This window comes from Nothoprocta perdicaria, unplaced genomic scaffold, assembly GCF_003342845.1.
Source record: "Nothoprocta perdicaria isolate Ctin4 unplaced genomic scaffold, notPer1 scaffold_29, whole genome shotgun sequence".
Lineage (NCBI taxonomy): Eukaryota > Metazoa > Chordata > Aves > Tinamiformes > Tinamidae > Nothoprocta > Nothoprocta perdicaria.
The window spans coordinates 748,454-820,542 of record NW_020455521.1 but is presented as its reverse complement, the minus strand read 5'-3'; the positions used below and the strand labels follow the sequence as shown (position 1 = coordinate 820,542).

Genomic DNA, 72,089 nt, shown 5'->3' with positions numbered 1-72,089 from the left:
CCTCGCTCTGCTGTTGTGTGTTACTCTAACACGTGCTCTTCCTCGCTTTTTGCAGGGGAACCAGAATTTAAATATGTTGGGAATATGCACGGGAATGAAGCTGTCGGAAGGGAGCTGCTCATCTTCTTGGCTCAGTACCTGTGCAATGAATACCAGAAAGGAAACGAAACTATTATCAACCTCATCCACAGCACGCGTATCCACATCATGCCGTCCTTAAATCCAGACGGCTTTGAGAAGGCAGCATCCCAGGTTTGTAAGGTTGCTGATAGCAAGAACAGTTATAATCATCATCAAAATCATAGTAATAGAACTTGAACTAATGATTTTGTAAATACAGGAACTTTCACCAATGTTATGGTGATTGTCAAATGGACCAACATAACTCCAGTATTTTCTAATAGGAGCGTAGCCTTGTTCTGTTTAATAGTGCAAGATAGGTACCTGGGGTAGTAGTATGAATGTTTTCCAACACATAGACATTTCTGTTTTAAATAAATTCACTATATTTTAAAATATTAYAGTTTTTCCCCCACACRTATACTTTCATCCAAATTCACTGTCTAAAATTCTTCCAAAACAGTTATTGTATTACTGATTGTATTATGTCGTGTTTCAAACATGGCAGAAAGGGATATTTCCATTAAAAATATTCTCATGTAAATGTGTTTATGCATTTTCTTCACATCCTTTAGAGCTGCGGCCTAAACCAAACAAACTCTGTGAGCCATTAAAAAAAAAAGTTAATTTTAGGCATGAGATACTTTTAATTAAGCTGTTATTCAGAAAAATTTAACGTCTCATTTAGGATGAAAAGCAATCAAGAAACATGATATGTTACTGGAGAGTTAGAAAATGGAGGTCAAATAGGACTTTGTTATATATATATATTTTATTTTATATGTATTTATGTTGTAAATAAAAATGACAGTTTTCTTGTTTTACAAGATGTATGGATTCTTTTTATTAATATGAAAATGTTGACTATTTCTGTGCAGCTTTCTATTTATGATTAGGTGRTTTGTGTTTTATTAAGCTGCTTATGGAATCGGTTATGGTTTTTTAACAGAACTTTTAAAGCATATTTGATATTATGACTCCCTCTAGTGGCAGTGAAGCAAAAGCTGTCCTTTGATTAGGCAGTATTTTGTTTGTTTGAAATCTCTATCTATAGACATTCTAATTTAGAATTTGTGAGAAACTTTTGCTCTTGAGTCAGTGTATACTTGCTTTTATAGAAATGCCATATTGTACTGCATATATTCTATGTATGTATTATATAATTAATTATTAGATATTATATAATTAATATTTTAATACAATTTACTTCTGGGCCACTTTTGTTCTAACGTAACCATATATTGATAAACTACAGAGTACTGAAAGAAAAGACAGTTATAAAGAGCCTAGAGGCTTATAAAGACARTTATAAAGAGCCTAGAGAAAAATCTGCACTTAGTGGAAATTGAAGGCATTTTCTTGATCCAAAGATCCAAAAAAAAAACTCCTTTAGAGAACTAGCCTAAAGAAAAGATTATGGAAAAATTCTTGGTGTCTGTTTGTCTGACACCATCATTTCTCTGAATGAAGCTGACAGACGCCATAGCAATGAAAACCTCAGGAAAAAGACTAAGATCCTTCCTTATCCTGAAACCACTTAGAAAACTTTGACATTAGTGCAAATGTTCTTTGCAGCTGCCTGATAAATCCACAGCTGCCCTTGGACTCACAAAAGCATAGTGTGTAAATCATGACTGCAGGCATAAGGCTGAGGGGAAAAGCCAAGGCCTGGTGGAAAACTCAGAATCAACCAAGTAGGCCCTGCAAAAACCTGGTGTTTTGGGTAATTTTGTCATGTGATCCCTTCTTCTTCCCAAAAGCATGAGAAGCAAAATCATGATTTGAATGTATATGGGTATCTCATAGCTTGATTGGAAGTTCCTGATTTCCCTTCGCTTTTCTTTCTTCTTTCAGCCCGGTGAACTTAAAGACTGGTTTGTAGGTCGGAGCAATGCCCAAGGAATAGACCTAAACCGAAATTTCCCTGATCTTGATAGAATAGTCTATATTAATGAGAAAGAAGGTGGCCCCAACAATCATCTGCTGAAGAACATGAAAAAAGCTGTAGATCAGAATCCTAAGGTAAGCAGTGACTGCGTATCAAGTCACTTAAAATCTGTCCATCCATCCATCTACCCAAAAAGCTATCCCATTTTTACGAGCAGAAATATAGTAAGTTCTAGGAGCTATATGTATGGTAATTCAAGATCTTGTAARTATTTTGTTTATTTTGTTACTTAAAATATATTCTTACTGTTCTCTACCTTACYGTTCTCCTCAAAAATTCTTTTTGTTGTAAACCCTTTTTGATTCATATTTGTTAATCCTTAGAAAATTCCTCATTTAAAACATGTTTTATTTTTAAGGCTAGAGATTACGTTGACATCTTTCTTGTTTTAAGAATATTCTTGCAGATATTCAGCATTTTGACACTGCCAGAACTTCGCTGTGTGTTGTGTTTAAGTTCACTGCTGGCCAGATACTTATTCCTACATAAAARACAAGTATTTTTGTTAAGCAATTGGTATGCAAGTTTTTCACATCTGGAGGAATTTTTACCTTCTCGTGTTTTCYAAGCAGGAGGCTTGAGAGATTAAAGCTTTGTGACTACAATCTCATAGGGTTCTAACAACCRTATTCTGGCCTCAGATTCTAATTATTAAATGAAATAAATCTGTTTCCATTGCAGAGAATAGAGTACCAAGAGTAATTTAAAACTTATTTTACAAATTTAAATTTGCCATACTGTATATATATTTCTAACTTTAATGGAGAAGGAGACCAGCATTGAGATTTCTTTTTCCATTGTATCATTTTGAACTAATTTACACCATTTTTCGGCAGTTATGGAACTGCTTAGTCTGTTTAGTCATAGAAGTCTGATCTGGTTCTCTSTGAAGCCAAAATAAGATTGCTTTTCATATAAATAGCTGGCCCAATGTATGTGATCAGAATCAAGCCCCAGGTCAGCTTCTGCACTGAGTGCTGCACATACTGTTTTGTTGTAGCTTGCTCCTGAGACGAAAGCTGTGATCCACTGGATCATGGACATTCCCTTTGTGCTCTCTGCCAACCTGCATGGAGGAGACCTCGTGGCAAATTATCCCTACGACGAGACTCGCAGTGGTATGTAGGACACATCTAAGTTGTGTTCTATATTTATTTCCATTTAGGTCCATTTTGTAAGTGCTGGTACATTATAATGAATTACTCTAGTATATTACTCATTGATTACTTACATTTTTAAAGTTCATCACTGTCCGACTGTGTTTTCTGGTTTTGAAGATGGATGGCTATTTTCAGTAGAGTTGCATCACAAAACKGATGCAATACCTGAGAGAATCCTGGTCCTTCATGTAGGTAATCAAGGCAACCTAGATCCAAAATTAGTTAGGGCTGTTTTTACCCTTTTAATTGAAGGAAGAGACTTGTACCTGGGCCTGTGTTTATGATATAAAGTTTCTCTACCTGTGCCTTTAAATAGCGAATTTCTGAAAGTAATAATATGCCAATTGAAGCGATTTTAATTGCTAACAATCTGCCTTGTGGATTTGTTGTTTTCCCCAGGCAGTGCTCACGAATACAGCTCCTGCCCTGATGATGCTATTTTTCAAAGCCTGGCTCGCAGTTATTCTTCTTTTAACCCYGCTATGTCTGATGAAAACAGGCCACCGTGCCGTAAAAATGACGATGACAGCAGCTTTGTGGATGGAACAACAAATGGGGGTGCCTGGTACAGTGTCCCGGGAGGTGAGTCCCACATCGGGGGCTTTCGCTGCCCCTGCAGATTGCTTTAAGCTTGGGTTTTCACCCATTTCATTACAGACTGGTGTGTCACAAGGTTACCTGCCATTTTTGGTGTGGTTAAGGCCAGATCTTCTGAAGTGATTGTAAGGTAAAATTTCAAGCCATTTCTGAATGTGACTGAAAAGCCACAGCTTCGCTTTGTGGAAAGTTCTCCATTGAATTCAATTTGGAACCATTAAAAAAAAGAAAAAGTAAGTTTGCATGATTTGAAAAAAACAAGTCTGAATATAAATAAAATATTGAAAGACTTAATGGCTAACACTAGTTTCGTTTTAGTCAAAAAAATCTTAATAAAATGTTAAATCTTAGCTGTAAAAATATGGATGTAATTTTTCCCTTGGGAAAATGCTATCACAATCAGTATTTCCATTGTTCTGATTGTACCTTTTGATTCTGACTAGATTGCACATGCCAATGGCATATTTTCCATTGGAAAAAAGTATTAGAGATTTGAAAGAAAGACAGTAAATTTCCCAAGTGAGCCCTTCCTTTTTCTCATGCGTTTGTACAATGAGAAAGGAAGTAGGTTAGTGAAAAGGAATCCTTGTTCTGGCTAGGATCTGTGAGCCCAGCATAGTTTACCTAAGTAAAAATAGTGGGATGACAGTAGACTTAGGACCATACAGGATGATTCTGTTCTTTCAAAGGTAAAAATCAGCTGGCAAACTGTAGCAGTTGAACAAAACATCCATTCTATTATTTGCCATGGTATGACTTAAAAAAAGAAAAACAAAAGTGATTCAGCCAAGACAGTTCTGCTGTTTCCAAATCTAGTGCTAAGGAAAACAACTGCATATTATTTAGTTCCAGTTAAAGTTTTCTTCAAAACTTTTGTYTCAAAAAATCTCTTGAGTTTTGCATCAAGGAACTGAGATGCAGCAATTAAGTGAGCTTTCGTATCAGGGATCTTCTGCTATGTCTGTGGTAACATACTTGGAGTAGTAGTATAAGCTGCTGGAAAGTAATTAGTCTTAATTTTGGAAAAGCATTTAATTACGCCAGAGTTTACAAGGAAAACTCGCTGAAGACCTTCCCTACACGGTGTGTGCTCCGGTTCTGAACCAAGGGGGATCTTCTCTGCCTTGGCACCGCTGGGTTGCTGTAGGCTGCTCTGGGTCCTGCTACAAGATGTGACCTGCAGGTCAGACTTGTCTCCCTGTGTCATCTCCTTGGACTGGATGGAGACAAAATGGAAGGTGACTTGCCTCAACCTTATAGAGAAAGGTGGAGAACAGGAAGCTTGCGACTGGACATAGAAAATAGGTAAATGGGGGTACTGAAACTGTATCTGTGTAGAAGGGAGTGMAGGGCTTGAGCAGAGGTGAGAGAAAGGAAAAGGGAGATCCCTTTTGTCTAAGGGAGAGATGAGCTAAATGAGGTGTTCTGGACTACTTCTATGACAGTGCCTTATTTCTTTCTAACCAATTATTAGAGTTGCTGTCGCTCTCGAGCTTGTGGTGCTCCCAGCTGTGCCTCATCCTACAAATTTCTCTCCATCATTTGCCCACAGGGACTTCTACCTTCTGTTAGAGACAGCATTAYGTGGTGGATTGGTAGCAGTTGCTTCTGCATGTGGTTTTCCAGCATGTCTGATGTTTGCTATAGGAAGACTGAATGTCTGGTGTCAGAAATGTCTGCTAGCAACTGTTGTCTCAAGCTAGGATCAAGGATGTACTCTCCACTGARCTCACCTTCTGTGCTTACCCTCTTTGTAAAGTCTCAGAATTTCCTCATCAGATACCCCTAGCCCTAGGGAAGGCAGCAATTCTCTATTCATGTTTTGGGGTAGAGAGAGCAGACWCTATAGAAGGAATATTTGCCACCTGCTTCTGTGTTTTGATTCACCTTTCTAACAGGAGATTTTCTCACCATTATCTACTCAATAGTTCCTTTCTTCTGTGGAACAGGGACCCAGGGAGGTTCATTCAACTCTCCCATGGGATGTTTGTGCCAAATCCATGGCCATGTTGCCGTTACACTTGTTTTGTGTTAGCTGTCATCCCTAATTAGTTGATACTTGTTTTTTCAGAGAGGAGCAAGCAAAGGTGAAGAGGTTCTTCTGTGTTCAGGAAAGGCTCTTTCAGCCACCAGAGCAGCCTGGGAACAATTGAGCTTGTATTGAGAATCAGTGCTGTTTTAAACACAGGTCTTCTCCCTCTCATCATGTAATTAACGACTTCACTTATGCACAAGAAAGTCAAATTGAATTTGCGTAGACAACTTTAATTCTCTTATTTCCTCAGCACATGAGTGCCTGACTTCTTGATCCTTAATAATCTTTGAATAAACTTTTTATGTGGAATATCTATTTGAAAATATAAATGAGAACAGCAGATATTAATTAATTACTATCCAGCTGCATGTCTGTTCTGCTTGTCCTGTCATTACAGAGTGACCTAAGTCTAATCAGATTCATATGTCATTACAAAAATAGCATTTGAAAGCAGCTTACATTGCTGCGTAACTAGGCTTTTGTTTAAGTGTCTTTTTAGTTTCAGATCCTGTTGATCCAAACTGTAAATCACTCTTGGCACTTAATTAGTTTGTTTGTAGCTTGAATTTGTTTTGAAATTATCAGTTTTCAAATCAGTATTTAGGACCTTTTCAATTATTCTATGCAAGCCATGTAGGAGGCACATGCTCTTCTTCTTATATACAAGACTCAAGTTCATCCTATCCTATTAGAGATTATTGTCTCTATATATGTAGAAGTTGAACAAGCTTAATGTTGTAATTTAAAATCTAAGCAATTTAGGTGCCAGACGACTGCTTTGGGCTTCCGTTGCTCTGTGAAGTTTGGAGTTCCTTTAAAAGAGTTGAAAGACTTCTTTCTTCCCAAAGTCTGAACYTCTTTTTATAAACTGCAGTCCTTCAGAAATATGGAGCAGTGCAATGGTGTTGCACTGAAAAAATATTCAGAAAAAAAATATTCATAATCAGCAGTGAGGACCTGAATYTCAGTTATATCTGAAGTGTAATAAACATTTCTGATCCTCAGAAKGTGATCCTTACTGAAGTATGGAAAATAACTTTTCTGCTCTCTCTTTTGTTTTTTTTTTAAAAGGAGAGCCTTTGGGAGTGTAAGAATGTGCATGCATGTGTTAGATCCCGTGTCCATAACAAGAAAGAGGGAATAGTGCAGCTCAAGGCTTGACCAATGGCTATGTGGCTGTTTTGGYTCTGATATTCAGATACATCATTTGAATTATATTGAGTTATTGGATATTCGACCGTATCACCAGGCTTAACAGGTAGTTGAAGAGTGCAAACTATATCCGGCCAGATGCTCTTAAATTGGCTGGGTCACAGTTTAGAGCAAGGCTATCTTCACTCCCTTCACCACCCCAGAGATGCAGATCTGCAGGTCAGTGATGCACAAACTGTAGGATATGTGTTGCAGGATTTGAAGAGCACAGAGGCATTGTGCACAAAACAGGACACTATATTCCTTCTTTATTCTATGCTTGAGAAACTTAGGCATCACAGGGGACATGGTGGGGAGGGAGACCCTAAATTGTCTTCCTGAGAACTGGAGCAGCAATGGTCAAGAACTGTTGGCATTACAGTAAAATTACACCACGCTTTGTCTCTGAGTTCTCCTCTTCATTGATTTTTGCTTTGTTTTAGAAGAAAGACAAGAATCAAGAAAAACAAATGATATCGTGTCTGGAACAGACGCCTGGCAGTCAGCATCACTGTCAAGATTTTGCTTGTGACTTTGGTGCACTCTTGCTGTGTAGTCACAAATGGCCCGTCTTGCTTTCTGCCTGGTGGGACATCAAGCCTTTCCTTCCAGGAGCATCTTTGCCTTCTGTGTTGTGATTTTTCAGGCTTTAAATATAAATAATCCTTTAGGAATGTGAAAAGCCCCAGTTTCTATCAGTAATTAGGAGTCTAGTTGCGTGATTGACAGGAAATRGACTATTCATCCTAATGCTTTGGCAAGATCCCACCTGACTCAATCTGTTCACTGCTTTCTATGTTCTTTTTTGGAGGTGACATCAGCTCCCTGGATGTTGCTCTGCGAAGGCAGAGCACTGATCTGGATAAACAGTACTGGCTCTCAAGTGTAGCTTGTGTGGGGGAATATAGGGCTAAAGGAATTAAATGCACTTGGAGCACTTAAAAATCCTTCAGCAACTTCCACTGGGTTGCTCAAAATGCTTGATAGCCCTTTTGCTTTCAGTCCTCCATCTGAGACTCCAGTGACTGCTCTGCTAGGTGCTTCCCTGCTAGGGAAGAGGCAATTCTAGATCAGCTCTTGTGAAGAGTATATTTGTAACTCTCCCAAGGACAGCCTTGTCCTCCCTCCAGCAGGTTGGTCCACTCACAAAACTGGAAACCATTTTGGATATCAACTGGGTCATTGGAGAACATAGCCAATATTTCCATGTAGTCAGAGAAGAGGCTCAGCAGTGCAAAACAGTGTGTCTTTCCCATGACTTTTTATTCCTAGTGGTAATTATCCTGTATGTATTTTAAAGTTCCTATGATTAAAGTCACATTAATAATGAGGTTTAATGCATGGAAGGCTGTCTGGTACTTATTTGTCTTATTTCACTTTATCATGTTTCATTTACTTTATAACCAATTGTCATATACCATACCTTACAAAGTGATCATCCTTTTACTTTCATCTGGAAACATTTGAGCCAGAATTGGAAATAATATTCAATTTCTCAAGAGAAAAAAGTAATTTCTATCAGGTATCCAAAGCCATGTGTTAGATGTTAATATATAGGCCAGATGCAATACACAGTCAAGTCTTTTCTAAATTCTCGTGGGAAGTAATTGTTTTCTCCTTGGTAGCTCTGATTTAACACAGCTGTGTTCAGTTGTAAGTTGATGAAATGGAACTGCACCAGTTGTATTTACAGGTATGTTTTTTCTCAATATGACCAGCATCTCACATGTCCCTCTTCACCCCATGTACTTCAGAACAACTTGAAATACATCACCAACTCTCTCTCTCTGGGAATTGCAGGGATGCAGGATTTCAATTACCTCAGCAGCAATTGCTTTGAAATCACAGTGGAGCTTAGCTGTGAAAAATTCCCCCCTGAAGAAACTCTGAAGGGCTACTGGGAAGACAACAAGAACTCGCTTATCAATTACATTGAGCAGGTAAYACCAAAAAGAGGGTGGTGAAACTCTAGTCGTTGTTCATGAAACTTCTAACCATTGCATTGTATAAAAAATCTAGTTCAAAATCCCTTTTTAATCCAATTGCCGCTATATAATTGAGGTGACAAATCCTTTGYGATCTTTCTAAAGATAAGGAAGAAGGGAGCAAAAGAAAGAAGAAGAATTAATCTCACGCTATTTAAGCTGTTACAGATATTTAATTTACATGATTTATATCAGCTCCCTCAATGAGAATAAATGCACATCTCCAGAGTAGAATTGCTTCCCCCAGTGCTACTGTGTAGGCCAGGAGGAGATGGATTGCCCTCTACAGATAGGAAAGTGTGTTTACAAAACATGGGATGAGTTGCTCTGGCCACACGGGGATGACTAGTTTAGTTTATAGCTGTCTGGCAGCTCATTTTAACACTAGTGGAGGACTCTAATCCTGGTTTTGTAAATACTCCCCAGCTCTGTGATTCCATCGACTGCTGAAATTAAGCGCAGAGCCATCTMGGTGATTAAAGAGAATGATTCAATTAAAAATAACATGGGATCAGGTTAGAAGTCTGAAGCMCAGTCATGGGTCTAGATAACCTTGTGCAAATGGGTTGTTAGAAGTTAAGATTTCTGAAATCCGTTTTTTTTAAGCATTTAATACCCTTGTAACAGACCAAACTGAAAACATATTTCCAAACAGTGTGGGAGTTTGGGATTTATGAAACCTTGAGGTTGCAATGAAAGATGATGGATAGATCTGCTGTCATTAACAGGTGCTCATCTGGGACTGTGAAACCAGAAATATACCTTGTTGAAAGAGCTAGTCAAGTAACAGGAGCATTTTTTAAAGAATTTATTTATGCAGGAATGATTATTTGGCCACATAGAAAAAATGAAGTAAATTCAGGCAGTAGSATGTGTATATGCTGAGGGAAAGGCTGTATTTGCACTGTAGGTTTTTACCCATTTAAGACAAGGTCCCAMTCTCTGCTACCCTGCACTTGTTTAGCTCCTTTGCACAAGGCTTAATTTTCTGTAACTCACTGAAAACCATGGTGCCACTGCATTCTCATAGCTGTTAAAGAGTGACAGCTTAACTTGCCAACTTCCCTTGCTCCTGTGGAGCTGCCAGCTTTACCCTGTATGTTCAGGTGGTTTATCTGGCACTGCTTTTTAGAGAGCAGTGCAGACTTAGAGACCTAGTTCTGCAGTCCATCTCTCTAGTGCTTAGTGTAGAGGATGGTACAAATATGTATTTTCTGCTTTTCTAAGTTGATGTCTGCCAGGCATGTCCCAGTGTAAATTAGAGTAATTGGGTCAACGCAATTATAGCAACTGAATACATAATATAGATTTTTAAAAGAGAACGTCCAGCTCTGAGATCAAGATTGAGGAACACAGCACAGAGAGTTTAGGCATTTCACACCAGGTTCTTGTACATTGCCCATGTAAGTCCAAGTGTATTAATTCACCCTTKTTCCTGTTTGTCTTCCAAGCAGTTATATCCTTTATTAGCCCTAAAGTCTTCAATTAGCTGAAGAAACTAAAAAACTGTTTTCAAATTACCTTTCAAAACATTCATTAATTCCCAGTAACAAAGTGTTTCAAGTGAATGTTCATTTCTGACATGCCATATGGCTTTATTTATTTATTTGTTTATTTATTTGCTTATTTATTTATTTGCTTATTTATATATTTATTTATTAGATTCATCGAGGAGTGAAGGGATTTGTTAAAGACCTTCAGGGCAATCCGATAGCAAATGCTACAATCTCCGTTGAGGGAATAAGCCATGATATTACATCAGGTGAGTGTCGTACTTCCAGAGAATGAGAAGTGCTAGAGTCTAAGCATTGAAGCTTATTTAAGTGAGCAAATTTTGGTGCCAGGAAAGCATGTTGTGCCTCCAGAAAGTTGTTAGCTGCAGGATTTCAGGCATTTTCCTATTCTGTTTGCTTTTAAAGGAGCTAAAGGCTGGTTGTTGGGATTCTCTCACAGCTCTCGGTTTCAAGTCATTTTGTATGGTTGTTGGTGACTCATGCTTAGCTTGCCTGCTGATTTGAGCTTCAGGTTCTGGCAGGATTTAACGTCCTGCTTGCAGTGCCATTTTGAATAAAAAAGCTAAATTGCCTTCCAAATCTCTTATATTAGTTACAATGGGATCATACCTTTGGTATGTCAGTTCTTGACAGAATTTCAGTTTACATAATTTCCTTCTGTGAAGAAAAATTCTACCTGCTCTTTACAATTATGCAACATGCTTTTCTCTTTTAGAACTATCCTCCTAAAAATACTGTGTTGGCGTTTATGCAAAGTTGTGTGTCACCTCCTCGCTGTTGTTGCACTCACCTAGTTCTAGAAGTAAATTTAAAGGTAGTGTGCACAGTGGCAGCTTGAAGTCCCACATCCCTGTAGACCTATGCCTTCTCATTTTGAAAGACAATGTTGTATTTGTACAAAATACCGATTAGAAAAAAATAATAATAAAATGCCAGTTTTGCCCATGACCTTGCATTATGGCCATTTTCTTACCAATGTGTCTCAATGTGCAGTATTACAGAGGCAGAGAGTATGGTGACAGGGGACGGATTAGYCCCCCAGTTGGCTTCTCCTTGTATTTTTTCCCACATCACCTACAGCATTTCTGCCAAACAGGAGAATAGCTTGTAATAGCATGAACCATTTTCTTTCACTGTATATCAAAAGGGAGCAAACCATAAAGGCTGGGAATGGACAGACAGAATTTCTGAAGAGGGAATAAGTGGTAAAAAGAGATATTTTGGGGCATTGAAGACTGATACAGCTGATATTACACCTCAGGCTACTGTGGTGCAGGAAAGCATCTGGACATGAATCCTCTCACGTCACTGTGTGTGTATATGCCTGAGAGACACTTATGGTCAAAACATTRAGAAAATAAACACTCAAAGTTTAGGAGCTTCAGAAAGAGAGATAAACATGTTCATTTTTTTTTCCCCTGCCTCTTCTGAAGTGGACTGACTATCGACATTTTCTGACCATATGAATTGCAGACATTTAAATAATACTTTCCTCTGTGCTTGCACATTTCCAATGTCCCCATGCAGCTGCAGAAGTGCAGAAAAAGTGAACTAGCAGTAATGACTCTGTCCGTAATGTCCCAGAGTGTCCTTTTCCTCCATGTGCCAGAGAGTCTTCAACCTGAAAAATGCARAATCTTTCATGGAGTGGGTACAGCACAAATTCAGGGTATAAATTTTTGGTTACCTGAAGCAAAGCAAATGTGTGATGTTATATTTACACAGCAAGTATGGAAGAATCCTTTCAGACAGACAGAARAAAAGGGCTGACAGGAATAAGAAGGATGCTGAGCACAGCATACAGCCCCTTTTCCTTAGCTTTGTAATTACTTTTGTGCATACTTTCCTGGAGCTGATATTTTCTGCTTCCCTACAGCCAAGGATGGTGACTACTGGAGGTTGCTTGTGCCTGGAAATTACAAACTTACAGCTTCAGCACCAGGTTATCTAGCAATAACTAAGAAAGTAGCTGTCCCCTATAGCCCTGCGGTTGTGGTAAGTGCTCACATGTGTGTTGCTTGATTTTTTATTATAAAAAAATTCTCTCTTTTTTTTTTTTTTTTTTCTTTTATGGTATTTTTATATTCTGAAACTACATTGCCACTCCTGGTAAATTCCAGTATATATTAATTTGGAAATCAGTCTGGAAATATATTCATTAGGTAAACCACTAGGAATACTCTCTTTTTAAACTCTTCTGCTTTCATCTGCTATTGGCCTTGTTATGACACAGAGAAGATAATGTTGAGATAATTGTACTTGTTTTTATTTATGTATTAATAGCAAATCAAGTAGAAAATTACCGAACGCCTTTACATAAAATGGCACACAATGAAGAAATGTTGAAATTTTCATTGGGGCTTGATGCTTTTAATCTAAATTGTCAGGTAACTACCTGGATAGGTTAAAACCTGTTCAGCTCCATGTGGAAGGATAGTGAGGAAGCTCTATACCATACAAGCTGTATACATGGATACTCAATATTTTTGATGAATGAGATACCGTATTTAAGAGTTCAGAAACATTCTCAGTTTCTCCTCTGCACAGGTGTGGATTCCACATTTAAAAATTAAAATAGTTGCTCCTTTCTTAGTGTATATTCTGTTTTAGGATAAATTATGAGCATATCATGCCTGTACTAACGAGACATTTGTTAGAAAAGTTCCCTGAATTTTCCTGGTGATATAGAATAGAAAGCACATTTTGATATGCCTGAAAGTCTGCATTTGCTAGGTGTTAGACAACAACACACCGACAGTAAATTTTAACATATATTAAAAGATTTAGGMTGTTACTCAATTCCTAATTATCTAGGCCCCTATTTTTGAAGTGTTTATACAAATTAAGGACGGGACAGATGTCTGGCTTCTTTTGGAAACTTTCCTGCTGTAGCTATCTGCATTTTTAGATATGTTTATTGTCCTGGTATGCAGGTACCACGCATTAAATCAATCTTTGGTGGAGGGCGGGGGAGAAGGAGGGAGACACTAGAATGAAAGGTCCTTAGCTCCTTGTCCATGTTAAATTGTTAAATACCTTCTTTCAATGTATGGCTCTAAAAACTTACACTTGTCTCTCACTACATATACTTACTAGTGTTTTTGACTCTCTCTGTTACTCAGGTTGATTTTGAACTGGAGTCATTATCTGAAAGAAAAGAAGAGGAGAAAGAAGAGTTGATGGAATGGTGGAAGATGATGTCGGAAACACTAAATTTTTAAAAGAAAATTCTGGCTTTCCAGCTTTTAATCTATTCTATGTTGACTTAGTATAATGTACTGTGGAAAGTCCATATATTTTAGATATTGTGCACTTCACAATTAATAACTTCGATTTCTTTTTCAGACATCTTTTAATTAATATGATTAAAAATTATTATTAGACACCTAGCTAGATAAATAAGTTATTAATTTTCTTTCATATTGTTATAGAAAATTTACTCTTCTATACAATGCAGAAAAAAAATGAATGAATGTCTCTGCCACATATACAGAAGTACAATCTCTTGTGTGTCATTTGCAAGTTGAGAATGTGTAGGTTAACTCTTGATTTTAAAAAAGAAATATGCTGTAGTCAGTTCCCAGTATTGCCAGAAATATTTGACAGTGCATAGTAGTAGACAGTGCTCCTTACTGAATTATATAATGAATGTTATTGAAAAGACTTATAATTATAACAGTGTGGTGGTGTAATAATGTTTCACAAGGATTAAAATTCAGTATAACATTTTGTATGTCTCTGGCGTCGGGACTATTTAAATATGTAAGAAACATAAGCTTCTGACTTCGTGTTAGCAAGTGGAGAGAATTTGCATAAGCTCTTTCATTAAAAGATGGCATGAAATGAACCAAGGGAATAACAGGTCTTTATTCCTTAATCTGCTAATGATACTTCAAGGATACCTTTTAGTTATTTTTCTTTACTTATCAACCAAATTAAAAATTCTGAATGGATGAAGAAGAAAAGCTCATGCGTTTTGTTACTATGCTGCTTGCATTCATATTTTACAGCAAGAAAAAATAATTGTTTTGGGTGATGTCTGTTCTGTCTAACTATTTTATCAACAATGTTTAAATGTGTTAATTCTAGATGTGTAGCTGAAAGTTCACATATTCACTGAAAGCTTCCAAAACTTCACAGTTTAGAAAATGAACAAGAATATATACTAATGACAGGCATTTAGCCACAAAAGGCAAGAATGGGTTTGTTTCAACTCTGTTTCTTCTGCTGGATAGTCATATCTCAATTTAGAAAGAAGAAAGGAAAGCAGAAAATTTATCAATATAGTGAATTTTACTGAGGCATTCAAAGTTAAAAAAAAAAAAGATTCTTTAGATATAAAACAATCTTTAAGCCTCTCTTTTAAAAGTGCTCTAAAATTAAATTTCTTTAGTACTTTGTCTCACACGAGTGAAACATAGGAGTAGAAGAAAACACATGAGCCATCCAAACTTTCACGGGTGCAAATTTGACATAATTCTTTTGAAAACACTGCCAGTATTCACCTTAAGTGAAAAATACATGTTCCGAGTAGGATCCAAATTTACCTTCTTTGGGTATTTAAAAATCTAACAAAAATATTCCTTTTTTATGAATTTGGAATTCTTTAGTATGAATAGAGCTTGAACTTTTATACCAAAAGGATCAAGGTGCCCAGTTATGCACACTCAGTTATTTGTTACAAGGCAGCTTGGAAGAGTAGGATACAAAACACACTCTGTCTGCTGGGAAATAACAATACTATTTTTTGACTGAACTGGGTAAAATTAAGACAAATAGTGTAAAAAGTAACCAAAAAGGGGATGGCTGCCATGTGGGCAAATGGCTACAGGAKAGTTTCTGGCCTGCAAATCAGTGTAATTTGGCAAGTGTATATTTGTACAGATCACCCTGCTCTGCAAACTTATAATTTCAGTCCAAGCAATATTATTACATGGTGCAACTTTTGTCATGCATCTACCACCTGTGTGGTAGATATTCTTTCCTACTTACTGCTGGCATTATATCAAACTGATCTCATAACAGATTTCTAATCCTTATATTACATGTATAAGATCCTCTAGCCATGCATTAGCAATTACATGTAGTTTCCCATAAATGATCTCCTGGTTTTACTTTGGAAAATCCTATTAGCTTGCTCTAACTGTGGTCAGACGGGTTATAGTAATTAAATGTTACAACACCAGAACCACTGCCACTGTTCTTGCTGTAAGTAAACATTTTTAAGAAGAGCGTAGCCAGGACTCTCAGTAAATAATTCCTTATGTAGCTTTTCTAGCTTACGTGAGCTGTGTTGTAGGACTGTGTATATCTAAATGGAAGATTCAAGTGTTGTGTGATGCTGAGCTTTTGGTTAAAAAGCCACGTGGTGTGCTATTGTACAATAAATCTACAGGTTTATTTAAAAATGTAAAAATGTGTGAATAATTTACAGGCTCAGAACACTTTTTGGCCATGCAGGTCTGCAGAGTGCATAATCCTCCTTGGTGAGATGTGTATACCAATGAATTTTTAAGGTAAACAGAGATTCAGCACTGGGATTAGTGCCTGTGTCCTACTGAGAGCAACCCACAGCCCTTAACTTTATGGCAGAATATTTGGATTATTCTTTTGGATTATGTTTCCTTACATTTTTCCCCCATGCAGGTTTTCAAGTCTCCATGGGGAGGTATGAGATACTCAACATCCGTACAGCATTACTGGGGACAGTGTGTACCCATCAGATTTCCCTTTTTGTAGTATTTACAATTTTATTCTTTTTCCACATTAATCCTTAGGATTCGAAAGAATAGTTTACACTAAAACTGGGTGGTCCTACACATTCTTGTAATTCTAAATCCAGTGGCCAGGACTATAATAACGAAGTGCATGAAAAAAAAGCACTGGATCTGCAGTGTTTGTCCTTTTTCCTAGGTGGTGGTGTTCACCGTGATATGTCTGAACAGAAGCATGCTCATGGCWATTTCTGAGCAGACAATAACACCAATTAAAATGTACATTACAACTAAAGGTGATGCACAAGAAGTAGGGGAGATAGAATTGCTACCAATTTCTTATTTTGTGGTGTTTCATCAGTATTCATCTGATAAATAGCCCGTTAGAAGGAAGAGGATTTAAAGGATGACCTKCAGTGAAAGGTGGCATGTTGCTTCTTTGTAGCTCGAAGGCACTGCAAAATCCAGAAGCATCACTCAGTTCTTTCTGACTCTCCGAGTCTTGCAGAGGGCCAATATTGATCATCATCTTGAAGGTATTACTATAATTACTGCAATTACCTGTTATATAGAGTTACACATGTTGGGAATAACTTGCTGCTGCTGGTGTGGCATCTGAGCCATCAGATGAAGCCATCAACACAGTCTCTGTTCCAGAGTTTGACTTCTGTAATTAAACCAGAAAACAAACACACCCAAGACATTTTCTGAAAGTCATGGTATGAAAGCCCAGTGGGATTGGCTTCTGAGGGTTTGGAGTGAGTTTGTGTTAAGTTTCCAATTTTTAAGTCTGCTTTAGGAGGAGAAGAAAGAGAAAACTGAGAAGCTGATGTAACCCAATGCCTCCAGAAGCTAAGGTTTTAAGCAATGTAGGAGGATTTGGAGCAGGCACTATTAAAAAAATGAAAGCTCTAGAGACATCTGCTATTACTAACAGCGATACTGGGAGCTGTAATAAGTTCAATGGTCTTGTAGTGTTGATCTTTTTTCTACTCTTTTGCCTCTCTGATTCCTAGCTATCATATTTCAGCAGTGGCTTAAACATGCCTTTGATTAGGCTTTATCTCAATGCTCTAGTTTCCCTGAATTAATGGTTAAGACTTGTATGTTATTTTATCTTTGTCCCATTTCATACTAAGTTAAGTCGCCACAGATTTTTATAATCACGCATCCTTCTGTGCAACAGTGGAAATTGTCAAAGATGGAAGCTGAAGAGTTTGGCTCCTGTACTCGGAATGTTGAGGGAATTTGGCATCCGGGAATACACTGGAAGGTGCTTAGTATTGTGAAATAAGTACAGTTTCTAGATTTTTATGCTAATCATTGTTCAGTAAAGGTCTGAGTAGGATTATGGGTCTAAGGGATCCTCGGAGTGTAATATGTCTGTGACTATAAGGCTTTAGCTAAAGCTGCTCTGGAAAGATTCCCATTAGCATCACTGGGGTTTTTATCAGAACCTCAGTCTGCAACCTCATTAATGGGAACTGTCTGTAGCCAAGGTTGCTCATTTTGGATTAGCAGTACTTGTTCCTTACTTTTTTCCAGAAGGAAAAAGTATGAAATAATAAAGAAGGAATTAGGCTTATTTTCACGAAGTGAAATCACCCTTGTTTAAGGGTTATTGCAAGAGGAAAAGAAGAAATAATGGAGATTAACATGACTAGTGGCATGCTACTGCTCAGTAAGCCTCTGAACCTCTGTTCTCTAGAAGGTAGGAGGATAAATCAGGGGACATTTTTATTGTGTTCGCTGAGAAGGATGTGATCAGGGCCATCACCAGAGGCAATACTGAGCTAGATGAACTTGTGACCTAATGGATGAGGAGTAACAGTAAAGGAGATAACACCATTGCAATACCTGCCAATAGTCTGAGTTTCTCCAGTCTTCTGAGGAGCGTGTTCTGGTATCCAAGCGTGCAGAGTCAGCATCCCTCTTGCACATTCCACCACCTCCAGCTCAAAAGATAAATTAAACACGTTTCAGAAACTATARACAAGATTCAAGAACAGCCTTGGCAGCCAAGAGCAGTACAATATTGGTTTATGGTTTCTTGCCTCCCTTCAGCTCACTAAATAGCTGCTCATGGGAGCCAAGCTGCTCATGCTTGGCTGCCTGTAGTTCTCTCACAGGGCATGTCAGAAAYTAACCCAGGCTGAGCAGCTCAACCTTGGCTTGCGTCAAGACCTGCCAGGACCAGCTTGCAGGGCACTCTTGTATCTAAAGGCCCTGAAGTTACATTTGCACCATGCGGAGGTGCCCTCTGGCAGGTCCTGATGTCCTGGCATCAGAAGTCCTCAGTTCTCCAGGACAGGGGCTTGATCASAGCAATACCTCAGGCCACTTCTGGCCTATGTGCCTTGGTTCCTTCCCATGGAGGCAGACAAGTGCCGCAGCTCGCTGATGGTGTAGGAGGGAGGATCTGGCCTCTGTTCCTGGCTCTGCAGAAGACTGTGGGAGGCACCCAGAGTTGGAGGCTGAGAGGTGCTTCTGGATCTAGAAGGTTAGACTTGGTCTCTGAAACCCAAWTTGAAAAGGAATAAGCAGCAAACCAAGAACTTAACTCTCCCTCTTCCTTCCAGAGCCAAGTAATTTATTTTAAGGTGCTTTTTGTCTGTGATGTCTGTCCTTATGTACACACAGATCAGCTTGGCCTGTTCGAGGGACTAGAATGCTTTTTAGTTCCCAGAAGCATTGGATAAAACCAGCAGCAGCTCTGGGAGGAGGACCGTGCTGGAATGGGACTGTGCTCCACAGAAATGGTTATCGTGTGGTACATGGGAAGAAATAGCTCCGATCCTGATGGAATTAGGTATTAATGACTGTAATGAAAGCTATTGGGAGGCAGTCTGAAGAACTGCAGCCCTTGTACATGTTTTTGTAATCACAGGTCCCAGAAAGATCTTATCTGCACGGAAAATATTTCAGCATCTCAAATTTTAGCTTTTGGGTGCACTGCATGGGAAGCTAAGGGGCAAGGCTTGAATCTGCAGCATCTTTTCCAGGCTAAGTGAGGCACCTAGTTGCTCAGGAACCCTTGCTGAGAGCTACTCCAGTCATCCTGAAGGGAACCTGGCTTTATAGATAGCATTTAAATCAGACATGTGAGTCCCAGGCTGCCCCATAGGGTTATGAGACAAGGGACTTCCAGAGGGCAGGGGGCAAAGCAGGTGCTCCTCAGAGAAGAGCCCCAGCAGCCAGATTAGCAAATAGGCAGGAAAACCCTGGGAAGCCCCTGCTCACAGGAACATTTAAAGTAAGAGGCAAATACTTCTAATGAAGCCGGTGACCCTGTGGAAGCGACCAAGGGGGCTACTGTCTCAGCATGATGGTACCTCTGCCCTGGCTTGATGCACCCATCTCCCTTCGATCCATTAGACCTGACTCTTTTACTGAATTTTTCCCTACAAATCCTATTTTAGTAGGATTTTTGCAAAAGAGATTTCTGAAAGGAGTTATTTCTTGTGTCTTTGTCAGGAAACTGAAAGACTAAAGAAGAAGCTTGCTTTGAGCTTTATTATATGACACATGATACTTTCTCATCCAAATAAAACCACATTCTATCCCTTTCTTTCCACGTTCACATTTCCAATTGAGAAGCCTCCACATCAGATGCCTCTTTGAGTGTATGGTAATGTGCAAGCTGTTAAACATTTGCAGAATCTTCCAATGGTTCTTGTAGTGTCCCAAAAGCTAGACATGGCTTGCAGGGGATTTCCACTGCGAAGAAATAAGACTCAGAAGATGTTCTAAATTAAGTCAGTGAATATCTGTTGGCCAGCGTACTGGATGGCATTACAAGATGCCAAGATAAATTCAAATTAATCTGGAAACTATTTGGTAATATTAGTTACAGGATTACATAAACTGCTTGGAAATTATATTAAAAAAACCCTTGGATAAATACTTGCCTGGAAAATAAAGTGTAAATGAAAAAATAAAAAATTGCTTATAAGACAGCTGAACAGAACAAGTGTCATAGGAAAATGAAATTTTTACCCAGTGTAACTTTATTTCTGGACAGCAGTAAAGTTTGTAGATATAGTCACAGACAGTTTCCAAATTAATGTCTCACAAACCTTATTTTAATTTTGAGAAAGCCAAGATGAAAAATAGAAAATACTGGGAATTCCARAAGAGAAATAAAATAATTAAAAATAAAATGATTGTAAAAAGATTGCAGCAACTATTTGTCAACTGTGTTGACTTTAGATAAAACTTCTTACCTGTTTTAGGTGTCTTTAAAAATTACAGAATGAAAGCTCATATAAGGGGTTATTAATAGATACATGGTAAATTCTGCTTTCACTTAAGTCTTTCATCTCTAACAATGCCCATTTAAAAAAAAAGAGAGAGAGAGAGATTTCAGGGTATAATACTCTACTTAAAAATTTTTTTACTGGTTTGACAATTTTCAGTCATGTATCCACATGACTAGAGCCACAGTCTAGCAGGGAGAGTCAAAACAAGATCAAAAGGTTGGCAAATGAAGCTAGGCAAATTCAGAAGCAGTAGTGTTCAGTATTTCCTCAGCGATGGATATTCAATTTTCAATAGTTTGTGTAGTTGTATAGTATATTTTTCATTACATGGATTTTTTTTAACAAGACTGCTGTCTTTCTAGAAGACAGATTTGGGCCACTTGTGTTTTTTGGCCGAATCAATCCTCTGTTCTTTATGGATACGCCCTCTAAGGTGATTGTCGTATTTGGATTAATTATTCCCCAAGGTATTAGAATATCACTCTCCCCTTGGAGCCTTTGTGTCATCCTTTGAAGAATAATTGTGGATGCATTAATTACCGGATTCTGGGAATTCAGTCTCGGCTTCTGTGGGCAGTATCTCTAAGCCATTAAAAACATATGGGTATTGATTTTCTATGCAAGTCTGCTTCTGGGTTCCCTTACTATCTATCATCTGAACAGAAAACAAGTTAGATTTTAGTTTGGATTCAAAACGGAATTTTAAAACATTCCTATCAGAAGTCGTGTAGCAGGACCTGTTGAAATGCTGTAATAATGTTTGATGTTAAGATCAATGAAAATACTTAAGATGACTTTCTCTCCTCTTTCAGTCTTCCAAGAGTTCCATTTTTTTCCCAGCATTACTTTATTCCTAGAATTTACTAATTACAGCCTGGCATGCTTGCATAACATTTACAATGTCAGCAAGTTCAGTTCCTATAAAATTCAGGAAAAATGCTTGTGTTGCAAGTCTCCATTACTCTCAAATCCAGCTAATTTCACCAGGGATGGGGGACGTAATGTCAAAGCGAGGAGTAATTCTTCCTGTTCCACAGGATTTTTTACTTGTTCTTTCTCCGTGATCTCCTTGTTTCATTCCAATGTTCCTGACTAGGAGGTGCCTGCTAAAATCCTTAAGGACCTATGTACAGTAGAAGACACAGGACTCCAGGTCAGTAGATGTGAAGTAGATTGTGGCACTGCTAAATCTGTTATCTGAAAGTTGAAGCCAGGGTGGTGCTGATAATGTAAGGTTGTATGGTCACAAAGCTTTCCCTTTTTATCATTTTGAATGACCAGCCTCATAATTCTGGGCCTTTGGACAGAAACTGTTGAAGGCAAAGWATAATCTTTATTCTGCATGTGTAGGCAGATCTTCCCTGAGCAATTCTTCTCCTTGAAAGTCTAAGAAACTCTTCCAATATTAACAAATCATTTTTAAATAAAGAGAAATGAGAGTCTTCCAGCATGATGTTTTTAGGAGTTGCATTGTTGCTTTTCAAGCTTTCGGTTTTGCTGAAACTGCTTCTCATAGCTGGGATGTAACAGAACAATGAGCAGTTGTGTCGAATATTCACCCAAATTTGGAAGATACACATCTGAAGCTTAATATGGATTGATGTACTGTGAAGATGCATGTGCAGTGGGTTTTTGATAAATAATATTTTAAGGGACACTTTAAGGAGATATCTTGATAAAGTAAGATACTGCAAAGGATAAAGGATTTTGAAAATATTTCATTTTGCTGCTGCCATCTATCAGAAGGACCACATAACAAAGAATCCTTTGTATTGTATTTGTATCATATGTATCATTGATTTTATAGGTAATCTTTTTTTTTTTTTGGGAAGGGTGGTAAAGGGTTTCTTGAGAATGAATGAGCACAGATGAGGGAAAAAAGGTGTGATCAAAAAYTGCAGTTCAGTTCATTTTCAATTTCCATTTATTCACAATTCCTCATACTATTAATTCTATTGGAGCAAATAATTGCATGGCAACATACACRTTATTGACCAAATGTATACTTTGATGGGTACTGCTCGAGTCATTAAAAAGCAGTAAAAAGATGAAATAAAAATTAAGATAATTAATATATTCTTTTATTAATATACTAAMTTGAATGTTTGCTACATTCTTGTTTGAAAATCTTAGATTAGGACCTCTCCGTACTGAGAGGCAATATTAGGACAAGCTTCATAGAGCACAGGGCAACATCTTTGGTATATGACTGTACTGAAGCACACTCAAAGCAAGTCTTCCTTGGCTATGGCAGATGCTTGAGAGCTTGAAATCTGCATGCTYGTGGGGACTCTGCACATACAGTCAAAGATAACCAAGCTGCACCTCACTTTTAATTATCACTTTTGTTAATCTTGAACAACTTCTTCTCTGAGGTCACCAGACAATTGTATTACAGATTTTCACATCTGAGTAGATTATTAGGAGGGGAAGAAGTTGAAAAGGGGATTCTGTTCTATTTGTTCCCCCTCTCAGCTTCTTCCTGTTCAGTTAAATAACCACTACTTCTAAGCTGTACTTCCTCCAAAGTCAGGGTCACTCTTACTGTTACCAAGATCAATATGCTGTCAACACAAGCATGTATTTTCCTTTGACGCCTCCGAGACATTTCTTCAGGCCGGTATGTTGGACATGTGCTACAAAACCCTAGGATAGTGAGGTTGGGCTGAAGGTCCACAGCAGCAAGAACTGGCATTGCCATAGGGGAGCAAACCAATGTGCACCAGCTGTGGAGCAGTGCTATGCAGCCAAGCAGGAACTTGCTGAAATACACTGGGGCATSAGCTCACATTCATTTTGCTTATTTCTACGGCTTTTCTTCCCCCTGTCTCTGTGTAATGTAGATTGTTTTTTTTCAGTGACATTGCAGAGAGGAGATACAAATGGAAAAGACAAGATAGGAACTGGCTTTTATGGARGAATTGCTTGAAAAGGGGGAATTTAGAGAAAAACCAGGGCCTAACAGAGGCTTGCTTGGAGTAAGGCATAGTTGCCACTTCCAGGATGGCTGGTGTGCAAGGATTCCGCTCCTCCACCATTCCCTGGGCACCACGATCTGCCCTCCTAGCAGCTGCAGAGAGCARTGGAGGGTGGAGAGGAGTGAAGACACCGTGACCAAACTCTSTTGTTCTCCTGGTGAAGGCAGTGAGCTGATAGTGCCATACACCTGATAAGCCACACAATAGCTGTCTAAAGGGAAATATAGGATCAGGTGTTTGGCGCTGGGCCAGCAAGTGAGAAAATCACTCCTTTTGGATGAACTTTACTTGAACTTTGCTCAATATAAACTCATTATAATGTCAACACACATGTCCAACCCCAAAGTTACCTGCCTCCAAGGTTCAACCACCCTGCAATGAGCATACTCTCCAGATTTTTGATTGATTCTACCTTAAAAGGTAGCAAGAGACCTTTTCACCAATCAGTATCAAAAGTAAGTACAACTACAGTCATTCAAGCTCCACCTAAATGTTAAAAAAAAAAAAGGTGAATAAGGGAGGAAGTTGGAGGGAAGACTCCATTTTGATGCGCTGAACCTCTACTTCAATTGAGAAGGTGCCTGAGGAGACTCCTGGAGACCGAGAGCCCTCTCCTGTCTTCTGGCGTGAGTGATGATTGTGCATTTGTATATCAGAGCTAGCTAAAAACCTCTCTCTGTAGTAGAGAATTTCCTGTACTGACATCCAAGCCCAGCTTTCTAAAYGTTCCATTTGAATAAATCACGCTATTTGTGAACTTGACTACTTCTTGAAGGTGCTCAGACCTATAGTTGGCAGATGGTTCGTGAATGCACTGATACCAGTCAGCCCTGTCGTTACCACAGTATTTGGTATTCCTATTAAAAGGTAAGTCCAGTTGTCTCCAGTCCCTCTAACCCCTGAGAATCATCTGGAATGCAAGGGGATTCATATCACCATATTTGCCTCCCCCTTCAAACCACAACAGCCTTGTGTAGATGAAAGGCCCCATCCCCAACAGTCCTATAGCAGCTCCCATAGATGTTGCAAGTCCAAGACAAGGTCCAGGTACCTTGGTTACCCACTGCTCACCAAATCAGAGAGGCATGTAAATGGMGAAGACTCAGCTTGAATCTTTCCTGCATGATCAGGGAGGACTGGCAAAGAGAATTTAGGCATTCTAAAGTAAAATGTGTCCTTCTTTAACCAAGTCAAATCTTTGGGCTTTTTACATAGGGACAGGAAATGAAAAGGAAAAAAAAAAAGTAATATTGGGCAACAAACCACAGAATAAATACAGCATTGTTGTTTATCTGAGGAATCAACAGATATTTAAATATGAACTCACTTCTGCCTTTGTTCTGCAATACACTCTGAAGCCTAAAATAATAATACAAAAAAAATCCTGTATTTTTCCAGAGAACGTTTTCCAAAATTTTCCTTTTAAAATATTGCAGATCAAAATAAAAAAAAGATAAAAATCTAGTTATGCAAATCTTTCCTCACAATGACTTTATTTTCCAGTCAAAGCTTTTAATATTTGAACTAAAAGTTGAAAAAAAAAAGAAAAAATAGATGTTTAACGTCTTGGACATCTAGAGCTAAAAGGGAGAACTACATAAATGTGGTGAATGCCCTTTAATTAGTAGTTGATGACCAAGACTTTCAGTAGGATCCAGGCATCTGTGCTATCTGTTGTTGCCAAGACCTCAATACTAATGTGCTTTCACCTGGGAATTCATCTGGGAATGAAATAGGAAACATCTTGTGGGTCCAACCACCCGCTCTGGGTGGCATCCTTCATTACAGAGAAGGGACAGACAAATTTTGGGTTGGGAGGTGGCCTTCCTTTGAGTGTTCCCGTAATTCAGCCCTGTCTGTGAGACCACCAGCTCAGATATTGAAGTACCTACTTGGGCCTCATCTGAAGCACCCCTAGAAAGAAGGAGAGCCCTGAAGTGAAGACGTGTTGGACCGACTTCCCACCTCCCACTGTGTTTAAGCACAGCATAACAAGGGATAGCAGCCAGATTTTATTTTCCACTCTCTATTTAAAACTATTGACTTCAGTGGAATTACTGAATTATTCTGGGTTTAAATGCCATCCTTGGGAGTAGCAAACAACCTCATGTCCCTTTCCACCGCAGAGATCCTCTTTCCCAGCTTTTGCACGCTGAGCAACGGCAGTTTGGCATCTGCTGCTCCCGCACATTTCCCTCACAATTACCTGCTTCCTCTCCTGTGTGCTTTTCTGGCATAATGTGTCCTGTTCTGAAAATTCACATACCTGACATAGTTGGAAGTGCCAAGTTCTGGACACATCTGGATATTAGATTCACTCTGAAGAGTCAGCTGCACATTTTGGTAACTAAAGCTCTGTAATAGGAAATTCCACTAAGTTTTTCTTCTCTATATTATCATTTTCCTCTCTTATTTTACTGCTTTCTTTATTAAAAGACAAATAGAAAGCATGAAAAACACTGCAGAAACTTAAATGAAACTTGTCATTTTTAGGACAAGAATGTAAATCCTATTCTTCCACATAAGGGCTTACATCCCTCACAGCTAAATTCAGTGGAAACTGCCATCCACTGCAGAAGATGTAACTCAGTAACTGACAGTAGCCCTTGRGAAACAGCTCTGAGATGAATGACAAGAAATTGTGTTTGTCAGTGGACTTCTGCTGTGAAGGTTTTTGTGTGAGCACACACTCGTCAAAGTTTTGCTTGTTAAGTTACAGTTTGAGCAGCCTGAGAAGAAGCCTCTTGCTTGACTCCAACTGGTGATTAATGCTCAAAAATGAGTTTTTTTTCCTTTAAGCAAAAATAAGGCAGATACTTCCACTTGTTATCATAGAAAGAATCAGATTCTTGCCATATCTTTATGCCTCTAAAGAAAGCATCAATTTATTCTACTAGCTGATCAGGTAGTAAGCTAAAAATCAGGTATTTTTMTTTATATACTTTTTTAAAGAATTGATTCAGCAAGATACTGAAGTATTTATCTCACTTCAGTTCTTCAGCAGCCCTATTGAAGCAAATGTAATTATTTACTCAGCTAGTGGTAGGCACAGGTATGAGTATTTTACTGAATTAGTGATCAACATATTTGGAATAAAAGAGCTATAATTAACCTGAAACTCAATTCACACTTGTTTCCTTCTCTTTGTCATGATGCTTAAATCAGCTGTGCTAGTTAGAGAAGTTATCATCATTAGTTACTCATGATCACCTTCCCTGCTAGAAGATACTTAACTCTCTGGTCGCGTGACAAGGCCCCTTTAGAGTTTCATGTGGAAATATGTTGGTTGCCTTAAAAATTTGGGCTTTGCTACCTTGGCTCTTTTAAATTGAAATGAATGAGAGAACTTGTGACTTTCCTTCTTCTCTGGTTTAGCTGCTTATGGACTTATGAACTTTGTGTACATTTGCATCCTGAAGCATGRTGTAAGTAGTATGTGTGGGTCAATAACAATTCAATGCTGAACTTGGAGGGGAAAAAAGATGTATTTTGAATATTGATTTCAGTAATAACAAATACAAATGTATAATGTTACAACTAAGTAAAAGGCTATACTTTAATGTAGCTTTTTCAGTCCCATAACTGGGAAGTTTGCTTTTGAAAGCAGAGACATTTTATAGATACCACTTCTCTTTCTGATCATATTAAGGGTTCTTTTCTTTCTTTCTAGTGGAAAGCCTGTTGTTCCCTCTGGCAAACTGATAGAAGGGGTAAGTATGTGGCAGATTTTTTTTCTCCTCAATGTTCCCTGCAAGGAAGGGCTTGACAAGGAGGTGGGATCACTCAGTGCTGCAGCGACTAGCTGGAAGCAAAGGGTCCTTGAATACGGTGGTAGGACATATACTTGAACTCCTGGAGCTGGGAGTATGTGTAACATTTGTGTTATGGATTTTTGACTACTTTGTACTTTGAAAGAATGTTTTCAAAAATGGTAATTCTTGCCAGAAAAGTTTGGGAAATGCGTCTTTCAGAGGTCTTGTTTCAAAAGCCCACTCTTTTGAACTAAGTTGAGRTTTATGTATTTCAAATGTATGGTGGGCCATAGACCAGCCTTTGCTCTTTGGAAGTAGCATATGTTTTGCATATGTATTTTACATATGTTTATATATTTAGCTTTTGCATACCCTGTAACCAGAAGTAACGTGGGGAAAAGTGAGATGAGGAGTGAGAGCTCCCTGATTCTGGAGGCTGCTCCGGCTGCTCCTTGGGGGTGACCTGGGGGGCTCTGCTTTGGCTCCCTGAGTTGTGGCTCAGAGAAGCCTGTGCTGCTAAGGCTCCTGCATGGGGCAGTTGGTCCTTTGCCAGTGTGCATGTGTGTGAAGGATTGCGTCTTTTCAGGGCCATGAGTTTGATGCAATTTAGCTCTGCTCCTTTTGCTCAACAATCGCTTAATTAGTTGCATAAAGCTGGGTGAGACACTCCGGGGTCACTCCCTTCTTGTCAGCCTGGTCTCTCTATAAAGCCTGGAGAAGGTGATATCGGTTTGGAAAAAGGGCTTATCCCCCCAGGAGGAGGAATGTGGGGTTCAGGGCATTCCCCCAGTGCATGAAAACAGTTGAAAGTCCTAAAATCATTAGTAGTTTTACCTTGTGAATACAACAGAATGGGACTCAGTTGGATGCTTTAAAATAATCCTGTAAATAATAAATAACAAAAATAGTAAATAACACTAATTTGTGGTACTGAACTTATTTGCAACTGTACTGCATATTTCTTGGGACTGAGCATCCTGGAGAAAAACCATCTTTTTGCAAAATAAAAAGTACYGAGATGGGCATGTGAGAGAGCTGTAACTTCAARCTCTCCTTCTGCAAGCCCCATGCTTGGGCTTTACAGTAGAGAGAGCACTAGATGGCAGTGCAACACCTGCACATAGAGACTGCCACCAGTTTTTGGGGAAAAAAAATCTGTTCCAGGTAACTGCTGCAGCTTGTTTCACAGCAATAGTTTTTACCTTAACTGTTCTACTCTTGTGGTGAACAAATCTTCTAATCCCGKGGAGAAAAACCGTAGGACAAGTTCAGCTTGACAGAGATCCCCTGAGTTTGAGCCTTTCTTGTACTTGCTTGTTTAATAATTTTCAGAGTTACACTATATTTGTTGTATCAGCTAGTAATTATTTTACATGTTGAACTCTGTTCCTATGTAATTTAATGTCCCTCATTAGATTTTGCACCTCCTATGCRTGTTTGACACTAGCTCAAATAGCTTTGTAACATCCTTCCTGTGTATTCCCCCTGGAATTCTCCAGGCGTTGCAGATGTTCCATTTGCACTTCCTCTTTTTCCGATGAGCAAAGTCTGTGGAATAGCACAGGACATGAGGAAGCTTTGCTGCATGTATATTCCAGGTCCCCCTCTTTCTCAGGCTTTTTTTGGGTGATTTTCTGGAGTTAGCCCAGAGCTAGAAATGCCTGCAAAAACATTTGATTTAATGTGCACTGTATTTCGTGTATTTTCAACTCAGGTGACAATTTCATTCAAGTATGGCTTGTATAAAAGAGTTTAACATATCTRAGTGTTGAGTAATGCTGTATAGTATGCTGTGAAGTTCTTTCTCTTTCCTCTTCGCTTTTGTTTCTATTGTTTTATTGTTTTCATATATGACTAAAACCAAATTTAAGGGAGATCTGTTGTGCTGAGCTCATAGGAGAACTTCTAATTAATTCTGTCCTGGTACTGGGAAAATGTTAGCCTAGCATCAAGAAACAGAGAAGGGAAGATCTTTACTGCAGTTYTTGGATTATGAACCAGAAAGAAAGCTACCAGCTCAATCATAATAAGCTGAAACTTTGTGTCTAAGTTTTATTTTAATTCCTAATCTTCAAAGCTTTCTTTATTGCACATTTAGGATGAAGCACTCCCTAGTGCAATTCTGGTTTGAGTTTTCAGTCAGTGAAGGAGCAGAGAGGTGCTCCGGSTGGGGTGTCATGGTTCTGGGATCTGGGGACCTGCCCTAACTCGAGGCAAGCAGTAATCCCACATGTTCATCAGGAATGTACTCTGTCCAATATCTTTCTACATCCCATGTAACTCCACAGCTTCATTTCTCAGGTCTTCATTTGCYCTCTACCCACTAATTCTTCTAGTATTTTCCCCATTAGAGCAATCTCTCTCTCACTATTTATTATTTCCGTCCTGTCCACCCATCTGCTTTTTTTAGCTACCTTTTCCTTCCTCCCTCACCGCTTCTGTACRAATCCTAGTCACAAGTCTGGAACTTATATATCGCCTTGCAGGAAATTGAAACACACTTATATTTGTTGCGTCCTGTAAGGACTGATTTGTATTGCCCTGTCTTTACATCCATGTCCCTATCAGGAGTTCATATGATTATTTTTGTTCTCAACAGAACATATGAACATGTTTTTACCCAATCAAACCAGCATGAATGCTTAATCCTGAAATCTAATAATTATGGTATGCTTATGCTGACAGTACCTCCTCTTTCTTGTTTCTGAATATGGTGAAAGCCCCAGAGTTGGGGTTCTGTGGGGTTCCCTCCCCTTTTCCAACAAGAAACTACCCTTGCAGTCAAGGGCAGCCCTGCTGCTACCCCTACACACAGTACTTCAGCACTCCTGCCCTCAGGGCTTCTTCTCAAGTGAAATGGAAAACAAAAGTGAAATTAAGCCATTAATTTATAGAAAATGCCACCCCTAATCAGGCTGTATGGCATAAGGTAAGAATCAGTTGGAAATTCATCATGAAATCATTTTGGAGCCTTTGGCTGCTGAAAGGGTTCCCAGATTAATTCTTCCATCCCTATCTGAACRTACCATAGGGCATCTTGCAATCGAGGCAGTTTATTTTGTGATATTATCAGCAAATCACAAATATGCATTTTTAAAGCTTATTAAATATTTTGCTTTGTACTTTAACCACAGATGGTTGGAAAAGGTATTTTGAACATCTGTTGTTTGATTTATGCTTTGATTTGACATGTTGACAAAAAGATGTTTGTCCTGTCGGTTTCTGAGGGAGTGATCTCTTTGAGGTATGAGCTTAGCAGCCTTGGGTGAAAGATACCTGTCTCAGACTCTCAAATTTGCACCTGCAAATAGAATAAGAGATTGATATATTTAAAGAGAGTGATTTAATGAAACTGTTTTTCTTTAACAAATGAGGAGTAGTCTTAATTTGAGTGTAGAAAAGCACAGCAAACTATATAGATCTATTGTTTTATTCTATGATGCTGGAATTGAAGTTTTAGGAGATCACAATATTATATTAGGTATTTTTGTGCTTTATAAGGTACCGCACAGTTCCAGGTGTTGAAAAAAGTGGGAACCATTCCATATGTTGTTTTATGTTAACACATATAGAATGTATGTTAAGGTTCAGTGTATTTGGTTTAGTCTCAAGGTATAGGTCATCCATAGAGACATTTTTCATAATTTTTAYTGGTGAATTCAGCAGAGTGACTTTCTCAAGCAAGGGGAAAATCAAGAATAAAAATGTGATTTGCTGGTGAGTAGCTTTGTTTCCAGAAAGACTGTCCTCTGAGATGAAATAAAAAACCACTTTCATGTGTCCTTCTTTGATCAAAAATTCCCAAACACAAACCAAATTTAAAAAGCATCTCAAGTTATGGGTGACTGAAATGCTTAAATATCTGTTTTGCAGTGGAGTGAGAGTCAATTCAGGCTCTGCTCCACTTCCAGAATCTCAGCCTTTTACTGTTTTGCCATTTCCAGCTGAGATTGTTTTAATTATGTTCCTATATACATCTTGCTGYATGAAAGATTGTAGTATATCTGATATGAATTCTGCACTTTGCTGAAATTCAGTCATACAGTCAGGTTGCAGCAGTGACTCCAGTAGCACGAATTTGTTTTGTCTTTAGATTGGATTTGTCTGGTGGTTGAAGTCTTCAAGTTGGTAATGCAGTTCCCTTCCTCTAGGCTCCAAATCTTTCCCATAAGGATTTGTTTTCTTAACTACGGGATTCAATTTCGGAAAGGGAAATCACTTGCATGAGTGATTCTCACGGCAAGTCTTTCTAGCTAGCATGTTCAGAGTGTATGATTTTCCTATCTGTGGGTTATTATTCCTTTGTGGTTTTTGTTTGGTTGGTTTTCTCCTTTCCGTCCGGAGAGTTAACTATAAGGTTAAAGCAAATCTTGGCCAATTTTGTAAGAAATACCCTTAGTGCCTAAGATAGTAAGATACACAGCTCTTCAGATACTTCATCTTCTAGACTTTTCTTATTGAAACCTCAAAAAGAAAGGTGATATAATTAGGAAAAATACAAATCAAAAAGTAGTAGTATTATCCTGTTCTGCATGTCTCGCTCAGTAAGACTACCTTGTGAATACGTTCATTAAAATATTATGGAYTCTGGATATTAGAACACTATTAGAACACATGTCCTATACCTGAGGATCCAATGTGAGCTATGATGGAAATTTTCTTTAAAGTCTGCTTCAAAAGCCATGTGTTAAGAACTCACGGAGAATATATTTTAATCTTTATGACCTAAACACTGWATACACTCACAAAACTATTCTCAAATCATCTCTTGTTCTTCAGAGTAAAATTCATTTTGATACATGTAACTTTATTTTTAAGAAAGGTAAGTGTAAGGTGCTGAAAAATGCATCATGTTTATGTTGCCTCTTCATCCTTCTCAGGAATTGTTGCTTGATAGGTTATCTCTCTGGGACAAAACAAACAAAAAGTAGTTCTTTCTGGCTGTGAAAAGACTGAAGAAATAAAGCTAAGTTGGCCTTTGAAGTGATACATTTATTATGCTTGTTAATTCTTTCAAAAGAAAGACATTAAAATGCAAAGGAAAGTTAGAGATGCCCAAAATAAACAAAAACATATTGATGCTGATAAAATTGAACATAACATGTATAAATTAGGTGGAAAGGTGTATTTTTTTTCTTTTCTTTCCCTGAGAAAATATCAGGGGTGGGGATTTTGGGAGAGGAGGAGGTGGTACGCGAGGGCAACATACGGAGAAGGRCTTCCTTTGGTGGCCTCCTGTGCTACAGGAGCCTGTGTCCTGCTCAACTTGTATGGTCCTTGGGAAAATCTCCCAAGCAGACTGTGGAGGGAGCAATTATGGGAAGCAGTTAATGGTGGTGCAAGGTCTGGTGATTTAAAAAAAAAAAAAAAAAAAAAAAAAAAAAAAAAAAAGGCTTGCTGTAACCTTCTTTTGGTCTTATCCTGGTGCCTGTCCCATCCATCATGGCCATTTATTGCCCTATCTATGCACATTTGCTCTGTGTGGAACTATTTACGCGACCCATCCTCATTTAGTTATCAGGTGATTTTCTCTCTGCCTGCACCAACTCTGTGCACAGTGGGACCTTCCATTGATGTGCAAGTGGCTCCTGCGCAGTTCACATGATGCAGAACTAAATTGTGCTGCTCAAAACACCCCACTCCCTAGTGCATGTGTTGGTGGAGCATCTTTTACACYGGCATTGATAGCTGTGCAGAACAGGCCCTCAAAATGGAGAGAAAGTTGCATGAGAAATATCTCCAGAAATACTATTTTCTAGACCAGTGTCTTGGAGCATAAAACACAGTCTGAAGGTTATCTTCCTGCTCATTTCTTAACAATATCKAAAATAGAACCCCTCAGGTTTTTGAGACTAAATAGCAAGAAAGTGTTTGGAATATTGTTTCCCCTCAAACCCCTACCACTTCTACTTATAAGTAGGACTCCTCTGCCCCAAGTTTAATCACTGACTACAAAGAATTTATTTGGATAAGATATTGGGATCAAAAATATAGGCATCTTAATCTCAGTACTTGTAGAATAAGTGCAGTGCTACATACTATGTCATTAAAATTCCTCCAATGCTTAAATGCATACTTAAATCCTCTCATTTGAAAAATATCCTTAGAATTATGTTCCTAATATATGATAATATATAATAGGGGAAGTAGAGAAATACAGTGAGAGTATGTTATGTGTATCCAAATCAAGGTATCTATAAGGAATGCTTGAGAGACTTATGATGAGACAGTTTGATAGTTTGTGAAAGGTGTTACATGCTTTGGGATGCTACTGTCGCTTATATTCCTGCCCTCTCCTTGTGCTGCTTACTAGTGTCCCATGTTCCACATTTGAAGAAGATTGTTATTTTATCTATTTTTTGTTGTTGTTTCTTATCTTAAACTTCTGGTTGAAGCACTTCAGAACTGCTTTTCTCTAATAACTCAGCATGAGTTTACTCAAAATAAGAAATAATATTTAAGGAGATCACTGGGCAGCTTATGAAAAATGAAGTGTAATACAGCAGTGGTAACAAGCCTGCCTTATGATTTCCCCTTGACATGCCAGCTCAGATTTTACCAAGGGACCTCAGCAATCTCATGCTGATGTTGGATTTGATTAAGCTGCTTAACTTTGTATTTAGGGGTTAGTAATGAATACATRAGGGTCACCTGCTATGATACTATTATGAAATATTTTATGTCATTGTCCCTCTTGGATAATGTTCTAATGTCTAATAAAAGCCATGAGTGAGCAGTGAGCGTTTAAGTTTGAACAGTGTGTGCAGCTACATTCTGAAAGGATGTGCAATAATACACTGTTTACTTGGTACTTAGTGCTGCTCAGGCTTTATTTTTTCACAAATTAAAAAAAAAAGTATGTGGGGGGAAATCATATCCTATGAACTACTAGAAGTTTAGGTTTCACAGACCAATCTCCAGCAGGGGAAGATAAATTTTCTGATAATGGCAGTACACTTTGTTTCTATAGACAGCACACTCAAAGAACACTTTAGAGTAAACATCCAGCTATACAATATGTCTCTTAGGACGGACATTAATTTGAGTCCTGAATGATGTATCGCTCCAATAAAGTCAAAGTCAGAAGGAGCTGAATAAAGGATGTCCTTCACCTGCTGCTCGGGCTGTCATGCATTTGGGCGATGAAGTAGTGGATTGCATTCACAGAACTAATGAAAGGTCTTAACAAATGAGAGGATATGCTAAAGAGATGGAGCAGTAGGTCTTGGTTCAATAAGGAACCAACCGTTCCCAAACTTCCCCCTCACTCCCTGTGATTAATCTGTATTTGAGATTGCTGACCCGAGTGATCGTTCCCAAATGATCACCCTTGCTTTCAGACTCCATAAGGACTAATAATCTAACACTGAAGCTCTACATTTTCCTAGGATAATTCACTTGCTCAGCCTGTCTCAATAGGTGTTTTTTAAAAATACTATTTTAAAAAATTAAACTTGGGAGAACTGAAACAAAAAAAAAAAAAAAAAAGGGCTTTAGCACAAAGAATGGAGAACTGCTAGTTTTTGATTATTGAAACATGTTGGCAGAAATAATGAAGTACATTCCTTACCTTCGCTAGGAAGGAGAAGGCCAGAATTCAACAAACCAAATAATGGCAAAGATTTAACACTTGGGTATAAGAAAACTTTAGAAATAAATATGTAGGGCAATGATTTTTTTCCAAGTGGGATTTGAAGTAAAATTGCAAATCAGATCAAGATGCATGAAAAGATATTGCATATCATTTTGGTTTTTTTCTGTAATGTCCTGTCATTGCTTTGGCAGCGTAAAAAGTAGCACTTTTGTAAGTGAGTTCACACTCTCCTCCTGTGGGTTCTAGCTATAGGACAACAACGTACACAACTGGTGAAGAAAGGCGAATATGATGGATTGGATACAGTGAGTAGATTAATATGTGTTGGAGCAGAGAMAATTGTGCAATGAGGAGAAATGGGGTATGGGAGGAGAAAGAAAACAGGTGTTGTAGCTTACATGGAAGGTTTATGGAATTTGGCGCAGAGCTTGATCCCGTGTTCACTGAAGTTGATGGCAAGGCTCCCATTAACTTTAATCATGCAGAATCCAGACATTTCCCATGGTAACCAGAAGAAAGTAAGAAAGATTGTAGGGGAGCAAAGTAATTGTGGAAAGATGGGAACTTGGAGAGCAGCAACACTGAAAAATACAAGCTTGTCAGGGACTAGCCAGAAGAATACGGTGATTTATTAACTATAATTTTATTCATTTGGTCAATGAGCTAGAGTGAAGCTTCAAACAAAAGACAGAACTATTTTAAAAATATAAAATCTGTGCTATTATCTACCTCTTCATCAATAGGCACCCAAATGTCACCTCATGAGTTAGCAAGGCTCGGAGAAGTATGTCCCTTACTTGTTGATTGACTGTGGTCTTGTGGAAAGATTGAGTCTTCTGGCAAGGATTTAAGCAAGCAGTGTTCACTCCTCCTTGCTTAAGGAAGCATAACTTGTCAGCCAAAAATGCACTTTTCCTTCTATGGGTTTAGCCTACTTGTGCATTTTTTATTTTGGTTGATTTTTTTTTTCATTACCTAGGTGTTCTTTTAAAAGTGGTTGAAGGATAACTGGGAAGGACTGGTGGGGTTCACTGCCATGTGGATATTTCCAGTTCAACCAATTTAGTCCTGTAATTTCAGGAACAGGGAGACATTAGTCGTCTGGCAGAAATCAGAGCCCTCTGAGTCTGTTCAAATCCTATCATCAGACAGTCTGCCCTAAACTGTCAGCATTACCGTGTACTGGTGAATGCCTCCTCCACACATTTTTAGCCCCTGAACTGGGTCTGAAACTGCTCGAAAGCCCCAAACTATAAGTAGCCCATGCGTGTTGTGAGGCAGTAAGAAAATCTTGAAACTAGATGTAGAAAGTTGGTTTGCATGTACACCAGAACAGGAAGGTTTTCTGTAGGAAAAAATTGAATCTTACAAAAAGTTGGGAATAAAAATATCATGATTAAGGGTCTTAGAACAGTATGRTGTCTTCAGAGCTGGATCTGTTTAAAGGAAGATTTTTAAAGTAAAGGAAAATGTGGTATCATGCTTGGCTTTGACAGCAGTAGCGGATATCCTTTTCTTCATTGCACTGCATCACAGCATGCCAGAGGTGGTGGTACAAGGTTAGATGGAATCTTGGATTCTGTTCCAGATGTTTATCCTCCTGATCGCTATTGCCCTTAGTCAGGGCTCTGAATGGCAYATAATTATTTTTAAGAAGAGGTTGGAAATAGAAAACAAGATTTTTTTTTTAACTGGTTGAACTTTTATTTCTGAGGGTTTTGCTTTCCAGAATTAATTGTTTTCATGATGCATGTCTAGTACCTGGGCTGGGACTCTTGTGCTATGGAGCAGATTGCTTTTGTTACATTTTAAGCTCAGTGTTGGTAATATGATGCACTTGGTGTATGTGAGCTTAGAGTCAGGGAGAATTCAGCACACCCTGCTGAATGACTTCCTGAGAGGATCTAATGCAGCCAGCTTCTATTTTCATCTCAAAATATTGTCCGAAATTTCTCTGGCACATGGTTTTGCTCTTCAGGAGTGAAGCTGATGTTCTTGGTGTGTATGAGGCTGGGCTAGGTGGTTTGGGGATGGTCTCCTCTCTGTCCTCTGGAAAGGAGACTCATCCTGCTGTTCCTGATGACTGCGAGGTGCTGCCCCGGGACAGACCCTGGTGATGCTCCTTCTTGCTGGCAGGCCTGGGAGCAACTTGGTATCTTCCACCCCTGTGTGAGCAGCTGCTTCTGCTGAGGCTTGCCACAGCTAAAACTGCTCCTTATAAACCACTGAAGAGATCTGAAGGTTTCTATTCTGGCAGCCCTGGCTTGAGAGTAGCATTGGATTTTATTTAGTGTTAACTACTACTTTATTCTTAGTTGCCCTGGAAGTTGCAGTTTGGTGCAGTTGTTTTGAAGGTCAAGAATACTGTACTATTAATCACATCAGAATGTAGGTGTTTTGTATTTATGCTTTTGGGAACAGTAAGTAGGTACACTTATCTAACTCTTACAACTACAGTCCATATGAATACAGTCCATACTTTTACCCCCCTGAAATACTTTTCAACTGAGGGTAGTATTTGAAAAAAATCAGAGTGCCCAATCATCATCTTATTAACACTGTGAGGGTTACATAGATTTCTGTGTTTTATGACTGACTTCTACTTACCTAATCATGTATATTCTTTTATTTTTGAGAAAAGTGCCTAACACTACATATTTTTGAAGGCTATTTTCTTAGAGGAAGATCACAGCTCACATCTGCCCTAGGAGCTATTAAAAAGCCAAGCAGGGAGTGAGSCACAGAACAGTCTGAATGCAGAGCTTGCAGGAGATCTGCTTGATAAGGGCATAGAGACCAACAGCCCTAGGGACAAGGGGACCTTCTGGTAGCCAAGCACAGCACTAGGTTTGTGTGTGAGAGACAGAGCGAGCAAGCACTGGAGCAGAGGAGCATCTTGCAGGGCAGTCCTGTCCATCCAGAAAGATTGTTTTTATGCTAACAGAAGCTTTAGGTGTTTTTAGCCTTGATAAGTGCTTGTTTTTGTGCTGTTCATTTTTCAGAWTTTTTTCTGTGCTGCCAACGTAGTTAAATAACTGTTAGGACTATAGCTGAAGTAGATACATAGGTAATTAAATCTCATTTATTTTTCTGTGTGCTGTGTTTGTTAGTTAAGGCTCAAGCAGAGCCTTCAAGTGGCTGAGGGTCTATCATTACTGCATCAGAGTTATAAGTCTGGCTTGACTTTGAAGAAGTCCCAAAACCCAGATCATCATAGGTACTGTCAACATCTGGAATTAYGTGCTTGGATATCCGATTATAATGCTGACTGCTTCCAGTGTATCCTATRGTCTAGTACTGTAAAGCTCAGCGTGATGAACAAGATAATTGCAAAATTCTGCAATCTCATATGGATTATAAAGCTGATTTCATATTTCATTATGACTGTCTTCAGTCTAATTCCATAAAGCCAAGAACTTAACTTATGAGAATTTTATGATGAAATGTCAATAATCTGCAGCACCTAGAAGAGCTCTTTGAATACACACTTCAGTTTAGTGGTAGAARTTTTTTTTGACTGCAGTAAAGCAGAGGTTTCAGAGAGGTTTCAGGTAACTTTGAATAGTACTTTTTCTTAAGTATTTCATTGTTTTTGGAATAGCTTCCAGACAAAAACTGATGATAAACTTACAGAAAGTTTGTGTTGTTCAAAACATCTCTTAATGATTCCTGAATGTAGGTATGTTTTCATGAAATGAAAATAGCTCTCTCCAAAGCAGATAAAAAGGTTAAATATTGATAGTTATATATTACTATTCAAAAACTAGTGTGAAGATCTTGAGACTTAGRCACTGTCTTTCCCTGTTCACGAGCACATCTGAGCTGTGCTGATGCCAGGTGTAACAGAGCGCTGCTTGGAAAGTGCTGTTCCAACACTTCGTGCTGCCTCTACTTCTGTTTCAAAGTTAACACAGTTTCTCCTCAGCATGCCTCGGACCTTATTTCGCTGATCGTAGCTGAAAACCAGAGTGCAATACCACAAAATGACATTAAAGGGCAAGACCTGTAGCTCTGAAGTGGCAGAATTTGTACCTTAAATCCTTGAATTCCAGATTTATGGCTGCCAAACTTGCACAGACACTTGGATTTCAGGARAATGTCTAGCTCTTCAGTATAAATGCCTGCAATCCAGAATTATTTTTTGCCTTGTTACCTAGAGTGCCTCATGACAGCTGAGCCTTCCCACCTGCTGTGAGGATAAACATGTTACATCTACACTCCGTACAGTATTTAAAGATGGGTCCATATGGTAATAACTGTTTGYATCAATGTGTTAAAATGAGCTCCAGTGTATTGTAATGTTCACTTCTTTCTGTCTAAACTACTTTTATGTTTTTCTTGCTCCTCCCCTGCCACCCAATTYATCTACTAGCAGTTACAGGATCATAAGCATGCCTCGTGCTAGAGTTATGATCCCAAAAGCAGAGGAGAAGAGAGATTATTCTAGTCTCGGTATGAAGCAGACGATCAAGCCACAGAAACTGAAAGACAAGCCCYGATATAATACATTATTTTAATAAAGTCAATGAGAATTTCCATTTCACTAGTGTTTAACCCCATCCTTGCTTCCCAGTTTCCYCTCTTTTAAAAGGATCCTCAAATCTTGTTCACACTGAGTGAAAGAAAAGCTTGTTTTCTAATGTTCATATAGACATGCTATTACTTTGGGAAGAATGACCAATGCTTTTAGGGTATGATTTCAGCACCAACAAATGATTTATTATCTGGGTTTCTAGACTTTCTTTATAATTAATTTTTAACTACGTGTAGAATGATATCTATATGTTAAAATGTTCAATCTGCTTACTCATTACTGGCAAGGGGAACAAGTTTTGAGCCTTCTTCTGGCACTTCTCCCTYCCTGAATCTGCTGCACGTAGCTGTTCTAGCATTCCCCTTTTTCCCAGCGTAGGCACAATCGCCCTTTGTCCTCYGCAGAGCAGCTCAACGTGCAGGGAAACCTCATCTCGGCCCCAGTACAGCTCGACTTCTGTGGTGTCCAGACCTGAGTTCTGGCCATCTGCATCCTACTGCCTCAGCAAGTCTCCTCTCAGGGCTGCCGTTAGAGCATTTTCTGCACTCGGGCTTTGCACTTGCAAATGAGCAGTGCTGCATTATTCTAATTCTAGTGTGTCAGCRAGGCTGGGTAAATACATTGGGACAACTCATTGGGGCTGGAAACGTTGCCTCTAGACTCCTTATTTTTGCAAATATATTTATTTTTCCTCTCAGTTGACCACTCCTCTAACTACATTGTTATTCAAGCATCTTTCCCATTCCAGACTACCAGTCTCTTTAATCACAAAAAGAAATCTTGTCTTCCTTTGTAATGCAGTACTGCTTTATTGCGGAAAATTATTCATAAGATGCATTATAAAAATATTTGTGAGAAGGGCCCACATAAAATTGGATTTTCCATATTCTTCAGCTTGAATCCTTGCCGCCCAATGGTGGCATGTATGTAATGCCAAATGATGTGAGCATGTAAATATGGAGAAGGGAAAAATCCTACCAATCCTCCCCCTTTTTTCTTCTAAATTGCCATTCTGCATAACTTTGTCATTTTTTCATAGGAGCTTTTAAAAAAAAATCAATATAACATTTATTTTCTCTTTAAACATGAAAAGTAACATTTTTTTTCTCATTTGTTAATGTTAATAAAGAAGTAGCAATCAGATRCTTCAGTAAGGGACGGGATACCCATTTCATTAGCCATTTTACAGAGCAAACAGATGGTTCCTGCCACAAAACACTAAACATCTAAATGCATGGTGAAAAATGAGCGGATATGGCAGTCAGGAAATGCAAAGAAACTCTATACAAGAGGCACTGAGTGTACAGCTTAGGTGGTTTGTGTATGCAAACCTATGCATGCTTTGATTGCCTCCTTAGCTGCATTAAAAGTGGGTGAACAGGGAAACAGATAGTTGAGTGAAGCAAATCAGCAGAAACAGCMTCTGGGCCAGCTTGACACGTGTACCCTAGAGTAGAGGATTTTTGGGCACAGACCATTTACACTATGGGGATTTGGAGGTTGCTTTAGATGTGAAATATTTCTCACTTCTAGAAAAATCAGCAGTCTGTATTCCTTGTATCATTCTGTGCATTTTMTTCTGCTCATAGGATTTTGGTTAAACATTCAGGAATCACAAACTCATCTCTTTTTGGCATTTGTGAAGCATGGTTCAAGAAAGGCATGAACTGAATATATCCATGTTTTTTATTTTTTATTCCTTATCTTTATTTTTATGGAGCACACTTTATTTTGCAAATGTGGGGAGGGGATTCATTGCAGATTCTAATTGCTGTAGGACAGATAGTGTCCTTTGTCACCATGAAGGTGGTTGYTGTCATACTGCCCCGGTGTCAGATGCATACACAGTAGGATTTTCTGACTAATCCATAGATACTGGTTATTTTACTTCTCCTTTCTTATGCTTTGTAGTGATAGAGACTTCTGTGAATAGGATCAAATAATCTAGCATCCTTTTAATAGTCAATTTATAATTTACCTTAAATAGAAAATAAAGTCCACAACTCTGCTGAGCAGAAATGACTTGTTTAACAAAAATGAAGAGCGAAAAATTGCATCAAGGGAAAGCAGCTCATAATGATATAGTGAGATTTGCAAACAAGAAACTTAATCTGATCACTATTTCAAAAATCCTGTCAGATGAGTGGAAGAATTCCTGCTGATCCAGCTAGGTACTGCATGAGGACATTCATAAGCACCTCTCCAAAACCTGTTTAAAACATCATAGAGTCTTCTGTGAATAGGCACTGAATCACATTCTTTGATTACCTTATGTATTTCATATGAATTTATGAATTGGTGTATTTTTTGTGCATGTGTATGAGTAGGTGTTGTATGTGCAAGTGGCGGATCTAAATCAGGCCTAAAGAGTGCTCGAGTGCTCCACAGCAGCTGGAGGCCCTTGGGTGAAGGGCCCCAGTGCTGACTCTGCAGTGGCCTGGCACCTGTGAGCAAGTGTGAGCTTTTTGTAAGCAGAGAGGCTGATGGATGTTACAGAATTTGAGCAATTTTCTTGTTTAATAGCAAATTTGAAAAATGTACTAATGCATTTTAAACATTCAACTTAAGTTGACAGGGTTAGCATTTTTGTAGGCTATTGCAGATGGTTAAGTTCTTTGTGTTCTCTCTTTAATATTTCATCTGCTCATTTATAAATTCCCTAACTTGAGGAACATCTGCCATTTGTCTTCCCCTGTACTGCTAAAGTTGTCACATGTATAAGATTCACTTGCAGAACACCACCATGCGTGGTGGTACCACCAGATTAAGGAAACTATTATGATTAAGAGCTCCCCTTACAATTTGCAGATTTGTACCAGTCTGTAAGGGGGCTAAGAGGATCTGATTTGCAGCACAGCTATTTTCTGCAATATGCAGATGATTAAGACCTATAATTAGCTAATGATCCATACCGCAGTGCTACAAGCGCTGTTGCTCTGATTGCCTGCTACCCACAGAAGCCCTTTTGTAGCCTAGCCGAAATTTCCGCTCCTTCAGGCTTCAGCTGTTACGTGTCCTTTAATTTTGAAAGGAACTGATCTCCTTTGTAGTGGTGGAGGGTGGCTGCGTTAGCCTCATGGCTTGGCTTAAAAATAAGCAAATAAACCTCCCCACGGCATCCAAGAGCGGTGCTGGCCAGCCACCCTTTGCAGCAGGCTGCGCTGGAGCTGCGGACGCTGCTGCCGAGGGCAGAGCGACCTGGCGCTTGGGAAGCAGCCGCGTCTCCGCTGAGCGCCCGCCCAAGAGGAGAACGGGTTGCAGGAAAACAATAGGGATGCCGGAGACCGTCCTTGACATCCCGGCGGCACGGGAGCCGGCGAGGAAGTRCAGATGGAGCCGGGCTGTGGAGGCCTCTTCGCACTCGCTTTTCTCCTTTTTTTTTTCCTTTCTCCAAACAGCAGGAAAATAGCRAGCAGTGCCAAAGCCCCAGTGAGTCACCTCGTGTACGACAGGAAAAATCATAGAGTACTGAAGACCACCTTAGAAGCGAGTTCAAAAGAAAAATGTGTATACGCATGTTGCTGATGTCCTTCCGCTAAATCCCCACTACGAATTTTCCAGGAAAACATGTGACAAACAACAAAGAGAACTTTCTCTGATTTATGTTGTACTCCAGATTGGCAGAAGGATGGAAAATAATCAGGGTACTGTTTGGAGAGAGGGAAAAAAAAAAAAAAAAAGTGGGGACACATCTCAAAAAAGTTGATTTCAAGCCCTTTCAATCTCCTGTTTAGATCAGTGGCAAACCTCCAACTGACTTTGGGGAGAGAAGGCTGAGCAGGGAGAAAACAGGCTATGAACATATTTTTTTATCTTAGGATTCCCTTCCCCCCACCCCTGCCTTTTATGTAACTGGGACYATCAACCACATTTAATGCCACTAGTTCTCACAGGTAATATCGAAATCACACAATAATACTGCAATTGAATATTTCTCCAGAAGCTATGATTTGTTCCTCCCCTCAAAAGGTGTGGTTACTGTGGAGAATGAGTTTCTGTAACTAGAAGTAAACCAGAAAGTTTGTATCTTAAGTTAGAAGAGAGACTTTTAAACAAATAGTGAATAGGATAGCAACATATGAAAAGTAAGAAAGAAAACCCAAGCAAGTGTCATCTAAAAGAATAATCTTTCAGGTACAAAGATCTGAAGATCAGCTTTTTGAAAGCTGAGGAAGTCTTTGGCTTCAGAGGAGATGTACTGATAGATTTCASTGACTTTGGATTAGGACTTTTAATTAGATTGAAATGTTCATGCTAGAAAGAAAAGCAGCTAAATTCCATATTTTTGCAATCTGGTGGCCTATTAGGCATGAGGAAGTGGTGGTGGAACCAATAAATCAGGTGACAGTTCCATTTATTCTGCATGTTGAATCATATTTTATATTTTGGTCTCCAGACTGTTTTGTTATATCTTTAATAACTCCCTCAGCATTGACTGAGGAGTTATTCATAGTTCATAGCAGTAAGGCAAAAATTAAATCCCATCTGTTTCTTCCATAATAAGTAACTGGGATGAGGACCTTAAAACAGAGCCTCTTTCTTGCTAAACGGCGCGTTGATACTATTTGTGGTTTTATGTCTGAAGCGCTTGTTTAATGTCTATGCAAAGAAAACTGCTTTCTGATGCAGAAGTCCATATGATGAGACAGTAGTGCCAGCTGATCATGCAATYTGGTAAGAAAACCTCAGCCACTTTTGGTGTGTAACAGTGTAGCTTGTGGATTTTTGACTAGTACCTCAAGATAATTTTAGTAGGATAAGAGTTTTCTATGCAAAACCAATTAAATGAGAATTCCAGGGTTGTATAACAAGTGCCTTAATTGTGACAAATGCATGCAGAAACTTGTGTTAAGCTTATTAAAATGTTTCTAGTGAGTCTTTTGTACTCTTTATAGTTTCTATCCACTGTGTATTCTTGTTTTGATCTAAACTGTGGTCATAGCTAACCTGAAAGCCAAGGGAAAAAGATGAGGATGTTTAGAAGAACATCAATGCTAGCATTTCGATGTTGAATCATCCTTCATCCTTTGTCATTAGAAACTTGATCTGGTAAAACAGTTCTATTATCTGGACAGGATATAGATAGAAGGATAATATAGAGAATAAACCCACAGAAAACACAGTCACGGGCATGGAATACCTGCAGCTCTAGTGACCTTGGGGGCAAGAGAGGAAGCAGATCTGAGGAGATCGAGCAAGAGTGAGGAGAAAGGAAACCGGTAGTGAATGTTATTTTGAAAGAGTTTTGTGTGTCTGAAGAAGAAGAATGTGAACAGGATCTGAAATGTCATTGCATTTCAGCAGCCTCAGCTTGCTTACTTCAGCCGGAATAAACTAGGAAGAAATTTTTATAAATTTACYGATAGTTTATTATGAATCACGTCATAAACAGGTCAATAGTCCATAAATGTCTGASAGTAAGTATGAGCAGGCCCTGCTGACACAGAAACTGGCATTGAAATTCTTAAATCTCCAATTCTCAGGGATGCRCAGCTATTCCTAGAGCAAATGCTCACTGTATTGCTAGGTGAGATACTTGTTATTACAATAGATAAAACACAAGCTCAGGCAGAATACGGTTGTTCCTGACAAAAGGCACTAAAAGGTGAGATCCAAGAGCAATATGCTGGTTTATTCTCTTCCTAATGAAACAAGAGTCTGGCAGCTATCTGGTACTAATCGTTTTTTACTGCGTTTCCCTTCTGTGTCCCACTTGTATGTCCTGTCTGTCTGGTTTATGACTTTGCGCACGGCTGCAATGTAGAGGTGCAGGTCACCACGCTCGCCGCGTTACACCCGTTTCTGGCAGCCACCTCGTAGCCTCGAGCATGTGCTTCCTGTATCTTCCCCCTCACTCTGAGGGGAAAAAAAGGCTGTTATTGCTGATAACAGATCAACTCCTCCATGATTCATGGGAATAAAGAGTGAAACATTTCTGTCAGGCACTCCAAGGGTCTTGATACCATGTCCTTGCTCAGGGCTTCCTAGGAATGGTGTGGTCATCTCCTGATGCTCTCTGGCACCAGTAAAGTCTACAGTGCCCTTGGGTAAAATGACTTTACTTTTTGGAACAGGTTTCACTTCCTACGTCAGTAGCTTTCACTGATTCCATGGAAACTACCTTCAGGACCTCATTTATTTTTCTACTTGAATTTATGGGCGATTTGCCTTTCAGCACTTGAATTATTTTTCCAATCAAATGTTATTTCTGAGTGTAAGCATGTGCATGTGTGTCTGAAAAAATATAAATCTTTTAGCAAGCAAACTCTTARTCCTCTAAAAGCTGATACAAAATAGGCTACTTTCAAGAGCTAGCTTCTTTGCCACAGCCTGCTCCTGAGATAAAGCTCTCCAAAGATCAAAAATACAGGAGCAAAATGCCATAGTTAATTTACTTGAAGTTCATGGAACATGAAGGGCTCAATGACTGAACTAGTAAATGTTCCTTCAAAGAGATTTCATCTGTGTTGGCTGTGCATAGCATGTTTTGTAGAGCTTTCACAGCAGGAATTGAGTATTACAATGAAGTTTTCCTTTGATTTACTTTTGGTAGAATCTGACAGATTCTGCAAGTGTTCAGGGGAATATCTAGAGTTAAGTGTTCAGGGGAACATTTTAGAGTTGTGCTTGTTGCAACTTTGACCTGATGCTGGAAAGGAAATCATGTTTTAGACTAGAGTATATTGGTATGGTCTTTCACCTAGGAAATAATCTGGGGAGGAAAATCCCGCTCCATCTCCCACTCTCTTGTGTCTGATGATATTGAAAAGATAAAGCAACAAAAACTTAACAGGAGTTGCATTAAAAAAAATTATTTCAATATTATACTTAGAAAGATCCTCTTAGCTTTTTCACCCTTTAGATTCTACCTAGGTATCCAGTTTGTGAAACTGCTATCTCACTGGGACTTAGAAATTATCTTTATTGTTACTACCTACTCAAAACTGATATAAAAATAYTCAAATTTCAAAATCTTATGTCAAGAAATCTAAGTTACCATCTAAATCATATCTGCAATTTATAGAAGTAGTAACTTGCACAATAACCCTGATACCTTTTTCAGCTCTGTTTGTCTCCTGTAAAGGTGGATGGACTAGGAAATTCTCATCTCATATAAATGCAAAATATTGCATCATTGCTAGGATATTTATCCAYGCACTTTTAAAACTTAACTCCAGACAAGGCATACAATCTTAACTTCCCCAAAATACACAAACCAAGGAAATGACTTATATATATTAAAAATGTACCTTTGTGCRAGCAATTCCTATGTATACACAACACATACTTCTTTAAGAAGATAACAGCTTTGTGCTTACTGGAATTCATAATAGGAGCCTGCTTAAATGGTATTTAGGAGGTGATAAAATAGAAGTGTAAAATTTTGCATTCCAAATAGATGAACTATATGTTTTATGGGTAAAGCTTGTTTTTTTCTCCTCTCCCCCCTCTCCAAAAATCATCGCTCTTTTGCCTTGAATTAACAACAATTGTGAAGCTTTAAATTAGTTTTTTCTTAGCTGTCAGGCTGCCTAGCATTTTTATTTTAACTTMCTTTAATATACTTATCAATAACAAGTGTATAACACCCTTGTGGTTTTCAATCTTTTTAATTGAAAGATTGATTTTTACCTTCTGAAATTAATCATAGGACTATTTCATAGTGCGTTGTCACAGTGGTTTCTGTTTACAAATATATCTTTTATTATATGTATATTTAATGGAAAGCAGGCTGAGACGCACAGCCTCAGTGCAGACAGTGTTTGAGAGGTCTTGGATTAGCAGCTGTTGGGATCAGCTGTAACCCAGATAAAACAAGAGTTAATCTGCCCCTTGGTAACTTCTCTGCCTGGCTTCTAACGTTCTGCATGTGTGGCTGCTCTTTGCCTACTATAGGTTTGGTAATGTCCATATCTCAAAATTCAACCATAATTGGCTAAAGGTAAGAAGGTGGCTTTTTACAGAAGCTCAGACAAAATTTTCCACCAAAAATCTTCAGTAAAGAGTAAATATATTGTAGCTATCAAAATATTAGCATCTGAGAGGTAAAGACAGTCCCTCCACAATTTTTCCCTTGTCTTCTGGACATGACTTTATTTAAAATCAGTATAATGCAGAAAGGGGAATAATAATAATAATAGGAAAAAAATGAGTAATAGTGAACCCATGCAATTTGTTAGTCACTACAGTTTTCTGACTCTTCTGCAGATAGAAGCAAGTATCCATATAGAACAAAACTGAAAAATGGCCTGTACAGAAATTGTACCCTTTTAGATTTGGGTACATCACACTCTCAATATTGTATTGCTTAACCAAAAAGCCTCACCACTTCCAAAGACGCAATAAATTTAGCACTCTTGGATTTGGTGAGCAGGTTAGACTAATAACAGGATTATTTTCTACCTGCCTCTGATAGCGATACTCCTTGTATTATTTTTAGAAAGCTGTCTCTGGATAACAAACTTCGTAAGGACAGGCTTTGAAGAAGCCAGGATGACCTTTTTCCTTTGGATGACAACTTTGTAAAACCTTTTCTTCCTTCTCTCCTCCCACCACCCTAAAACCGATACTCCTATTCCTTTTCTATTAAAGGGTGGTAGTGTGCTAAGAGAAGGTACCCTCTGAATCGATACCATCACTCTGTTTCCTAGAAACGTGTTTGCATGTGGTATGTTTTTCATTTGCTTACTTTGTGCCACAGATAACTGTTTTTTTGACAGAAAAGTTGATTTCCTCACAACTGTGCGTCTGGTGCAGGGAGGAGCAGTGCTTGCAGTCTGTTCCCTTCCTGCTAAAAAGATGTGAGCTCAGAGGAACATAGAGCAACTCATGGACCTCCTGGAGCCCATTACAGAGCAGATATTGCTGCTGATGATGGTGTTCTAAATGGCCATTCAAATATCTTCTAGCCCCACTGAGAGGTGTGTGATCATCGGGGTAGGTCCCTGATGCAGAGGGCAGGAGAGATGAAACATGGACATGGGACATGGATATGAGGTGTGTGTGAGTGATGACAGGGAGTAGCTCATGCACTACTTGTGCTGTGGCATCGCAACCTCCCAGGAGCTGAGGAAGGGGAGGATTATTTGCCAATTTCCATTTGGTCTGATCCTTGACGATTCAGTTGTGAAAATGTTGCAAGTTTTCCACAAGGTGCCAGAGCATTCAGCACCTCGAAGTGTCAGGGCTAGAAATGGGAAGAAAAGGGAAATATTTGCTTATGGTGACTGCCAGATCTCTGTATCTATAAAAGTCTGGTACTTTATAAATAGCATGCTGAGTCCTCACAACAGTTTGATAAACTATAGACATTCATTACAATGCTTTATAGTCTAAATGTGATGATTAGTTGTTTCTTTTTTTTCCGCTTTAAAGTGAGAAAGACATTCATGTTGTTAAAGCTCAGTGGAAGAGGAGAATTGCCCACTTCACTCCCTGAGGAAATTGGCCCGTCAATTTTTTAGCTGCCCTGAAAGGGGATGGATGATAGTTCCAAAGCCCTAGGCTGGGAGAGCAGATTGCTAAAGACCTTCTCATCCTCCTTAATGCAGTTCAGATGTAGGAGGCCCCACCTACTCCAAAAGATGGTTAACATCTAGTGATTTTCCATAACTAGCATAATTAGATGTTTTCTAATGCTGTGCAGTGTCTGTCTGCAGTGAAATAATTCTGGTGGGAGAGCTGACACAAGGCTGAATAGTGCAGAAAATGTGTACAGACAAATCTGATGCTTATCTTTCTGTCTTGACCCCATTTGTCAGAATAAAATTTTCAGGCACATCCAAGTTTACGCTGATCCTTTTAAAAAAAATTATGCTTAAAGGAACACAGAACTGAGTTCTGCTTTCATCCAATTCTTTGACACAGACTGTGGGGCTAATAAGTTTTGAGAAACTGTGGTCTGAATAATTCCCTTAAGAAGCCTTGTAATCACAGGCTGCGCATTCTGTTAGTTAATTCTGAGTACGGGAAGCAACTTCCATCAAATGTTTATAGCAGCGAAATGAGTTGTCTCCCTTAGGCACCCAGCCGAATGCTCAAGAGAGTCTGAAATTGGAGTGTGAGAGTAGAAAGTGCATCTGGCAGCCCTCGAGTATTTGTTTGCCTCAATGTGCTTACCGCACAAATTCATCATTGTTTTTATTACCTTGAAGCAGCACTTGTGAAGTGTCACCACTACAGAGTTCTGAGATCTTTCTCACAGTGTTTCCAAAGCTTTGTTAAAGGGGCTTTTGGGTGATTTTTTTTAAATTTTTTTTGGCCAGTTTGGTCTTCATCTTGACAAGAGTTTGTTGATGTTTCTACATTACCCTTCCTGTTTGGTCCAAATGAATGCTTCCAAAGTTCCTAACAGTCAGCTCCATTCAGGGCACTTAGGAAAACAGGAATTAGACTCTCTTGGGATGAATGTCAAGGAAGAGGTTTGCCTCTGGAGTGCACCTGCTCATGGGTGTACCATCCACAGATGCAGACTCTGCTGCTAGCCCAGCTGCAGAGCCTGAACACATGAAGCCTAAATGGGTCTTCTGCACCCCTTGGTAGCATCTGCCTCTTTGTGTACATGGAGTCCTGTGTCCTCATAACATGTAACTTGGAGCAATTTTCTGTGTTTCAAAATTGCTTGGGTTGGAGTCTTACAGGCCGATGACTTCCAGCATCTTCATTTTTTACCAGTTTGGAGTAATTGGGTTGCAAACTTTGAGCAAGAGCGCCCTGTATCACACATGGCCTCTTCTTCCCGACTTGTGCTGGTGCTGCCTTGTTCCACTGGCATGGCAACTGTTGCTATGGAAACCGCTTCCACAGTGGCCAGCGGCCTCTCCTACCTTATCAGGAAGCCAGCATTTTCAGTATGTCAAATTTTATGTTTCAATATAAAAATATGTGCATATAATTGATTCCTTTTCACAATTGAATTAAAGGAATTTTGCTTTTATTTTTAAGCTTATCTGTATTACATTCAGTTTTGCAAATAATCTCTCAAGTATTGTCTATGTCAACATTCACTTAAAAAGCTGTCTGAGATGGCCTTTAAACCTTTGTTTATATATTTTCTTTTTTTTTTCTCTGCACCTTGAGTGCTTACTTCTGGATCCAACAGCAAAGCTAGTATAATGGGAAGAGGGCAAATATGAATACGTAAGAACTTTGGAAATGAACATTGCTGTTCTTTCTCTGTACAGTGCCAAATGGGTAGGCTTGGTAAAGATTAGTGACCATCCTGTCCTTTTACTCTTTGCTTCTGTGTGACACTTTTCATATCACTCGGAATTACCCTAGGTAACTACAGCATAAAACAGGAGCCACGGAGCACACTGGCTGACTTCTCTCTCTGCTGGCTTGCTGTGTGACCTTATATTGTTTCAGCTCAGGGTTACTTAATTTCTCCATCTCTAAGTGCTGTTTAAAAACAAGTTCTTCATAAAGGATTTCAGAAGTGTCATGGACATTTGCAAAGGATTTGTTTCACACAAGAAAACAATATAACAGCACCGTGACATGACACTTACTGCTTGGCTTTATGTGTTTATTTTTCTTCAAACAGCCTTTTGGCTGAACCAAAAGGAGTGCTGGACACAGAAAGTCCGTGTCAGCAAGTTCTTATCCTCCCTATTGCCTTATTTATTTCTTTATTGAAAATGTCAATTTTGTTAGTTTCACTGGGTGCTTGCTGTGCAGGTTGCTCACCCTAGAAGACAAACTGTACTCTGCAAATGTTCTTTTATATTTGCTGGTGTCAGAGACAGAACCATGTAGTACTAACAAGCTGAGAACTTAAGTTTGTCCTTATGATCTCCATTTTCCTTTTTTTTTTTTTCCCCCCCTCTATTTTGTTTAGTAGATCTTATTGAGAGTTTCCTTTCCCCACCCCTTGCACTTTATCTGTTCTTTCTCATTTGTCAGAGAAAATAAGCCAAATCTGGGAGGGATTTGATGCTCTGATTGGTGCTGCTATATTGGGGAATGAGGCTGGTACTGGGTGATCTCCACAGAGGTTATCACCACTGCCCCAAGGGTTCCCGTATGCCACTGTTCAGACACTCTGCAAAAGTCACTGGATGATTGTCAGAGTACCAGCAGCAAAGTCGTTAGAGGTCTGAAGTACAGTGATTAGGGGACTGTCGTAAAGACTACTGGAAATTTCCATAGAACAATGGAAGGGATGCAGAGAAAAAAAAAAAAGACATTGAAAACTAGCAGATTGTAAAACCAACATTATGGCAATGATCTGTGGATCTCAGAATGTTTGAGAAGAATATAAGATGACACTACCAGGCGTATACAGTGCCCTTCATACATAGAAGTCAGGGATTTCTCTGCATAATTACATGGCCTTGTATGTATCAACTTTCTGTTGCATATGATGTGTTAAACAAGTGTAAATCAGACAGACACCTCAAAAAAAAAAAAAAAAAAAAAAAGAAAAAGAGAGAGAAAATAGCAATTATAGGGCTTGCTTCTCTAGTGGAAAAAGAATCTGCAAACCAATAGTCATCTTTTGCTTAGTGAGAAGTTAAGCAGAATATTTTTGCCGGCCCTACTGGTGTAAGGGATGCAGAAGCAGTGTGTGGCCAGCAAACATAAGGAAGAGTGACCTTTACACCCTTAGCTCTGTTTCTTCCTTTCTTCTCTGTGTTGGTAAAATTATGTGAATTTAGGCAATTTGTCGTGTTCTGATCTAAATAAGGAAGAGTTTACCAGCCTAAAATACATACCAAAAGCTAGCTACTTTTGAAGTTGTCCAAATTATTTTTAAATCAATTTTGACTAGTTCTATTAGTACTGTATCTCAAAGAATAACTCTTGATTATAGTCATGTCTTAAAAGCAACTTTAAAGCTAAGATTTCATAATACCTGCTCTTTTGCTCTCCTTACTCTCATCTGTCTCTTATTTTCTTCTGTTTTGTTATGCTGATGTTTTTCCCCCTTCTGCAATCAGGTGACTCATGCTATTTCTGTTGGCTGTTGTCTAAATGCTTTATTTCAGAATCTATTTCTTACTCCATTTATCTTCTCTTACTGCTTCTCCTTGTAGCTTTACTTCTTTCTTATCATTCTTTTTCTTTTTACTTTTTCTTTACTCCTCTTTTCCAATGTTCACCATTTTTTTTTTTTKTTTTTCCTTCTTACCTGTAACTATTCTGGGCAGTAATTGTTATTAGTTTGCATGTAATCCTTCTGTTAAAATAAGTTATTAATGGCATGCACAGCTAACTGGAATGCAAGGAATCATACCCGTATATGTAATGAATGTGGGAAGTAAAGTAATAATTTCTATTGTGACATGATCTAACAGAGCCACGTTACTTTCCATAGCAGTGGGTTTGTTAGTATTTTCCACAGAGAAACTGTATAGTTTCTTTGACTCAGAGTCATTGGAAATCACTCCAGAAAGACACTCAAAGATGAAACTGCCTGTCTTTTAAGAAATTGATAAGGAATTATTCTAGATGAGTCAGCTTTGCTCTGATTCATGGAAAAATACTGGAACTGAAAACCAAGCCAACTGTTTGTAAGCACTTTCAAAGGAAAGAAAAAAATGAGATAAGCTGCCATCAACAGTTATTTGTCAAAAATACGATGTCTATTTAATTTTCACTCAGGATTGACCATTGTCAATAGAGAAAAGGGACTACACACAATATTCTGACATTAGTAGAGCTGTTGATATTTTCATAAAATAGAAATACAATTTAGAATATACAATTTAGATGAAACCATTGCAAGATGAATTCAGAATGGACCATCCTCAGCAACTTCTGGTGGTTCACTATCAATTAGTTATTTTAATTAACAAATTAGAGTGCATGCTTATTATATTTGCAGATGTTATCTACTAGAGAAAGCCTGCAAGCACTTCCAAGGGTATTGTGTGTGAGCATTTGGGGAAAGCTTTAGAATTGGAGGTACGGTCTGGTTTCTCCCCTTTTCCATGACACACTTTTACAATAAGCATAAGGTTCTCCACTTACAGAGGGAAAACTTGCATGCGAGACAGGACTGCCATCATGGGCAGCAATTCCCTTAAGCTTTTATTGATCATAAACAGAACTTGGTTCAATGATTTCTGTGAAAACATTAAGCAACACATAAAAAACTCTCAAGGGGAGTCTTGTAGGGGTGAGAAGGCACCTAAGATTTTTGGCTGCGAGGTGCCAGAGCCTCAGAGCTGGTTTGCTGTGTCAGCCTGRTGACATGGTGCTTTTGGAGAGGTGGTGAAGCCGCCAGCACAGGAAACTGGGAAAGCGTTGGGCTAGTTTGGTCTTTGTTTAATCTAGGGAAGACAAGTAGGAAGCAGGTTCAGTCTTCAAATATGTAAGCAAAAGCTGTCTGCTGTCAAGAATAGAGGAAACTTATCTTYTGCACAAATCAATTCTGTCCGACTTTAGCAAAATGTGTCTGCTAAATATAAGATAAAATAAGCATTGAAATATTATTASGAAATTATTTCACTGCTAGGGACTTGAATGGAGAAATTACTGAATTATCTGTCAGAAAGAACTGACATGCAGTAAGGATTTACCTTGATGTATATAAACGGCTTAATGATCTTTACCTTTCCAGCCTTGCTTTTTAAAATGGGATCAGAGGAAGGAAGGAAAAAATAACTTCAGAGTAAAAATATTGGTCTTGCTGCTGACTCGAACTTTGGACATGGGAAGTGCTCTGGCTTGGAAAAGCTAAAATCTATGTTCTGAAAATAGGCACATGAGAGGTTTGTTTGACAGAAGATAGAACAGAGTTTAAAGCTTGGCCTGTGTAACCTTTCGAAGACCTCGAGCTTCTTTTCTGTAGCAGGTGAGCAATTAGGGTGAATCTTCCTCTCTCAATCCACCATGTAGTTTGATTTATGGATGGACTGATGTTTTTCTCTTTCAAAGAATTTTTTTTCCCTCCTTCATCTATAAAATCTACTCTCTTGGAGACTTTTGATTAGTGTGGAACGAAGAAACATCATTTTTCTTGTGAGAAATTTTTTGTGGTACTAGAAATATTCTCAAGGGTGTGAATTTTACAGGGAGTGTTTAGCAACATAGATTCCACCTATTTTCCCACATTTGCTCTGTAATTTAAGTTCCGAGTTAGAAATTCAAGCCTTTCCCTACCAAAACCCTATTAAAACCATATTTCTGAAACAAAAGTTACAGTATGACCAAAACGGTTGGAATGTTCTCTCTAAGGCGTATCTACAATATTTGACAGCTATTGGCATTTTAGATTTATGAAGGGCCAGCTGTAAARCTTTCCCAAAACAGCACTTTTGATTTGCTTAGTATTAACAATAACCAGAAGCATACATTAGAAAACAAATTACACAATGTGTTAAACCAATGAGCATTTGTACTCTGGTAACTTTTTGTGCCAAACATGTGATTGCACATGTGCATAATGGACTCACCCATAAGCTGTCAGAAAAAGTGAACACTACTTCCCTCCTTCCCCTTAACCCGCAAGTACAATTTTTATTTTTGCTTTGCTTTGGATTTTCTTTATCAAAAATAAGAAAGAAAATATGATTGTGCTGCTTTTAAACATGTATTAGGAATTTGTTTTCTTGGTGGTTAATAATAAGTTGTGGGAGTGTAGCAGCTCATTCTTACGATCCCTTAACTTTAAAAAATGTTTTTTTCCCAGAAAATAATAGTTAATTACTTTTTAATTATTTACAGATCTACTGAGAGACCTTTTGAAATTATTTTTGATGTACAAGTCAGTTTAACAAGCTCATGTATAAATACACAGCTGCTCATATATTTCCTGCTCATATGGAATTTTCTTTCCCATTCCCAATGATATCTAGTTCTTCCAAATATTCACCTGACTCCTCATGAAGATTCATCCAAATTTTTAGCAAYGATGTTTTATTAAATCATTTACTCTTTTTGCATAAATGTCCAGTTATGAGAAGACAACAAATACTTTATTAACCATATTTCAGCCCACTTGCTTTATGGAACAACCTTTTGAACTATTTGAAAGACCAAAGTATTCACATGTTCTGTTTTTTTGTAATGCCACTGGCTCATGCTGACCTAGTTTATATAGTTGACTTCATCTAAGTATTGTTTTTTTATTGAAGTATATTATATGATCTAGTATGATTTTTGTCAAAGCATATCAAAGATTATTGAATATATCAAATGGCTCCCATTGAGTGCAGTTGAAATTCTGAGGTAATAGATTTTAAAAAAATCCTCAGCTTGTTTAAGTATTTAAATTTAAATGAATTTAAATTTCATGGGTTATATTTTCAGTATTAGAGCAGACTGATTAAAATTATGATCTAAGTGTAATACTGTGGCTATGTATCTCACTACATGGCTACAAAAATCAGTAAGCTGCTAATTTAGTAATTAATGTAACTCATGGCAAAAAATGTTGTGAACAGTAGGTCTGACTTAAGATTATTTTCTGCTGATTTCTGACTTTCTTTTCTCTCTTTCCAGGAAAATGCCCACCCTTCAGCCCAAAGCATAGTCCCTCTCTTTTAGCACTTCTCTCCTAAGGCATGCTGTCTAACTCTTATCTTTCTGATCTAACTTTAGATCAAGAGCAAAGCCATGAAGTTGTTTACTACAATAGCACAGCTCTTTAATAAAGCTATCCTCCATTTTTTATCTTGTATTTGTTTCGGGCCCTATGCACGTGTATGGCAAGCTTAAAGTAGAAAATAGGTGCTCACTGAATGTGTGTATCTATATCTATATATTAAATCTATATCCCTAAAGGACCACCTTTTCAAACCTACCAATCTCATTTGGCTTTCTACTTTTGCACCCACAAAATTGGTAAAATAATGAATTATTTTTCGTTCTGAGTCTTATCTTGAACTAAGTCAATTGAAAACCAACTGAGGTTGGTAGGTTTTGACTCTCACCCATTCTCATGCCTGTGGGTGTTGAGGTACACAAAATACATGAATATGTAGGTCTACTGGGCAGTCAGATTAGAAAAATTCGGTCCTACATGGTTATTATCTAACTATGAATTTCCCAGCCACAGAGACCATAAGGTAACTTTTTTTACCTCTCTAAAAGCTTCAGAGAAGTGGCATAAAACATGCAGAACTATTTTTGAGAAGGTCAGCAAAATTCTTAAATGAGTTAAAACCACACAATCCTGTGTATCAGTTTTGAAGCCCGCCTAAAAATCTGTGTGTGAGTTTATTGATGTGCATGACATGGCCTTTTACTGTAAAATGGAAATTTGATTTAAAGTAAGAAAGCTGACTCTCCAAGAAAGCAGACAAAGAAGTAAATTCAAATCTAGGATATATTTAGCAAGAAGTTTTGAAAGTTAAACAAATACTCAGAGCAATCATAAACATCTCGTTTTATGAGTTTTCAAAACCTGGTATCTCTCACCTTTTGGGGAAAACTACTTTTTGTCACACTTGTGTCCTTATTTTAGGCTGAATGCTAGTCAAGTAAGTGACTGAGATGACACTGATGTGACATTTTAAAGGCAAAAATGATAATAGAACTATCAATAAATATTTGTTACCACAATTTGTCTTTTCAGGCTTATTCTCTAAACAGAGATCTGGTTTGTCTTGAGCTCCCTTGAGATTTTGGGGAGGTGGGCATGCCATGCTCTTCCATGATGGGGAGCTTTACAGCTTACAGCTGCTAATATTTCTCCATTTCTTCTCTTGGGGGAAAAAAATGGCCTCCAACCAGATGGTACTGCTTCTCTGGTGTCAGAAAAGGAATATTCAGGGCAATATTCCTAAATATGATCTTATTTGGGCAAGTCTCCACACTTGTGATTTAAAAGTCAAATTGCAGACCAATTTTCTTATGTATTTGCCTCGCTTGCCAACAACACATTGACCTAAAGAAAGGCTTCATCTTCCYATCAGTGACTAAGGGTATCTTCTCCTTCAAGGTAAAAGGATCTCAGTTGTGGTTACAGCTTCTTGCATGATTGGGATTTAAAAAGGATCCACGAAATAATTCAAGATAGSAGTAAACTCCATAAAGCATTATTTTTCTATCATATTTTTCTTTAAAAATTGTGTATTTTTCAGAGCAATGTGCCTCAGTCCTTTTAGATGTGTAACTGACTGTGTATCAAAAATACCTCTAATACTTTTAGTATACATCTAGACTGAGTCTGGACATATTAGTAATCAAAAACTTCAGGATTATAATGCTTATATAGTGGCTGATACCCAAAGCTCTAAAAACCGTAACAAATCCTTACATCAATTCTTGTTTAGGCTGGAAGATTAATGCATAATTTGCAGCAGATTATTCCTGTGCTGTATATTTTATTCTTCTGAATAAGCAGGAGACCACAKAACAAAAAACTGATTGAAAGAATAAAATTAATGTAATAAAAATGACTTTATTTTGCTGAATATCAGTAGACCTGAGTACCTGAGTGAAAAAGAGTGAAATCAGAAGTGCTGATAAGGTACCCCAGATCAAATTGCTTTCAGAGCCTGGCTGCACTTTTGGTATTGGCTTTTTTCTTCCTGTTTCACCCACATATACAATTCTCTCCAGCTTCCAAATCTTGTACAGTCTCAGAATGACATCAAATCAATATACATCCAATAGCCTTGCTTTTGCCACAAAAGAAAAGAGCTAATGGTGCTGACAGACTTTGAAAAGCTTTCCAGTTGGCCCAGTCTGGAATAAATTATCCTGAAAAAGAAGTAGAGCTCTTTTCCAGCAATGCTATTATTATAGTATGTTCCATCAGCAATACTTTGAAGTTTTTAATAATACATTATAGCCCAGAAAAAGGAAAATGGAGGAATCCATCTTCATTACTGAAAAACTGATTCCTGCTTTTTCTCCTGCTTTTCTAAGAAAAACCCTGTTCAAAGCAAGAATTGGACTTTTTTCCACAGCAGAATCGGGCGCTGATTCTTTAAGTAAAAACCTTTACTAGAAAATGCTTGTAGAATTTACTATTTTCTGAGAAAGGGGTAGTATAATGCTGCACTTTTTCAACATTTTAACACTTTTAGGTGTTAACTATGATTTTATTTCAAGAGAGTTCTTCASAGCATATCTCACTCTAATTTTGCACACCCAAAGGATGCTATTATGAACTAAAATGATGTATAGATGTACTAAAGGCTCCTGCCGCTAAAAAAAAAAAGAGGGGGAGAAATAATCTTGCCTCTCATTTTCTTTCTCTTKCAATATTTCCTCATTGTACAGTGACTCTGTTTGCATGTGCACAGCAGTATTCACCTGCAGAGCTTTTGACAATAAGCTCGTGCTGAGTGTGACGAAAATATCATAAAACTCCTCTGAAAGTCTTTTAGAGTGAAATGCACCAGGGAGATATTTAAAAAAAATATAAAAGTGTATCTTTTCTTTTTAAGAATCAGAAACTTTTCCCAAGAAAACATATGTTGCCATTTTATCAGTATTCTTTTATTAGGAGGTTAAATTTCTAATTTGTATCCTATGATTAAGAAAGTATTTTCACATTTTTATTTTGCTTGTATGTTATGAAAAGAAAACAAACAGTTAAAGGATCAAGTGTTTATTCTAAATACTTTCAACTGAGATCACTCCATATACTTTTTAATAAGAAAAGTATTTTTTTCTATATTTTGTGTTTTACACCATTAATTGCTCTCAGCAGGAGCGACGGGTATAAAAAATTCTTTTAATTAAAGCTGTAGTTTTTCAGATTTGATCTCCAGAGATGTGCATACAGATTGGAAAAGTAAAAGAATAGGAGGAAATACAAAGAAAAAGGGGGAAAAACAGTGTTATTTGTATGGGCTGTAAATCAGGTGATTGACTTTCATGGGCAATGAGCTATTATTCTTTATCAGTCRACTAGTGTCAAACATTTCATTTCCAGTTATTTGCTATTGCTTTCTGTTTACAATCTGATCATAGCTATGTCTCACAAGACAAAAATTCAGCTTGACTGTTGCACCCAGTTCCTTCTAGCAAAAGGTTAAAAGTGAAATAAGAAAGTGGGAGAAATAGGTGACAGCAGCAGCTTAGAACCAAAGATGTGTGGGAAACAGCATGAACCTTAGTGAATTTGTGATGTAGTTCAGCAGAGGAACATGTTCTGGTCTTTTTGTGGGATATAAGTATTCCATCCGCAAGTGTGTTGGAGCTGTAGTGGCAAATTCATGTGTTCCAGTACGTGGTCCTGTTCATCCTGTTCTTGATGGATGTGTCAACCACATGCATGTCAGGATCATATGGTGATGTTCTCCACCCGTTACTGGTTTCATGACAAACAAGCTTCTTGCGTGCTAATCAAGAAAGGCCACATCAGACTAACCAGTTACAGCAGATACTAGGCATATGTCTCCCTGTTTTATGAGATTCTGGTTTGTTGCACCAGCAATGGTACAGCTACCATGGAGATGTTAAATACSCCATATGTACTGATTTTATTTCAAAGATGTTATCTTACGTGATATTATGTGCTAATATATACTGTCCTACAGTTACAGTGTTTGGAACATCTAAAACCTCAGATGGAAAGAAAGTTTAATAACTTTCCTACTGTCAAGTATGAAAAGCATGTCTCTACTTTGGTGAAAGGCACCCTCTAGTCTTAAGAATTTTTGATTGATTTGGCACACGCATCCAACTCAAAAATAATCCTTCTTGCTTTTGAAACCCAGCTCTGAATGTTGCTGATACACAATGAGGAGCAAATGACTGGGCTGGATAATACTAAGACAGAAGAAAAGAAAGTGGAGAGACTTTTTTTATTATTTCATTTGCTCTTTTCATATATTATTTTGATATAAATAGAATGAGGACATTGGTCCAGAGCTTCAGCGCTGCATCCTTAGTGCAGTGATTGTAATCCAAATGCTTGGTCCTGCTCGCATGCAGAATGGGTGGCTCTTCCTGAGACTGAGCTGCAAGTGTCTGGGAAAGAAAATCTCCTACTATTTGTAGGTATATGGAGGTCCAAAGAAAAGAGTTTAATTCTATGATGAATCAAGTTTTAAAGGAGCATATTTGAGGTTTTCTAGTATGGACCTAAATTTAGTCCAGTATTTGGATATATAAAGAACTGCTTTTCTACTAAATCTATTTGTATACACTTTCACGTGAAAAATACATACCTACTCCAGCAGAGCTCCAAATAAACTATATTATAACCTCCCACAGCATTTTTATTAATTTGGATTTTTAAACTTTACAAAGCTTAACATMTTATTAGAAATGTTCAAAATATTTGTGTAGAAAGGAGTTCTGCTGAAACATATCATTTACATCAAGACTTTTGTATGACTGAGAAAACCAAAAAAAAACCCCATAACTTTACTATGTACATTAGGTACTATGCACTTTAACTACTGTTAGCAAATAGAACTTTATTTTAACTGTTCCTGTAGATTTCCAAAAAAAAGGGTTTGATTTGAAAATTCTCACAAGCAAAAAAAAAAAAAAAAAAGAACATTTACAGTCATTTATTTACAGAAGCATAACTGAACATAAGCAGATATCAAAATATTTATTTAATATTTGCTGTTAACTTATCCCTTCTGCTTTGCAATTTCTGTAAATCAGGACTATTGTATTTATTCCCCCGGTGGCAAGTGCTTTCATTTATTACTTTCTTATGTTAGCAATTTCTAGTACAGGTGTGTGAAAATAGAAGTATGGACATCTGAGGAAGAACAGCTCTACGTGCATGACTAGCAGTCCCTTAATGGTAGTGATAAAAGGAATACAAATACAACAAAAAAGAGAACAAGAGCAGCTTTATCCCAAATGTTCTTGTGTGAAATTCTGTTTTGTGTTTTTTAGTCMGGTACTTAGTAGGGCTGAGACTGTATTATGGCTGCTAGAGACTTGCTTGTGCCCTACTTCCTTCTTCATTTCTTTTGTATAAACACTGATAGGAAAATTGATGCTAAACCCACCCGTACCCCTCTGTTCCTGGTGCTGCTGTGGAGCCTCRCAGCGAGTTGGTGGTTTACTTTTTAACCTGGGACTGAAGGCTATGCTCTGTTTCATCCATGCTGGTCTCCCTGTTTTGATATGGGCCCAACGGCTCCTTTCCTGACCTTTCTTCAGCTCTGTAACCCAGCTGTGTGCTGAGTACAGAGAGGGTGGCTGGCTGACCACCGTTAGTGTGAGAAGGGCGTTTTGCTTGTGTTGGAAAGCTGCAAGCGAGCAGAATCTCTCTTCCTGCAGAAAATGGCTTATCCAAAACACTGCTGCTGAAAGGCCTCGTGAAGGTCTAGCTGGCGTTCGTGGGCATCCTGGTGGCAGTTACGTGCATGACTCCAAATCCAAAGGAAACAGGACAATATAGTTATTTGAACAAATTCTCCTCACTGGAACCTTTTTTTTTTTTTCTAACACTGTTTTAAGGCATATGTCTGCCTGTAACAGCAGCTATTAGTCACTGTGTTTTCCTCTTTAATAAAGAGGGGTTTGAGTTAAGATGATTATAATCAAATCTCTTCACTCTTATAAAATAACGTTGTATCATCCTACAAAAAAAGACAAATTTAAGATAATGCTCTTGAAGCAGTTTTGATATTTGATTCCAATCAGGTAGTCTGAACACTTAACTCGAACATCTTATTGTCAGAGATCAGAGTTTGGACCACAACTTGAGCTGAAGTACTGAGTCTCAGAGAATGATTTCATTAGTTACAGATCTCTAACTTGGACTGCAGCACCTCAGGATAATGATACTTATGTTTTTAGCTGTAAGAAATTCAGTAAAAATACTAGGTAAAAATAATAATTTATCTAGGGAAGAATATTTTAAATATGACCAAATACTGTCTTGATATTATTTCAACTGATGAAAGTATTTGCTAAAGGCTTAATGTATTAGTCTTGCAGAGTTTTTCAGGAAAGTGGGAAGTAGCCTTTAATTATCATCCTCATTTATACTGGCTTAAACTAAAGAATAACTGGTGAGCAAATACAAAGTTAATTATTTTTGTGGCCAAAAATACACAGTCTAATCATTACTTTGATTCTGCTTGTGCTCACAGCTTCCATCCTGTAGATAACTGGAAAAATAAAGTGATGAGATTTGCTTAACTTCCTACTTAATATTGTATCAGAAACTAGGAGTCTTATTTTTACTTTTTCACTCGCATTTTACTGTGATTACTCTAAGGTAGCTGCTAGATCCTAGTAGTTTTCAATCCAGGAAGTGGATTGGAGGAAAAAAGAAAAAAAAAAAAAAAAAAAAAAAAACAACAAGATGAGGATGTGCATCTGTGCAGCATGTACTTTTCCATTATTTAGTTAGCTAGGAGAAAGAGAAGATGTTTCAGATCTCAAAGGTATTGTGTTCAAGTGGTTTGAGCTGAGCCTGTACATGGTATAATGGAGTTGGGACCTAAAATACAACGTGTTTTCYGAAGTTTTTGAACGGAAACTAATATTTCTCACTGTGTTTTAGAATGGCCCATCATTAATAATGTAGTAACTTATAAAAGCTAAGATGAATTTTTTACTTTTATAGATGGGTAATTGTTACTTTTTTCCATTATTGTTTTTGAAAATGGTGTAAATAACACAAAGTTTGCATAAGATTTTTTTCAATGTATGCATGGTTTTGAAAAGTGCAGTTTAAGTCAATTGAGTTTAAATGGAATGCAGTCTTGGTTCAAACATATTGACTTCTCTCATGCCTAGGTTCTTTGAGATTAAAATAAGGTGCTGCAGTGCTGGCAATGTCCACATCTGCCAGTATAAAGCAAACTTGGATGGCGTGCAAGTTAGTACATCAAGTATGCAAATGGCTTCACTATAAACACAAGGCACCAAGGAATTGATGCCTGTCATAGCTATACAGCTTCCAAGTATTAGAGTGTTTTTTACTTTTATACCTTTACATTTATTACCTTTATAATATATATTATATATACGCACACCTATATGTATATATATTTATACCATATACACTTTACATATATACACTTTACATTTATACCTTTTACATATATATACCTTAGTGAATTTCAGACAGTTCCACATTATGGATATCTAGTTAAAGAACAACAACTTTTTTTGCCTTTAACTTGAGTCTCATTACTTTGTGTGTGATACATACATCAGGGCTTCCTCATCACTAAAAATATTTGAAGGAGTTTTGCAGCTGGAGAACTAGCATAATACCTGATAAAAGAGAGCAACTGAGAGGTTTCTGATTCCTGCTGACTCTTCACAGGGCTGCACATCAAAAGAGCTTCTCTTTCTGTCCCTGATCTGAAGCATCTTTGCTGCTGGTCAGCTTCATTTAAGCTTGATCTGCATTGGTCTGCAGCTGAAACTTTTTTTCCAAAGAATAAAGAGAGCCAAGAAAGCTTAACTTTCTAATGTTGTTATAAAGCTTCCATGTATCAAACCTACGGAAGCAAGTTGTATTAAAATCTTCGGTTCCTTTAACGACCTTACTGTAAGTTCTTTGGTTTAAGAAGTTAAAACCTCTGCCAGAGCTTAACCACAAGCATTTGAAGTTCCATATGACATTCTTCTTTTTGCCTAATAAAAATACTAAAATGAAGAAGATATTTTTACTTACTTGACTCTAGTCAYGTGCAGAAAGAGGAGCAGATGAGAAGTTAATGCGAGAAGAAAAAGTAGGAGGAAAATCTTAACGTGATTCAGAGCACACTAGCTGGCAAAAGCGCCTTACTAAGAYAGTAAGTCTACAGTGATACTGATCTTGTATTCAATTGGAAAACTTTTTCCTGCTGTCCTAGTGGCTTTGCCTGAGGTTGATTTTAAGATTAACAATCATATCAAGGAGAAATTTAACWCTAACATTAAGCTTGTAGTATCTGCATGCTGCACTATTCTGAAGTCTCCCCTAAGTGATATACTGGTTGTAAAGGCTTTCCTGGAAACTTTTAAGAATATCAAATTTAGGAAGAAAATCACAATGGCAGGGAAGTATTATGGTCCCTTCCTCAGAATACGCCTTCCAAAGCTTTAAAAAAATGACAAACCTGCTGCTTTTTCAGGTTGAATTTTACAAGAATTTAAATCCTTGCTAGAAAGTAGAACATCAACTTATGAATCTAGTGTGTAATTGATGTTAAAATAGTTTTAAAACAAAGTTGACAGTTTAAATACCTCTAAGCAGGGCTCTCTGAGTAGAAATTCTTTGTTATAAGTAAGCTTTCTGCCAAAAATATAGTCCATTTTTCTCATTCTTGTTGTCATTTGAGATTTTCTCTGCATGGGGCTACATTTCCTTAAATCTCAGTTCAATTTCCATTAACAAGTAAAGCATTAATAGGTTCCTTTCCCTCTCAGCCTCACCAAGTTAGGCTCAACACTGTATTTGCTGCTTTTGCATAGCAAAATGAATACAATATTTTAGAAATCACGTTTTAAAAAATGGATTAATGACTCTAGATCATAATAGGGGCATAAGATGCTAGTGAGTCTGGCTGCTGGAGGTGATCTGTATTTTGACCTGAAAGGTGGGTGACTAGCATTAAGTATGAATTATACCTAAAGAAAGTAAAAGTTTAGGAGAGGATTTCTGGCAGGTAGAGAAAAACTAAGAAAACCTTGAAAAGAAGCAGTGGGAAAATGATCAGACTTTTCCTCCCAAGTGTATAGGCTAACTTTTCTCTTACCATTTTACTACTTTTTGCAGAACTGGCAAAATGAACATAAGCTGCTGACAGCAAACAGGTTTTGACATTTCTGGTAGCATTTCCAGTATCTTCCAGGTGCATTTTTTGTTCACTCGTAATACTTTCTTTTCCAAAATAGACCATCACAGTAAACAGTCCTCATGAGTTTCAGAGAATGTTAACTGCTCTCTTGAATCTCCTCTGGGGTTTACATTCAAAGACCAGAAGTTCTTTTCAGAACTGGGAAAGCCTTTTCACTCCCAAACCGGTGGCAGTTTTGGTGGCATAACACAGCAGCGTTATAGAAATTAATGCTGCTTTTCAGTCACTATGACTGGAAAAAAAAATTACCAGTGTTTTCTGCTGCTGTCCTTGTGGCTATCATCTCTTTTGCATGGTTCTGCTTCAGCCTCTGTGACCTTGCAGCTGCTGCAGCCGTGTTGCTTGGGCTCAGAAACCTGGCTTTTGCATTTTTTTCCTCAGTGCTGTGAAGACCGTGACCCACTGCCTTGTTATGGTTTTTTTTTTAAAGTTCCACATAGAATTTAATCCAGTTGTTCACATCTGGAAAGCAGAAACAGTGCTGTCTGAATTTGGGGAGGGGAGAGGCAAAGAACAAGATCAAGATTTGGATTTTAGTCACTAGTAACTGCTTGCTTAAACTCATTTTAGAGGTTTGCATCAATTTAACCACCACAGAAAGAGGAGGGCTGGTTTTATTTTTCTCCACGCAATCAAGTCTAACCCTGAGGAAGAGATTTTTAAGATCATGTTACCTGTTTGAATAGAGAACCACCAGCGCAGGAAACCAAAGAAAAGGTGGCAGAAGATCTGGGAGCCAGACAGAGCCTGTGCGTGCAACTGGTCACTCCCGCTGTGCATCTCCTGGCCGTGGGCTAGCGGTCACTGCAGCGGAGGTGGCCTCCCTGTGCCACTTTGCTTGCCACGCTGCCACTTGCCACGCTGCCAGGCTCCCTGCCATCTCCAGAGGGAGCAGCGGGGCAGGTCTRGTGGGGCTCCATGCTGTGCTATCTCCCCCATCAGCACACCTGATGCGTGGGGGCCAGCGCTGCYCTATCACCCTCTGCCATCTCCTCCAGGAGGCTGCCCACCCTTCAGCCAGAAAATATAACCGGGAAGGTGACACCCAGTTGTCGGCCCTTAAGCAGAGTGAAATTCAATGAAGGTGGAAGATAAGAGTCGATACGCTTTGCAAAATAAATCTTGGGGTCAGATGTGATTGAAATGAGACGGCCGTGCGGAGAACTCCGTTGCAAGCCACAGTTCTACAGCTGTCAGATGGAAAGAAAATACGCTCGTGTTAAAATATACCTTTACCTAGACTAAATAAATCCTTTCTTAGGCTGCTAGGGGGGAGTTTCTGCTGAAGTAAAGTGACTCTACCGAAAGTGAGGTAGACACCTCCTTATAAATATTCCACAGTGGGAATGGRCTTTTTCACTGATCAGCCCATCAGTGGCTCTGCTCCAGCTAGCTAGCTCCTTACAGCTTACCCCAAATTCATAAACATATAGACATAGCAGCAAAAATATATATTTCTTTGTATTGTTTTTGGAAATGATTTTTTTTTTTTTGTTTCTGTTCGACTTCAGAGCTACCTGTCCAACTAGCACCAACTTTTCCAAAAATGTTTCTTTGCAACTCCCTTTGTTTATAGGGATAACCTCTTAGTTACAGAAGACATTGCATAGTTGGACCATATATTTTGCAGTCTAACTATTTTCATTGTGCTAATTTGAATTTAATATTTGTAATTGCATGGCTGGCTATCAGTGTGCTACCACTGCAGCACACCATAACAAGTAATAAAAGAGCAGAAACAAGGAGGAGAGATGATTTATAGGCTAGAAATCTCATGTGGTTGCTCTTCTTTGGCACTATGTACAGCCTGACGCACTTTATAAATCTATCACGCTAATGCAAGTTTATTTATTAGTGTGTAGTCAGTGAAATTAGTAATGTTCTGGGCAGTAGTTTTCTTAGTGAGGTAGTAAGAGAATTAGATGATTTTRTTGGCAAGCAATCTGGACCATGAGGGAGTTATACAATGAGATCTAGGAAAATTAACAATTTGTTGGTGGTATGGAAATGATAGAAATATTTCTGGTCAAAGACAGTCAAATATGAGGTGTTTGAAGGCATGGTTCAAAGGCAGGTAAGGCAAGTTAGATCGTTACAGTTGCTTAACAAATGCCACAGCCAAAATGCTATAATGCTTTGTATGTAAGGTTGTAGAACTGCTGGTCATCAAGGTGTAGAAGAAACCCAAATCCTCTGAAAATGAATGGATTGTGATATTTCTTAGTAATAAGGAAATAGTGTAACTTCATAATAATAATAAAGCAATAASTAAATTTGAGAGGAAATGTAATATTGTAAAAATTATGGCAAATGAATAAGTGAAATAAACTATGCAGTGACATGCAAAATGAAGCAATGGAAACATTAAGGTACTCAATTTCATTGTTTTGATGAGGAAATTGAAAGCAACTGGGCTAGTAACTCTGGTGTCTAGCACAGTTATATTTAATACTAAAATAGAGTTAATCCCTGCCCTGTCTGACGCTAGTACTAGGCGATTCAAGGATGGCTTACGTGTGCATCGTTGGGAACTGTTACATGGGCATTAACCGCACTGATCTGTCATACTTCACATATTTTGGCAGTTTGTTCACAGTGACCAATCTACACGTCAGCATTTCCTGTTTTACATTTTTGTGTTGGTTGCTCAACATATTTTTGACGTGATATAACAAATTCTGCCCCCAAATCCCAGCTCTTCTATGCATTTGCTTGTTGTTTATTCAAGTGAAGCACTGCGAGTTGCAATCATAAATTATCATATTTGTCTTAAGGGTAGTTTCTGTCCCTTTCTGTGAGAATGATTTTACAAAGAGTTCATTAGCTCATAACGCTTAACCATCTGATCCTTTCCAAGACTTTTCTCATATTCCCTCATTCTGAAAAAAGATAAGAGATTTTCATGAGTACCTTCAGTTTATTATTATGAAAAATCTGTAATACATAGAAACCATCTTATAAATCTATACTCCTTGATCATAAGCTGCTTGTCTTATTGCAATGATGATATATGCAGCTTTATTATTTATTCTAGAATTGTAAAGATGAGATTCAAATATTATTTGCCTAAACTATGCATAGAAACAACTTTAGAAAAAATAGTTAAAATAATGGGAAAGAAAATAAACGCCAAAGCCATCTTTTTTTTATTCATGTATTTATTTTTGTCTCTTGGGAATGAAAAAAAACTGTCACGAACATTTGTTAATATATAGAGCAAGCTTTGATATGAAATTTAATGTTAATATTGTTCCACATGTTAATATTCCATCTATTTTGACAAGAAAATCTCAGAAATGATGTTTAACTCTGACTTTTCAAAATTATTTAAGGTTATTTATGAATTTTCTTCTGGCAGTGTTCACTTTCCCATGTAAGCTGGACATCAGAAATACTATAACCACATAAACATGAGAAATATAGAGCAAATATTTAATTTTATTTTTAAATATATGAGTAAAAATGAATTACAGTATACATTTGCATATATTGTAGTGGATATATGGGTTAAGAGATTTAACTTTGTACCTTTATTAATGTGAAATTTGCCGAGTTGTTTATTTGAAACATAACCTGTTCAGAAGATCTGAATGCATTTCTTATATTAATGGTGTAACTTTTCCTCTAAAGCCGACTTTGTGAATAACCATTATATGCTTAGTGGCCTGAATACTTCAAATWTGTGAAGGAAATCAAACCCCTTCCCAGAATCTGAAACTTTGGCTTTTTGCTAGTTCTCCATATGGCCACTTTAAGCTTAGTAGACTCCTTACAAGTAATATAAAAAAAAGTAGGTTTCTTCGTCAGTTCTGACAGCAGGATTCCATTGAGCTGCAATGATGGTTACAAGGGCCTTGCATGCATGTAGAAGGCAAATGAGTAACAAAAATTAAAATCCTGTCTGTGACGTGATAAGAATAATAAGCGATTCTAGTTATTTTTGGGTTATTTCAAGTTATTACTGCCTACTAGACAAAAAAGGTCATTTCAATCTAATCATTATAGAGCAAATCAGTAAAATTCAGCTATTTGGACAGGCATTGTCCTCTGCATTTTGTTTTGTGAAAAAATAATTTGGAACTGCCAGTTCTAAAAGGTCTATATTCTTTTATCCAGGATTCACTAGAATTTTATTTTAGCAGGAAAGTAAGTTAATGAGTGATTTCTGCAGATGTGCAGTTTGAAATGAAACTCTAATCTGAGATCTATAAAAGTAAATGTATACAGGAGATTCAGTCCTTCAGAGGAAACCTGTGTCACTGAATTGAACAAAACTGAAATTATTGTTGCCAATGTTTTCACCGTTTTTTATCCCTTGCAGACTTTCTGAAATGCCTATCATAAGACAAAACATATATACAACACCTGTATATAAAATTGCTAAGAGCTCTTTAAAACACAAGCATGACTCAGTAACCTTTTCATCTCACAGGTACTATAGCCATTATTTAGGTGGAGGAACACAGTTATGAATGAACACAGACTGTTTAATAATTGTGATAGAATTGGACAGAAGGGCAGAATTTTAGGTAGCAAACACAACAGTGTCACTTACCTTCCTGTCACTTCAAAAAGTAAATAGACTTTGGGTTTTTATTCTTAGTTTTTATTCATTTTTTCTTCAGCCTTGATGCAGAAGGGATTGGCTACAGTGCTTTATTTTACATTAAAGAGGATTGTAAGAATGTAAGAAGTTAAACTCAATGTAGCATTTTCCTTCCAAAATTATCTAGCTTGCTTAATCAGGAGACCTCTACTGTAAAAATATTTTGGTCCCTAGATTTCATGACTTGGGATTTTTCTTTAACTCTGAAGCCTAGGATTGGCAGGGAGTAGATGAGTTATTTTTGCTTTGCTTTGTTTTAAATAAAATCTCAGATTCCTCCATGGTTCCCTGCTTCCTGAAGCTGGTTGTGGGCAAAACAGTAACTGCTCTCCCAAGAAGGCAGTGTTGGTAGCATGAGGGAACCTCGGCAGAGCTGGTGCTGGAGCGCTGCCTGGAGCTCTCCTTCGGGGCTGGAACCAAACGTGCTCCTCTGGAAAGAGTTATTTAACAGTATGGTGGGTGTGCTCAGGAAGCAAATATTGTCTGAGTTTGTTCACTAGGGTTGTGGCACGCATGGCAGCTTGCAGGCCTCCTAAAAAGTGAAGCACACCTCTCAGAAGTCTCCCCGTATGTGCAATTTACGGCCATCTGGGTGGAAGATGGGATTAACCAAAGCAAGTTCTTCCAGTCAGTGATTCTCCCATGACTAGATAAATAACAATCATTAAAAAAAGAATGAATAAAATAAAAGCAATTTGTGCCCTTAGGGACAACAAGTCTCCTGGGATTACTAGTTTGTATTTTCACTGCGTCAGCAAGGATGCAGATTTGTAAATATCCCAGACTACCCAAAAGGGCAATAAGTTATTCATCTTTTGTTGTTTTCTTACGTAATATACTTCCTTATTTTCAGTAGAGAAGGAAATATAATGCTGAGAACCAGTGTTAGAAGTTGCCTACTCAGAGTCTTTCTCATAAATACGAGTGAGTCAGAAGTTGCCAATTTGTTCAGGAAAAGCTGTGTAACACCACCACAYGGAGATGAAAGAAGTATATTTTCTTAAGGACGCCTTGTCCTACCAGAGTTTTAAAGACTGATTAATTATAAAGGTCAGAAGTTAACGTTTGTTTTCAGGATAAAACTCTGGTTTGGGAAAGGCTTGAGTCATTTACTGTAGACAGTGAAGGCTTGGATTGCATTAATTTATAGTTTGCATTTGCCATAAAATTGTTATGAAACGGGTTTCCAAAGTGATGTTAAATTGAAATGATAGTGTCAAAGGAAACATGTATAATGAAGCCTGTGCTAAAGGAGCTAGGTTACATTCTGGCCTAGTTAAAGTCCCAAGGGTTTTACTGTTGCCCTCAGTGGGGTTACTATTTCTGCTCGAACCCAACTCTAGGAGACAGCTGCCTGTCTTAGGCTGACAAATCTGTTTGACATTTCCAGTAAAATCTTTCTCAGTTTTTAGTGAAATTCCCCATTTGTATATCTTATTTCTAGCATCTTGTTAGCTGTAATATCCAGGAAGCTCTCCAGCTGAAATGCTTGTTTCATGTTTGCAAGACTCCTCGGGCTCAGTTAATTTTGCCTAGCCTTAATGGTTAACATTTGAGGCTACTCTGATGGATCTGAAGCATCCACACCAGGGCTGGCTGGTCAGCAAGACCCTGCAGAGAGGCCATGGGACCTTCCTGAGCCAGCACCCAGGATCTGGGCAGGATACTGCATGAAATCTCACATGGCACTGAGGACCTGTGTTTTTGGAAACCAAATTAAGTCCCTTGTAAAAGCCTATCCAGATAGCACTCCAGATGGGAAGTCCCTGCGATACCTTCTTTTTGCTTTAGTTTAAAAGACCAAAATAGGTCCAAAAAGGTAATTTCAACTTTTGTTACTGTATATTCCAATTGCTTTTTGGGGGCTGTAAGTAAGGATCTGGGGAGATGCCAAAGTTGCCTTCAATGATACAGGGTCATGTTCAGATGTAATTTTTAATGTAGCTTCTGATAAATTAAGTAGACTTTAAATATAAAAATCCCTCCTAGTTTTAATGCTCTGATTTAAATCAAATATTTTATAAGCATGGTAAAGAGATAGAATGGTGTTCATGATCTAGTATAAATTGCAAAACTTAGAGACAAATTAACTTGAAAAAATAATCATTGATGTTTTGTATTTTACATAGTTCCAGAAGAGATAGGTCAAAAGACACATTCTTCTGTCGTCCAAACAATACTGTAATATTGTTCTGATTACTTGCGTGTAAATAGTAGCCAATGATTTCTGTGGGCTAATCTATTGAGCAACAGGTACAGCTAAGAACTTAGACTAGAAAGGATTTAATATTGATAGAGGGTTTTACAGTGTAATGTGACACTATGTCAACATAAGTTGAACAATGGAAAAGTAAATGTTGAAATAATTCGTTAAGTAAAAAAGTGAAGCTGCGGTGTTGCTGAAGTTCATGGGGTATTTT

General features: G+C 38.1%; 1 protein-coding gene and 1 long non-coding RNA gene across 2 annotated transcripts in view; both read left to right on the top strand.

The window, feature by feature from the left end:
- The window catches only part of CPE (carboxypeptidase E), a 48,564-nt gene extending 33,160 nt beyond the window's left edge, over nucleotides 1–15,404 (top strand). The window contains exons 2-9 of the mRNA XM_026041667.1: nucleotides 56–252; nucleotides 1,975–2,142; nucleotides 3,069–3,186; nucleotides 3,628–3,810; nucleotides 8,852–8,991; nucleotides 10,699–10,798; nucleotides 12,427–12,545; nucleotides 13,673–15,404. Coding sequence (XP_025897452.1) covers nucleotides 85–252; nucleotides 1,975–2,142; nucleotides 3,069–3,186; nucleotides 3,628–3,810; nucleotides 8,852–8,991; nucleotides 10,699–10,798; nucleotides 12,427–12,545; nucleotides 13,673–13,771 — 1,095 coding nt within the window. The 5' untranslated portion in view covers nucleotides 56–84 and the 3' untranslated portion in view covers nucleotides 13,772–15,404. The remainder of the gene's footprint in view (nucleotides 1–55; nucleotides 253–1,974; nucleotides 2,143–3,068; nucleotides 3,187–3,627; nucleotides 3,811–8,851; nucleotides 8,992–10,698; nucleotides 10,799–12,426; nucleotides 12,546–13,672) is intronic.
- Nucleotides 15,405–26,718: 11,314 nt separating this feature from the next.
- On the top strand, nucleotides 26,719–65,829 carry LOC112949318. The gene is made up of 3 exons (XR_003249808.1): nucleotides 26,719–26,926; nucleotides 27,172–27,211; nucleotides 65,750–65,829. It is a non-coding gene; the product is annotated as an uncharacterized LOC112949318 (long non-coding RNA).
- Nucleotides 65,830–72,089: the final 6,260 nt, after the last annotated feature.